At 44.7% G+C, this 71,254-nt stretch overlaps 3 protein-coding genes across 10 annotated transcripts; 2 read left to right on the forward strand and 1 right to left on the reverse strand.

Annotated features, from left to right (window-relative positions):
- The first annotated feature begins 869 nt into the window (after window positions 1-869).
- HDGF (heparin binding growth factor) lies at window positions 870-31,098 on the forward strand. Of its 4 annotated transcripts, XM_075607685.1 has the most exons (10): window positions 870-1,301; window positions 17,884-17,960; window positions 20,464-20,602; window positions 21,833-21,901; window positions 22,409-22,480; window positions 24,170-24,241; window positions 25,363-25,434; window positions 25,709-25,885; window positions 26,571-26,776; window positions 28,179-31,098. In XM_075607685.1, the coding sequence occupies exons 1-10, from the start codon at window positions 1,215-1,217 to the stop codon at window positions 28,183-28,185; spliced, it is 978 nt and encodes a 325-aa protein (XP_075463800.1). In that variant the 5' UTR covers window positions 870-1,214; the 3' UTR covers window positions 28,186-31,098. The 4 variants fall into 4 exon arrangements, with proteins under 4 accessions (XP_075463800.1, XP_075463801.1, XP_075463802.1 ...); XM_075607686.1 differs by lacking the exon at window positions 21,833-21,901 and having other exon boundaries at window positions 871-1,301; XM_075607687.1 differs by lacking the exon at window positions 25,363-25,434 and having other exon boundaries at window positions 873-1,301.
- A 5,839-nt stretch (window positions 31,099-36,937) lies between these two features.
- METTL25B (methyltransferase like 25B) lies at window positions 36,938-49,807 on the reverse strand. 4 transcript variants are annotated; one of them, XM_075607679.1, is made up of 9 exons: window positions 49,702-49,807; window positions 48,587-48,700; window positions 47,264-47,385; window positions 46,403-46,616; window positions 45,394-45,456; window positions 42,322-42,483; window positions 40,267-41,159; window positions 39,488-39,672; window positions 36,938-38,031 (listed from the first exon to the last, which is right to left on the reverse strand). In XM_075607679.1, the coding sequence occupies exons 2-9, from the start codon at window positions 48,695-48,697 to the stop codon at window positions 37,874-37,876; spliced, it is 1,908 nt and encodes a 635-aa protein (XP_075463794.1). In that variant the 5' UTR covers window positions 48,698-48,700; window positions 49,702-49,807; the 3' UTR covers window positions 36,938-37,873. The 4 variants fall into 4 exon arrangements, with proteins under 4 accessions (XP_075463794.1, XP_075463795.1, XP_075463796.1 ...); XM_075607680.1 differs by lacking the exon at window positions 49,702-49,807 and adding an exon at window positions 49,678-49,701; XM_075607681.1 differs by lacking the exon at window positions 49,702-49,807 and adding an exon at window positions 49,663-49,697 and having other exon boundaries at window positions 42,340-42,483.
- ISG20L2 (interferon stimulated exonuclease gene 20 like 2) lies at window positions 49,728-55,369 on the forward strand. Of its 2 annotated transcripts, none has more exons than XM_075607682.1 (4): window positions 49,728-49,823; window positions 51,770-52,700; window positions 53,908-54,108; window positions 55,159-55,369. In XM_075607682.1, exons 2-4 carry the CDS (start codon window positions 51,894-51,896, stop codon window positions 55,270-55,272), a joined length of 1,122 nt encoding a protein of 373 aa, XP_075463797.1. In that variant the 5' UTR covers window positions 49,728-49,823; window positions 51,770-51,893; the 3' UTR covers window positions 55,273-55,369. The 2 variants fall into 2 exon arrangements, with proteins under 2 accessions (XP_075463797.1, XP_075463799.1); XM_075607684.1 differs by lacking the exon at window positions 49,728-49,823 and adding an exon at window positions 49,835-50,110.
- The last annotated feature ends 15,885 nt before the right edge of the window (window positions 55,370-71,254 follow it).

Below are 71,254 nucleotides of genomic sequence, written 5' to 3' on the forward strand. Positions count from 1 at the left end.
TCCTGCTACAAGAACCGGGACCAGGGCCAAAAACCGGGACATTACCGGGACGGATCGGCAACCGGGACAGGAATGAAAAAAAACGGGACTGTCCCGGCAAAACCGGGACGAATGGTCACCCTAGTTATGCACCATCCAGACTCTTGCGTTCTTCTCAAGGATGTCTTCTTTCTACCCCCTTTGTATCTAAAGCCCTCTCCCGCCTTAAACCTTTTTCACTGACTGCCCCACACCTCTGGAATGCCCTTCCCCTCAGTATCCGACTAGCACCCTCTCTATCCACCTTTAAGACCCACCTTAAGACACACTTGCTTAAAGAAGCATATGAATAGCACTGTGGATATTCTCAACACATGATACATAAAGCTTGGCACCTTGCAGACGCACTTACCAGAACTCCCTCCTACTGTCTCTGTACGTTTTCCCTACCTACCAATTAGACTGTAAGCTCCTCGGGGCAGGGACTCCTCTTCCTTAATGTTACTTTTATGTCTAAAGCACTTATTCCCATAATCTATTATTTATATTATCTGTTATTTATTTGATTACCACATGTATTAGTACTGTGAAGCGCTATGTACATTAATGGTGCTATATAAATAAAGACATACAATACAATACAATACAATACAATGGGATTTAATACAACCAGGACCAGGCCCCAATATCCGAGAGCTGTTTCCTAGGCAACAATCTATTCTCTCTGGGCTCAGCACATCCGCCTGCCTACGTCACAAAGGTGCCGACGGCAAAGCCACTTCGCCTTCTAAAGCTCAGGCGTGAGCAATCAATCGTGGTATTGAGGTGAGGGGGAAGGAGGAGGAGGAGGAGGAGGAGGAGGAGGAGGAGGAGGAGGAGGAGGGAGGCGAGCTAAAAAAAAAAAAGGGGGAGGAGAAGAGGGGGACCCTGCGAGCGGAGGAGGGAGCAAATCAACGCGAGAGAGGAGAGATTCAAACACAAACAACTGGATGGGCGCCATCCCACCGCCGGACACCGACTCCCCCGCTGCCCTCCCTGGACACCGACTGACCGAGGCCTCAGCCCGCGTCCCTGAGTAACCGCCGCCGCCTCAGGCCTCGCATCCCCTCTGTCCGGGAGTGCGCGGTATTCCGGGCTCCCGTGTGTGTTCCCGCTCTTTCCTTCCCTGTTCCTCTACCCCTCCCCCCTACTCGGGCCTGTGGAGGTGAAGCTGCTCCGGGGAGCTGTGAGGCGCCATGTCCCGCTCCAACAGGCAGAGGGAATACAAGTGCGGGGACCTGGTGTTCGCCAAGATGAAGGGGTACCCACACTGGCCGGCCAGGGTAAGTTAGAGGGGGCCGCGCAAATGTGGCGAGAGAGGGCGCGCGTGTGTGTATATGTATGCATGTATATACACACACATACATACACGGTATTGTAGGCCTCTGGCAGTGAACATGTTATGTGCCTCTTATTTCATACAACACATATGGGTCTGAAGATGGAGCTCATTAGTACAGTAATTTTGCCTTTGAAGTGGATGAATCTGGTGCGAATTCCAGTGTCAGATCTCCCTCTTCTCATGGGTAAGTCACTATATCCACGTGCCTCGGTCACCAACATTAGAGTGTAGGAGCAGGGCCTCGTTGTGCTTGTACAAACCGATGTAACATGGCTGTGGTGCTAGAAGTCGTGGGCCCAGAGCAGTGGGAGAGTACTTGTGGGAGGATTCAGTCCGTTTTTGTACCCAATGAGTAAACCCTCTTCTGTGGGTTGAGGTTGCAATGTGCTGCAGGGAATCTCTTGTTACAAAGATGTTAAGGGGAGTGCTAGATATTAAAAATACATGTCTCATTTAGTGCTCTCAAACACGGTGTATTATATCTCTCTCAAAAGTGTGTAATGTTAAGGTTCAAAGTTCCACCCAGAGACCCTTTGTTTAAAAAGTGTCTTGGGATTGCTTCTCCATTGAGTTATTGGTGTATTAAGTTTATTACACACATGGACAATGAGACCATCTGCAGGAGCAGGCTCGCTGCTAAGTGTGCAATACTCCTCACTGTAGGAGCTCACATTTGTCTGCAGGGTTCTATGGAGGGGGAGTTAAGCCTGGGTATAAGGAGCCATGTCTTGAGTTCAGAAACAAAAAAGCACATGTCTCCCTCCCACTTTGTTCTTGCACATATAATTTGCAGTATCTGACTGGACAAAAGTTGTATGCTGGGAAGTTCTGTGTCTAGTCTTGAAGAAGATAGGCCTGTGTTTTATTCAAGACGAGATACATAACTTCCCAGTATACAACTTTTGTCCAGTCCGGTACCACAAACGACATATACCTTCTTTATTAGATGAGCAAAGCGTGTGGTTTATTCAAACAAGCTTTTTTTTTTTTGGTACACATTGCCTGAATGAAATACTTTATTTTAGTGTATGTACTCTGACTCTGCAAAGCATAGTTGAAGAAAAGTGATTGTCAGTGTACAAATATAAATATTCACACACAACATGTTTTCCAATTGGTAATTTTCTTCTCTTGCACATCATTCGGCTGCAAATATTGGGAGAGAGTCATCGCATCAAAATGCTCCCGATTTTATGCATTAGATGTAATAGAGTATTTAGACTTTGTAACGATGGCAGTTTGTTTTCTTACCGGAACAACATTTAAGTAGATATTTAAATGGTGTGTTGTGCTGGAGATTTTAAGTCTGCTAGGCCTGGGGGAGAGGCTGGTACCTTGTTTGTTGTAACAAAAAGAAAAATGACTGTCTTATGATTCTTATTGATCTTTTGAAAACTGAAATGAAACCAGTCTTGACTATTTCAGTATAAATACTATTAGTAAGACGAATAAGGTATTTGGGATTACTAGCAGTACATAATATATTTCAAGAAATGTTAATCATTTTAATTAATATAAACGTTTGCAGCTACATATGTGCTTGAAATGTGATGCTTTTTTAGTTTACAATCACTACAATGGGAGGCAAGATGGTTTACATTGTCTTTTTAAATGGGCAATTTAACACCAACTGCTTTTGTGTTTACCTGAAAGAAGGTGGCATTGAATATGTTAGTATTATAGGTGAGACAGTAATTTTGTCTCTTGCCTTATACATTAAACACTTTTGAGAGATATATAATATATAATATATAATACAGCGTTTACTCATTGGGTACAAAAACATACTGAATCCTCCCACAAGTACTCTCCCACTGCTGTGGACCCACGACTTCTAGCACCACAGCCATGTTACATCGGTTTGTACAGGCACAACGAGGCCCTGCCCCATCTCTAATGTTGGTGACTGAGGCACATGGATATAGTGACTCTCCCATGAGAAGAGAGAGATCTGACACTGGAATTTGAACCAGATTCGCCCACTTCAGACATTGAGCATTGTTATGTTAATAACATTTTATTGTTTTTCCTATTTGGAGTTCCTTTGGGAGTTGTCGCCAGCCCTTGGTGATTGTTCTTATTGAGTATTATACTCTGGGATTATTGAACCCTGTTCTTTACATTATATATTTGGTGTGTGAGTGCAATACATGCAGGAACTCTCTTTTTGTGACCCCCCCTCCCAGGAGACTCCAATTTATGTATACATGTATATTTTACTTTCCCTGATGCACCTCCAGTATTATACTAACATTTTATATATATCTCTATATCTCCTACCTGATATTAAGGTTGAGCATTTGGATATAAGGTTGAGGTTCTAAATTTCTTTAGAATTCTTATACAAAATGTGACTATGAATCATGTAAGTTTGCACTGCTATTAAATACATTATTTTGAGTTTCGGCCTGTTGCAGAATAATTTATCAAATACCAAGGGCTTGTTCGTGATGTTACTCTCATAACAGTGCATTTTTTGGGGGGGAATTTCTATTGACTCTTGCAGTGTATAATGGGCTATATCCTTAAAAACATCCCTTTCTGTAGGGATCCATACAATAGAAATAAAAAGGAAAGGGTAATTATATACTCCAACAAAATATTTTTTTGTTTCAAAGTTTTTTTATTAGGCATTTATACATTTCACATGATTACAGACATATAAAATATTTTGGCCTAATACAGGTTTTTTTTTCGTTTTTGTTGGTGTTCGTCGGGGGGGGAAAAGTCTCAACGTTCCCCTGACCGGGGTCTGCAGGGGCAGCGTGAGTGTAGAAACAGAAAAGGGAGAAGAAGGGGTAGAGGGGGGTGGGGGGGGGGGGCATTGCCTCCTTCTCTGCCTCTATTACTAGGGTCTCTGTTCTATATTGGCTCCTTTTCTATTCCTATGAGGTGGTTTAGCGTTGGAGTGCCATTTGGGTCAACCATGAGTCCCATGTCTTATAGAAAGAGACCGTGGACCTTTTCAAGAAGGCTGACAGTCTCTCCATTTCCATCACCTCTTTTACCCTTTTTTTTACTGTTTGTTTAGAGGGGGGGGACACCTTCTTCCAGGCTGCCGCCACCGCACATCTAGCCGCTATGAGAATGAAGGAGACTAATTTGCCTGTTGGTCGGTCCAATGTTTCTAAGGGCTTGGCCAGCAGGTAGGTCAGCGGGTCAATGGGTATTGTCAATGGGTCAGCGGGTCTTCTATTAATTTTTGTATGGTTTCCCAGTATTTCTGAATTTCCGGACATGTCCACCAAATGTGGGCCATGTCCCAATTTTGACCGCAGCCTCTCCAACATAGATCGGAAGCCAGGGGGTAGATTTGATTTATTCTAACTGGGGTAAGATACCAGCGAAACAATATTTTGTATATATTTTCTTTGATTGTGGTACATATGGAAGTTCCTGAGGCTGTTTCCCAAATACTTTCCCAGTCCTCTCGGTCTATAACTATATTCAATTCTGCTGCCCAATGCAGCATATAGTCGTGGGTGGGGGCTTCTACTGCCCTCTCCAGTTCTGCACAAATTTGCGTTATGAGACCTTTCTGATGGCCTGTTTCTCTACAGAGCCGCTCGAAACCAGCAAAATATTTTAATAATCAAAAGGAAAAATGTAAAAAAAAAATACACGGGATATGTGGGAAACCAGGATGCTTGATACCGTATCATTCGTTGGTATATTCAGTCTCCACACATATGGAAGAAAAACAGAAGTCCACATGCATAAAATCACTGCAGATATTCCATATAACAAAAAAAGTCCCAGATATGCAAGATTTGCAGTCTAGATGTCATCACTTATCCATAAGGCAGCGTAGTATCTCGCCATGGGTCTTAAACAGAATTATTGAGGCTGCGGGTGTCAGGGGCAATGTTTCAAATGCTTCTGGACATTTCTCTGACCAGAGGATTTTATTTAATACATATGGACATTTGTTACCCATATGAGACCATCAATAATGTACTAATTATTGATATGGTATCTCAAACATTGTTTACTACTTACGTTGTGTTTGTTTTCTTTGGAAACATTGGTGTTTAAGTGTATATTCCATTTCCCTTCCCCTGAAAAACTACTTACGAAGTTTTATACTCCTCTTCCAAAAACAGCACACTCTGTCTGATACATAACATTTTAACTAAGGGCTAAAACAAGTATGTGTTTATGTAAGGTGAGAAAGAAAACTATTCATGCACATGTTGTAATTTTTGTTATTTTCTGAGCAAAAACTATCTAGTATCCTTTATATATTTGTTTTTTGTTATATATTTGTTTTTTGTTTTTTATTTCATAGCACAGAACGTTTATTCATATTCAACAGATGCACGCGGAGTAAAACAAGCCATAAAATCCTGTTGTCCAGGATACAGTGCAGCTTAAAAGAAGCCTCCTAAATTTTCTTTCATGTCTCGGTCTATTATACCCTGTACCAAACTCTTATCAGTGTTTTTCAACAGGGGTTCTTAGGAACAATTGGATTCCCTAGGCATCCCCAAAAGGGTTCCCTGCAATTTTCAGGTAATTTGAAAATTGTACCAAATACAGAAGAATTTACAATGCATCTGATCTCAGACGTGCTAGTAGAGAGGGTTGGGGTTCCTCATTTTCACAATAAAATTATAGGGTTCCTCAACCAAAAAAAGTTTAAAAAACACTGTCCTAGATAGCACACATTGTAAACATTACACACGCAAGATTTGTGTAGTTCGTTGCTTGAAAGGCTTACCCCAGGGGTTCTCGACTCCAGTCGTAAGACTCCCCCAAAAGGTCAGGTTTTCAGGATACACCTGCTTCAGCACAGAATGCTCAATCCTTGAGGACTGGAGTTCAGAACAACTAACTTAACCCTTTTGTTAACAGAAGGGGTAGCAACACATCTGTATCACACCCAAAACCTATTAAGTTGTTTGTTCTTGCAGCTTCAGTTATACGCACATCACCTCTTGAGTGCACTCACGTCATTTTTGTGGTGGAAATACCATTCCAGTTTAATTAGGTCTATGCTATGTTGCATTGTTTGCTTGACCCAGTTATTTCCCCCCCCCCCCCCAAATCGTGGAGCGCAAAATACTGTACACTTTGATTTCTGGTTTCCAGTTGCAGGTTATCCTCTTACAGCAGCAGCCTTTGCTGGTGGCAGTTTAAAAAAAAATATTTTTTTGCATTCCATGATTTTCCCTTGTTTTAATAGATCTCCTTGCATTTTCCAAATCTGATGCTTTATGGGGATATATGTGTTTGAAATATTATGTGTCCCGGATGTTAAAATGGAGCTCTTCCTAGACCCCATGGCAATCTGAAGGTTACTGTGGTATCCTCAAACGCTAGAGATCAAGAATCATGTTTTTAAAGAGCCACTTAAAAGAAAAAAAAAGATTTAAAAAAATAGCTGTAGATCTATCAAATGGAAATATTACTGTATGCTCATTTGCATGTCTTAGACAGACAGGTCTGCAACCCTGCCTTTCACCATTATCACCCAGCACACAGTGCTTCCACTGCAGCAAGGGATTCTGGGAAATGACATGCAAATGAGCACACAGTGCCACCTTTTGCTTCAAAACCATTTAACATGGTCCCCTGTAAGCTTAAGCTTGCTGCAGACAGTATGTTGTATAGGCCACACTACCTAATGTATTAAATATATTAGCGATATAAGTACGTGGTGGGTGCTAGGGAACAATGAAGAGACCCCTAATGTCTCCTAAGGACATATACAACACAAAAAGTGTTCCCTGCACTCAGAATGAATACAAAAGAATCAATGATACTTGAAATGCTGATATGTATTAATGAGCAAAAGTGAAGAACATGAATTGACAGTGTGCAAAAAAATGCAAATCACATCAAATGAACGGGGGGAGGGATGGTGAGGGAAGGGGGAAATGTGACATCACAAAATGAGGGATATGATATGAGGGAGCCCCCCTGCGTCTCACCGCACCCACTTCCTTCCCTGTTAGGGGTTTCTTTATCATATCCCTCACTTTTTAGTGATGTCACATTTCCCCCTTCCCTCACCATCCCTCCCCCTCCTGTTCATTTTATGTGATTTGCGTTTTTTTGCACACTGTCAATTCATCACTTTTGCTCATTAATACATATCAGCATTTCAAGTATCATTGATTCTTTTGTATTCATTCGGATTGCGGGGAACACTTTTTTTGTGTTCCTTAAGCTTGTTGCATTTCACAGCTTTGAGCACTGCCTGGGTTAAGATGCATAGCCAGTATGTATGTGTATATATATATTGACCTTTTATTGAAAATGTATTGCCTAAGCTGCAGATCTATTAATTCTCCTGTGATCAATCAGCAAAATCCTGCTTCCCAGGGTCCACTAAATGGATGCCTTTCATTTTCAATCAATCTTCCAGTCAGTGTAACTAAGCAGCTACAATGTGTTCTTATTACTAAAGTAACATTATCTATTGTTACAGTTTACAGCTCAAACTGCTGGGAATATTGGCAACAGATAATCACAAATAAGAAAGTGTTGCATAGATTTTGCATTGCTGGGGAGGTGTGCTATAAACCTGCTATAGAAATCAAAGGATGCTTCGTACATTCACTCATTAAAAATCACTTTGAGTTGAAATAAAATAATTTAAAAAAAATGTAGTATGTTATCTAATACTACAGAACAGATGTATAAAACAAACCATGTAGGTTATTGCCTGTATTGCAGGACATGCTCAGGTTCAAGATCCAGTACTAACATTGAGTAAAACTTACATAGGACTCTGGGGGAATTGCTCATAGTAGTTTAACTTGAAAGACTTTAACATTCTATATAGTACTTGAATTATTAGGGTAGAGATCTGTAGTGAAATGGAGGGGGGAGGGGGGGGGAGTAAACATGAATCCTACTTTTGTTTTTGTTTTTCCAGAGCCCCATAACTGTCATATTAAGTTGTGTTTTTTTTTTTTTCCATTGGTCACCAAACACATTCAAATTAGTTTAGAAATAAGTAAATGCATTATAATTAAGATACATGTATTTAGTATATTTGTATTATAGGAATATTGCACATCAAGCACTTAGATTCGCAAATCCATTTGAGACCTTAGCTTTTATTTGTTTATGCCTGTTTGGTAACTGGCCAGCCAAGGTCTGCCCTTCATTGACCTAAGAGAGTTGCAGAAAGTAAGAGGAATTTAGGTATATTCAGGCTATGGGCATGTACCATTAAAGCTTCAATAGTTTCATGTGGGCAATCTCTAATTACCTAAAGAGCTGTATAGCTGCAGGTCAATTCGTTCTCCATGTATTGATCGGCGAAATTTGGTGACATACTTAGTGAAGGGATCTGTTTATATTCTGCTTCTGTCACTCAGTGGAAGCTCATGAATATTCATGAGCACTCCTGCACTGACATGTGCTAGAGGGAGGGCAGGGCTGACAAAGGGGTGTGCCAGGGCTTGTGACAGGACATGAAGATGCAGTGCCTTAGCAAATTCTTGTTAAAATAGAATACAAGAAAATTGGTCTTTCAAAGTTGTTTTTTTAAAAACAGAAAATGCTAAAAGTATTTTTTCTTACTACAGAACTGATTTATTAAAAAAAAACACACATGCAGGATATTGACTGAACTGCAGCTTTAATATATTTGGCAGGCCCTTACAATAATTGAGACGCATAGATGACCATGTGTAAATGACATCAGATTACACACAACAGCAAGACTTAACATTATACAATTAAAATTGATGCCACTTGCATACATTTTGTGTAATTAGTTTATTATACATGCATTACTATAATGAAGGGATGGTGTGGTCACACTCCAAACTGTTTGTCCAACAAGAAAAACATTAAAATTGCCCGACCCCAGTGATTCCCAACTCCAGTCCTCAAGTGCCTCCAACAGGTAAGATTTTAAGGATATCCCTGCTTCAGCACAGGTGGCTGAAGACTGTACCACCTGTGCTGAATCAGGGATATCCCAAAAACATGACCTGCTGGGGGGTCTTAATAGCTGGAGTTTGGAACCACTGCTTTACACATTTGGATGTCATCATACACAGTACAGCTTTATTTATCTGCACGATTTGCCAAATCGGCTCCTCCCCCATATCTCAAACTACTGGAAGGTGCAAAGTTCTTCACTGGGTTGTGTTTGCTGGCATCAGTGTTTTCAAAGAATACGTTTATTAAGCACAGAGCACTGTTAGGTTTAGCAGTTCTGTTCTATACTTCCAGGTTAGGCGGCACACTGCCAAAATGTTAATTAGAGGTTTAAAATGCATCCTTCTCTGAGCCCCAGCATCCCAGACCTGCCCCTTCTTGAGTTAAATACAAATCTCCTCTGAGTAATGACACGTCAATTCCACCCAGTAATACTGAAGCCAATAAAATGTAGGATTTTCTTGTTTGGCAAATATCATCTTTACAAAGGTAGCTGTGGAAACAGGCTTCAGATTTTTCATTGAAGCAACTCACAGTACAGATCTCTTGTAGCCTTAAAGGTGTGATTAAACTAGGCATGATCTAAAGTTTCAACAAAGTGCAGGCAATCGGCTGTGTAACTTTATATACGGTGTATGGTTTTTATATTTTTTTTTGAAAGATCAAGGTAACGTGTTTAAAAAAAAAAAAATATCTACTATTTTCCAGGATTTGCTTTATTATTAGAGTCCTTCCTTGGTAATAAGATTTTGTATCCGCATTTGTCAGAACCAGAAAACTATTGCAGGATTTTCACATTGACTGACTTTGAGAATATTCACATATTTTATTTATTCTCACACAAATGTGATCGGTGTGTAAGTGAGACAGTCTAACTGCATGTAACTGAGTTTAGAATGTTAAATACGGGACTTCTTAGCTGCCACATTAGCGGGGGTATCCTTGATCTCGCTGACTTGAAAGAAGCAGCAGAAATATTAGATTTTTCCATTTCATGCATATGCTTCCTTTTTGCTTTATTAAAATATAACAAAATACATGGATGGGGAGGTTGAGCTATGGTTGTTGGTGACATGTACGTTCGTTACTGATCCAGGAAATAGTAATTTCTTCACTTGCTATGTTTGATGCTGAATCATGACCGTTACTATGGCCGTTTAACGCGCGAGTGAATTTTCCTGTGGTTAAGTGTTTTTTTTGTGTGTGTGTGTGTGTGTGCTACATTCTGTAACTAATAGCATATACTATTATTGACCAACAATACATTTTATTTAATCCTGCTTGTGTGTTGGCTCATCTTGCTTCTTCATTCTGTTGATAGCGTCCCACAAACCTTGTCTTTGCTATTCTGTTACGTTTTCTATAGCCCGATCTCATGGAAAACCGTTTGGTGTACTGTAAACATTGTTATGGATCCAGCTGCTGTGCAGTAGGGGTCTAATTTCCATTCCTTGTTGGATACGTTTTGTTGTATATGTAGAAACCTCTTTGGATCTCCAAGAATGCATGATTCTGCTTGTCCTATCACTGAGCTTTGTATGACCTCGCCACCATGTGAAATGATTCTGACAGCAAGCTTTGGTGTAAGTGCAGTGTTTCAGAATAACATGTATTGAGCGGAGTCATCCTGGATTATGTGCTATGCAAGGGCGGTTATCTCTTTGTCTGTTATCTCTAAAAATGCATAACTGAGTCTGCTCTACATTGTCTGGAAGCGTGAGCACTGCATGGTAGTAAGTTGCTAGTTAGGCACATGTCATAACTATTGGTAATATTCTGGTCCAGTGCACCAAGAACTACTTATAGTCTTCAAATGCAGTGTTATTTATTACAAAAGGATACTGCACCCATAGTCTATGTGTCTGGTGGTCAAGTAGGTTTGTGGCTGATAAATATGTAAGGATCGGACATAAGGTTAGCTGACAATAAGCAGGTCTTGCACATTTGCTGTATTGCAGGAATTATTTCTCAAGGAATATTGAATTAAAGGGGGCACTTCATATTACAGACATTGAGTACTTTGTGCATCTGTGAACCATATAAATATCCAGTGTGTAACGATAAGAAAAGCAAGTAATCTGTTTTACCTAGAGAACATTTATCTTTATTTGTGTTTCATGGCAACAATGTTGGAAAACAAAGTATTGATTCTAGTAAATTAAATCCGGGGCCGCGAGTGCTTATATTTTTTCACCTGTCTTTTCAATGAGATTAGGTGGGTTCTAGTCATATTAAGACGGTTTTAATTGATGTTCTTGGAAAATTCCTATCGAATCATGTACAAATTTGTTCACAGCAGGCTGAGGATACAGCAAAAGTATCTGGAAGTAAACAGATGATTTACTTTTGTATATAAGTAGCACACGTTCAGCCATGTGCAGCACTGTAGCTTTTATAAGACTGTTTGTATGGTCCACCATTACATTTTGACAATGTTTTTTGCTTTATTAAAGTAATCTTCTTATTGCAGAGGATCAATTTAGTTGCGTTTTTCAGAATCAAGTTGATCACAAAAATTTTTGTTTCCCACACTTATGTCACTTATTTGTTTTTGTTATCTCTCACCTGCGAGCCTGGTTTCTCCGTAAATCTTTGCCCATTTGCACTATTTTCCACTTCCTGTGTCTGCTGCTTTGGTCATTGTGGTAGCAAAGCAATGCTGAGTTACGATCTGGGACATGGTGGTGTTGATGGTGAACTCCCCTCAAAGTTAAAAATACGACTGCACGCCTCCTGTACACAGAAAAGGGTCATAATGCACTCAGAATAACAAGTAATTACCTTAAGGTAATTTAGAAGGTGCAATAATCCCATGACAAGGCCTCCAAAAATTGAAGCCCAACATGCATGTAAAAAACATTCAGGGAAAAAGTCAGTCCAAAGCAGAGTCTGCAATCAATGTGCAATTAGCAAAAAGTTTGTATTGGTAACTACAAGTCAAATAAGTACACACAAATCACAATGTGATCCTATCAATAGTGCAACATGCAAATGCAAAAAAGGGCCGATACCTGAGAAATAGTCAATGTTTCGTGTACAACTATGTCAAGAGGAAATCTGCTTCCTATAGCCTAAAGCTTTCTATTTAATAGCAGGAACCCAAAGCAACATTATTGAAGCTTTCCAGAATCCAGTCTGTGACCCCAGAAGCCTCCCACTAATGCCCTTTGACCTGCTTCAAACACGAAGGCAGAAGGCCTCTTGTGGTTCTAATTGTGAGCTAAAGGGCAACCAATATAATAAATATTTCGGGAAACGCAGTGCTTTGTAGATTGTAGTTACAGTATTTCAGTTACAGTATTTCAGTTTCTGTTTTTCTCTTGAGAGAGAACCGAGAGAAGTTGGAAAAGTCTGCAAATAAACTGCAATTGTTGAAAAGGCCCAATATTCATTGAAATGGGTTATTATTTCAACCTTAACCGTCCAAACACAATACTTCTAAAAGGTTAACAAATATTAATATTCTCACACACTTATCTTCCTCACGAAACCCCTATTCATATAAAATATGCACACACTCCCATTCTTATCCAAATGCATACAATTCCCTTCAGCGTTTATTTTTCCACTGCACCTAAGGAGATGGTGATCCTTTTTGTGGGTTTTATTTATGAAAGTCTCTCAACTGCAAACGGGCCACAGTGAGCAATTTTCTGGAGCTTTTCTTGATTTTAGTGTCTGGTCCTAATTAGCAGCAGGACTGGTGTTAACTCATTCTCTCCTGCTGCTTACATACAAGCTATTACTTTCTTGAAACTGTCCTGGTTATTATTTTTTCTTTCCCTCTTTGATGGCGTTATACGGTTGTATAAGTGACATGTAGTTACATGATCCTAGCAGTAATAATTAGTGCCCTTACGAACGAAGATTTGCTTGGGAACCCTACCCTATTATTAATGCTGAAGATATGCATTAAACAGTAATGACATGTGACTTAGATTTCTTAGGTATAGGAGTTTGTTCAGCAATTAGTTTACGCACATGCTTCTGATGTTGCACATGTATATCTCTTGACCCCTCTGGCAGCAATTGGGTTAACAACATAAAAACAAATATATGCCAATTTATTGGCTTTGTAATTCATTGACTTTATTTTGGTTGTTAAAAAAAAAAGTATTGAATATTCACCAGCCAAACACGCAACGTGACTTTTCTCCCAGTTTATTCCTCGCTCCCAGTCGGACTTGTCAGAAACACATTGGAAAGTGCATGATCCTTTAGGCCCCGGCTGCTGACCCACTCAGTAATAGTTTATATACCAAGCGTCTCTGTTTCAGGCACGTCTCGCCAAACGGCTAAGAATACACAGCAGCTGCACAATTGGCAAACAAAATTGCTTCCCTGATTATAAAAAGAAACCCATCAGTAGGCACAGGTTGAAGTTGCTGCATTTGTGGCACTTTTGACACGTCCCTGTACCTCCCACATTGGGCCCTTCACATACTAACACATTTATGTCATTTTAAGTTTCTGAAAAGATATAAAATTGGGGGGGGGGGGGGGGGAATAATGCGTGAAACTCATTATAAACACCTAACATAATGACATGCTGCTATACAACTCCTTTCTTTAACATAGGGGTGCTCAACTCCAGTCCTCCTCTAACCCTCTCCCCCCCCCTCCCTCCAACACGTCAGGTTTTGAGGAATTCCAGCTTCAGCACAGGTGGCTAAATCGGTCCCTGCTTCAGCACAGGAGCCTCTGATTGACCACCTGTGCTGGGATAACCTGAATATCTGACCTGATTGGGGGCGGGGGGGACAGGAGCGGAGCGCCACTGTTTTTAACATACAGATTGATGCAGCGTTCTCAGCTGGGGTTGTACCTTTTTTGCCTTGGTCGGAGGTATCATAACGTTTGTAGTCTCCTGCTCTAAAAACAAACAAGAAACAGAAGCCCCTTTCTAGGGTTACTTTTATTACAGTTGCCCAGTCCTAATATCTCTTTGCTAAGTGACACTGCTGCTTTAAAAGGCACAATGCCAGACACTGCTGCTTTATTTTATAGGCACAGTTTACATAAAGGTTTCACGGAGTGGGTGGGACCTTACACGCAGCTAGAAAACGACCTGCTGTATCACTCTAGAGAAACATAACCCTGGTTGTCACTGGTGTGGCTGGGAGTATTGTTTTCCCTAACAGATCTTTGCTGCAAAGAAAATCAATGTCTCTCTCCCCATCTGTCCCATGAAGGTTTGGGATTGTGGTAAATTAGGAACACGCAAAAGGTGTTATTGAGCAGGAGGCTGTGTGCAAAGGCGGCAGCAGGTGGCAAAGCACTGGTTAAAGGGCCTACTTATGGCCTGTGTCACCATGCGTTTTGACTTCTCATTTTTCGACTGTTTGTGCATTCAGTTTGCAGACAGATGGTAAATAGGCAGCAATGGAATTGATACAGCTCTTGTTGCAGCTCATGCCTTTTAGAAAAGAGTATGATTGTGAAAGCCAATTCGGGTATAATTTCAAACCAGAATTTGTGGGTAAATATCACTTTTATACATTCTGTTCATTCCTAATGGCTTGATATTGTTTTCAGTTATGTTAGTATTTCATATCTTTAAAAAGTAGGCCATGAAGTTCAAATAAAAAAACAAATATGACAAGATATTCTGCAGTAAATGCACTAGTTCTTACACTTTGATAATAGTTGAAGACTCTGCTTTCCATCTTGTGTTTATTGAGCGTTCATACTGTCCCTTCATGTCCTGTTCTGCAGAACTGTGGGCCACTCTGTTAATATTGGTGGTTCAGCAGGATAGGGTTTGCTCACAGTTTTGGGCAGTCCTAAGTTACTACTGCTCAACCTCACTTTTATGTATAGTAAGTTTAATCAAGGTGCATCTAAGGGATGATCGCATCAACAGTGTGAAAAATCTATTTTACAGTGCCCAATATATAATATAAAATCCCTGGTGGCGAGGTGGCTGTCTGGATAGGTGGGGGGAGTGTATCCAATATACAGCACTAGCCAACCGAGGTCAACACAGGGTTAAAGATACTGCCCTGGTCTATCCTTGCTATAGTTTGATAACTATTCAGGTATACGGAGATAACGAGTATTGGAGACAGAGTGGTATGCCATGCCTAAATCATATGTGTGACACACACACACACACACACAATATTGGGACTATATGAATTCTTCTCTCCATATACCTGCATAGTTATCAAACTATAGCAAGGATAGACCAGGGCAGTATCTTTAACCCTGTGTAGACCTCGGTTGGCTAGTGCTGTATATTGGATACGCTCCCCCCACCTATCCAGACAGCCACCTCGCCACCAGGGATTTTATATTGGTCACTGTAAATAGGTTTTCACACTGTTATTGATGCGATTTTTATGGATGTAATTAAAGTTTTGTTTTAACTGTATTGAGGGACCCCATCTTCAGAGGTCTACCTCTATCTCTTTTGCGACCTATCAGGGTGGCCCAGTGAGAGAATATTGGCATCCGTGGACTAACCTATACCCACTATACGGGATTCAATGAGTGCAAATAACTGAAAGAACCCCTAGTTAACCCCAGTTTGAGGATCAATTTTGTTTAATGGTACAAGAGCTGCATTTGCCCCATAACAATTAGATAGATGAGGTAAAAAAAAAAAAAAAAAGAACTATTTCCATCAAGTTCAACCTAAACCTCAATCCAAAAAGCTGCTTTTGCATATACAGTACGGAAGATATATAAAACTGGTCCCTATATGATGAGATGATTCCTGCTCTGGCAGCACAAGGCTGAAGAGTTTAACACCCTGAATATGTCAAATCGAGAGAATCCATATTACCAGTAAAATTGCACAGGAGCCAGGCTGACTCTTGAGACTCGTGGCTGTGTCACCTGTTGCCAATAATTAAACAACTAGGCCACCATTTGCTCACTTTAAAAGCAGGGTTACCACAGAGAAAAGATAACTCTTATTATCCTCTCCCCACTGCTGAGGGAAGTACATTGCAGGCTTTATTATTATTCTGAGTACAAATACAAACGGGTTCCGTTGACAAAATAAATAAGAACTCCTTCAACTGTTCTGGTTCTCTGCGCGGTGTTTTAGATATAGAATAGGCATATCTTTTTCCTGTGGAAGGCGGGGTAAGAAGCAGCAGCCGCAGACACTTTGCTAACGAGATCGACCAAATTTCTTTTTAGGAGCCGACATTCAGCAGTGACGTCTGGTAGAGTCTTTTAAATGGATGCAATAGAATAAAGCTGCTCGATTGCAAATGTGTTCTACGGTTCTTGCATGAAATGGCGTCACGAGCACAAAGTGACTCCCCCTCCCCCTCTGGACACGGCAACAAAAACAGAGGTTGTGTGTACTTATAAATATTCATGGGTAATACTTTAACCCCTTGCGTACTAGATGCCCCTTTGCACTGGAGGTTAAATCCAACATTATTTGAAACGCTTTATTGTTGGTGTCTGACTTGATCTTTTTTTCTTTCCTGAATGCCAAAGCATCTCAGTGCTTGTTTGCCTCATACTCTGCACTGTGCAGATGGAGGAGGGGGTTACCTTACCAGGTTTTTTTTTTTTTTTTTATAACATGCAGACAGGGAGAAAAAAAATGGTTTCCTGTTTTCTGCTGCTGGCTTTGATCATGAGCAATGTGGCGTTTATTGCTCATGACAGCACACTTATACCCAGCGGATTTAACTTTTGTGGTTCTCAATTGCCGCCTGCACTGTTTTTCACAAACCTTCTGCAACTCCTAACCGCCTCCCTCCCCCCCGCCCCCCTCCAATTGCTGTTGCACTTCCCATTCTGATAATGCCCTTATCTTGTTGGTCCCTGTTACGTTTATTTGGATTCAGAAATGGCTGACAGTGCCAGCCTCCATCTTATGACTTGGGGCCCTTAATTCTTTAAAAAAAAAATGTGCAAGGCAGTATATATGCGACTGTTTCTCTTTATTGTTAATATTTAGCTTTGTGGGACTGTAGCAATGCAGACTAGCTAGAGCACGTGCCCTGAATTACTTGTACCCACGCTCCTGACCTAGAAACACAGATCTGCTTTGTATTTTCTTTAAGAAATGCTCTCAAGGGAATCTATTTGGTTAAATTATGAGTACAATATAGAAGACCTGCCTAAATGATTTGCTTTTATTTTCACTTCTGTCTGAAATTAATTTTGGTGTTGACAAAAAAATAACAATGGGTTAGTTGATCTTTTAAAGAAACAGTGCCACTTTTGAATGTGTTTTGTTCTTTAACTACCATAGAAAATGTAGTCCTAATTAGTGCTAGTGTGAGAGACTGCATAGCACTTGTAGTTTTTCCTCACCCTCACCCAGACCATGTTTTAGGGATAACCTAGTAATCACACATTCATTTATAAGAGAAGTACAAACGTGTTCTTGTTACTTCATTGGTTACGCCCAAAATCTGGTCTGGCTACGCTGTTCCAAGTAGAGGTGTGGGAAACGCTGATATAGCGCAATTACTTTGGCATAGGAGGCTTTGTGAAGCACCACTTGCTTTCCATGGTCCAATATAAACTGTGGAAGATGCCTGCAAAGCATTGCTACCAGTGGCGGAGATGAACATGCCAACGCATTTTGACGCGCTTATACTTGCACATCTATATTCATGCACCTTTTTTCTTTTTCCTGTCGGTAGATTGATGAAATCCCAGAAGCTGCAGTAAAGTCGTCTTCAAATAAATACCAAGTGTTTTTCTTTGGGACTCATGAAACGTGAGTATCAAGTCCAAAGCATGACGTGCAGTTAATTCCGTTTCACATTCCAACACGTGGCGGCCAAATTACCATAACCTGTATAAGTTCTACTATCCTTCAGCTCTGGCATGGTTAATATGATGTCAGCTACGAGTCATCGCTTGTTACCGGCTGGTAACCACGGCTTTATTTTGCACTTAATTATAACCACATTGCAGCATTAGATCACTGAGCTACAGACACGGCTGTTGGTGCCAGCTAAATTAAATATAATAAGTGGGTGTGCAATGTACACACCGTGCTGTTAAATGCTTTAAAGCGGCAGTCCTGGAGATGGTTTTTATTTTAAAACCAAATGCTTGGTTCAGGATGTTTGAGCAGGTGCAATATTAAGTGGTCCTTGTGGCTGTCTCCTCAAGCCCAGCGCAGTATGAGGTTACCATGGTAACCTCAAGAACGAGAGATTTAAGAAAATCATGATTTTTGTTGCAAAAAAAAAATAATCAAATATTTATTAAAGAGCAGGACACGCTCCGGGGACAGGATAATGGCATTATATGAATTAAACTGTTAGGTTTCTGGATGAGATTGCTGCTCTACTAAAATGTACAAGCTTTGCCTTGGAGGTTTATATGGCAGCCAACATCAATTATATGTACAGGCATACCCCGCTTTAAGTACACTCACTTTAAGTACACTCGCGAGTAAGTACATATCGCCCAATAGGCAAACAGCAGCTCACGCATGCGCCTGTCATCACGTCCTGAACAGCAATACCGGCTCCCTACCTGTACCGAAGCTGTGCGCAAGTGGGGAGACTATAGAGCCTGTTACAAATGCGTTATTTACATCAGTTATGACGATTGCAGTACAGTACATGCATCAATAAGTGGGGAAAAGATAGTGCTTCACTTTAAGTACATTTTCGCTTTACATACATGCTCCGGTCCCATTGCGTACGTTAATGCGGGGTATGCCTGTATATCTTTATATGTTGCATTATTCTTACTACACACGGCCACTGTGTATGGGACAAGGGTAAATACACAGCTATCCAGCTGATTCACTTTTCTCCACTCATGGACCCTCAAATTAATATTATCTCCCCTCAAATCTGTCCCAATATATCTGTCACTTGAGAACGTGACATATGCAACTATGGTTAATACACACAGCCAACTCACTGCCCCACCGTTTCTCCTTTGCAAGTTACTTCAAAGGAGTTCATATTTATGTGTGTGTTGGTTTTTTTTTCATTGCCACCACCAAAGATAACACAAAACTATATTTGCTGGGGTTTTTGGTCCCTGTTTACTAAATAAAAACTATGCACTTTAACAGACCTGTGTCCGAAAATGTAAATTACTCGCTGCAAATCGTGCAACGGTTCAATCAGAGCACAAAGTATTACCGATTTAAAGGTTCGCTTTAATATACAGAAATACAGTGCTTGGGTTACAGAAAAAGATTATTACAAGAACATAGTTATAATAAATGCAAACAATGTAACCAAATAAAAGATAAACAGAATTTCTATATGGTACCACTAAACTTGTGTATGGTTTCTTCCTCACAAAGGTTTTCAGTTTAAATATATGAGACTTCACGTATCTTGTTGACGTCAGATTCTCCCTCTGTTGAAATCTAATTTTCTATTCACACATGCAAACTCGTATGGCCAAACCGTCTTCAGTGAAACACCCATAAAACCTACCACATTTCATCAATCAGCCTGACCGCTTTCTGATTTAAAAGAAGAAACCTTCCTTTTGACTTCCCAAACTCTGCCTCAATCTATAAGACCTTATAACTTTGTACAATACTTTTTAAGGTACATTTAAAATGGGCCTGTTTATGCTAGTGTCTGGGAAGCCATATTTCAATCCCCCCACTTACAAAACCAGATATTCTTTATCCTTAGATCTGCACGTAAAACTAGGCATGGACGGGGGGGGGGTTCGTCCTACAATAAAAAAAATTGGGTATTTTTACGACTATTTGTAACCAATTGTTAACCTCGTGTGCCAGATTGATTTGAATGCTTAATAATTTCTGCCATATTCATGGCATACACCATGGGATCTTTATCACAAACATTACAACCATAAGTAATCGGATTTCATTTTGAAATCTGTTGCGTGCCTAAAATGTCTATTTTACCCTGAGAGTAGGTGCCTCTGACGTTTAATTGTACATTTGTTTAATATTCTGTTTCGTTGTGTAACTGTAAAAATATTACAAGTGATATTATATGGTGTAATGACAAATCCACTACCTTTTGGTTCATTTTGGTGGCATTAGGTGGTGCAAACTCTTGCCAAAGTTCCTGCATGGCTGTCACTTGAAAATCGCCTAAACTGTGTATGAAGTTTGTTTTTTTGCAGGGTTTTGTTACTCGTTCGGATATTGGGGGAGTTTAACTATTTAAAAAAAAAAGGGGGGGGGGGGTTGCTGCTTAGGGACAGTGTGCTTGTCCAATTCTCGTTCATTAAAGTTGCATTATTTGGTTTACAACGAACAGGGCATACCTTGGTCCTAAAGATATCTTCCCTTACGAAGAATGCAAGGAGAAGTTTGGCAAACCAAACAAGAGGAAAGGCTTCAGTGAAGGTCTATGGGAAATTGAGAATAACCCCACAGTGAAGGCATCTGGATACCAGGTAAAGTCCATGTGTCTCTCGTATGGTCAGGTACCCCAAAAACAAACTCAAAATTGTCTGTTTAGAATGAAACGTTTTATGCCCAAGTCCAGTATGTGTTGTAACTTGTAATAGACTTGGGACCCATTCTTCTCAGGTAAGTTATTTTAAATGCCGTATGTAAAGATCTAGGAAAACTAAAAACTCACCTTTTTTGTTGTTGTGGCTTTTTAAATAAAGTCCTTGCATAACTGAAGAGCAGCCCAAACCAGGCATGGGATTTCCTACCCTCCAATCTGTCGACTGCATTTTAAGCTTTCACCGATGGCACGTGGGAGAGGTAGATGAGCAGGGATTCCTTACATTGGTCATAGTCTAACCATTACCATCTGCAATTCCATAAGTCTCTTCCTTTTTTATTAAAGCAGAAATCCCCCCCCCCATTTTGTGCATTACTTTATCTTTTAATTGCCTGAACTGGGCGGTCCCCAATAGCCGATCTGTGGTCCCTCAACCTCCAGGAACCCGCCGGTTCCAGAGAGATTTCAGTCTTGTGTGTCTGTAAATGACACACACAGGCTACCAATCTTGCTGCCGGTCACCACTAGGAAGTTGCAGTGTCACCTCCGGACAATGTTACAGGTTTCTATTGGTTGACCCTGATCAAGCAAGACCAGGAAGCGATTTTCTAGCTAGGAGGAAAAATCTCTCGGATAAAAGGTGTGTGTGTGTGTGTGTGTGTGTGTGTGTGTGTGTGTGTGTGTGTGTGTGTGTGTGTGTGTGTGTGTGTGTGTGTGTGTGTGTGTGTGTGTGTGTGTGTGTGTGTGTGTGTGTGTGTGTGTGTGTGTGTGTGTGTGTGTGTGTGTGTGTGTGTGTGTTTTCTCTGGAACCCGGGGCCTCCCGATACGACCTGCTGTTTTAATGCAGTTCTACGTTCTATCATGGGAGTTCTTCATAGATTAAATGGTAGTGTACATAGATTTTAAAAACCTCACTGGCCCCTTATTTTTGTCAACGCATGATGAAAAAGACTTGTCTGCTTTTGAAAAAATGTGTATAATATTTAATCTCTGAAGAATTCACTTGTAGACTGTGATTCACGTTTTCCATTTATACAAGGAGTGGTTGTATTGAAAGACCCATGATTTTGTTTCTCACTAACAATTAGTACTCAGCGTTTTCATATAGCACAGTTGGCAAAGTAATGCACAGCACACAGTGTGACAAGGGTTTTCTGCGCTCTGTTTTCAGCTGGACTTGAGGAAAAGTTGCAGTGAGAGTGGAGCAGAGGCAGATAACGAGGCAGAGTCAGAGGCAGAGGTTAGCCAGAGTTATACAGGCAGTTCACAGGGCAGACGGATAACACAAGGAATTTTCTAGAATCTTAATCCTTTTTACAACTGAATCACTTCAATGACACATGTCATGTGGTTGGCAATTAGAAACCTGGATTATTTGAAGTTTAGTATGCATGCAACCTTCATCCTTAGGAGCAAGTCGCATGCACAACGAGGGAGTCATGCCACAATCCCACCGCCTTTATTCTTTTAAGGGATGAGCACCTTTTGTAAAGTTAGGATTAGGAGGCCCAGCTAAGCATTTTCCCACAGGCATGGGATGGGGAGATATTGAAGGTGGTGGGAAAGGGCTTCCGTGCCACAAAAGCTTGTGGTCAAACCAATTTCTTGTTAAGCGATGTGCACCAAGGCCTTGGATTTAAGGGCAGGAAGATGAGAAATAGGATCATTTGGGATTAGATGGGAGGTTAGCTCGGTGGGATTTGGGGCATAATCGACACATTACTGTATTCTGCTTCTTTACTTCCAGCCACTCCAGGGGAAAGGTTCCACAGGCAGAGTAGCAGAGCAAGACGGAGAACCAGCAACCATTGAAAAAAAGGTTTTTACCTGGGCTGTGAAAGGGAGATGGTCTTAGCCGCTGGTATACACACACACACACACACACACACACACACACACACACACACCTTGTCAAAGCAGCATTCAATTACAATAAAAAATATATATAAATTGTCCTGTGATGTCCGGGCACCCCCCAATTTTCCTTTCCTGCTGTAGCACTGAGCAGAATATGGGCCCACCAGGAGATCACTTTAAGGCCTTATTATTGGGCCACATTTTGTTTTGTCAAATCCGGCACACAAAAAAAATAAATCTGGGTATTGAGGGTCCCAGGACATGAGGGAACCATGGTTGAGCTCTTGATAGAGATGGGGGGACGGCAACGGCACTGTTGCTTGCTGAGCACCCAACCAGCATGGTGGCGTTCTCTGTAATGGAGTCTGTAAGAAAAAACTTTCTTAGAGAGACCATTAACTTTTTTTTTGCAGTGAATTCTAAATCCAGAATCTTCAATAGTTTACATACAGATTTTTACACCAGATAAATAAGGAGCAATAACAAACCAGTTGTAAACAGTAGTCATTTACACCACCCAAGGCCGTAACGGTCACTGATCTCTTTATCACTTTCATCAGCTCTGCAAATAATAACTTTATTTCATGTAGTGCTTGTCTCCCAATGGGTGCCTGGGGCACAGGAAGATGGTGATTAGCCCACGGTCACAAGGAGCCGACACCGGGAATTGAATCCGGTTTCTGTGCTTCAATCTCTGTGTCGTCGGTATGAGTCCGTGTCTTCACTCGCTCTATTTTAGTTCTTTGCTAGTTTTGGAATTCATTTTTTTTCCAAGCAGTTAAAGCTAGAGATACATGCTGTCAAATCTAAATTTGCCGTTTTATTTGTGATATGACGATGAATGAAATGTACATTTAGAAGAGATGATGGTGAGCCCCATGTTAAACCCTTCAGTTCTCTAATCATTCCGTTGATACGTTACTGTTTTCTGTTCTGTAGTCTGTTTTCTGCGTCCCACAGCTTTTTTTTTTTTTTTTTTTCCCCTGTGGATTAGGATGCCAGCGATATCTTTGTTTTTTTTTTTTATCTAGGTTCCCCGTTGCCAAACTGACAGCCGGCTCAGCTGTGTAGTAGGCCCGTGGTGCAAGGGATAGGGATAAATATGTTTTGTTTTTTAGGGGGAGGTTTTTGCCCATGCACAGAATTTGCACTTTGAGCAAAGTGATGGTTTGAGACGTTGGATCTGAAAAAATGAATGGACCCTTGAATGTTTAGTCCTTTTCTGGAACCCAAAACATCCTGATTTTTGTTTTGTAGTCTTTCTTATAATAGTTACACGAATCAGCCCATTGAAACGTAAAAATCAAGTAAATTCGCTGCCGACCAGACCTGTTTATATTTCTTCCCAGTGCATTTCTGTTCTCTCTGTAAGTTAATGGATTAACCCAGGGGTGGGCAATTCCAGTGGTCAAGGTCCACCAACAGGTCAGATTTAAAGGATATCCCTGCTTCAGCATAGGTGGCCACTGATTGAGCAACCTGTGCTGAAGCAGGGATATTCTTAAAACCTAACCTGTTGGTGGCCATTGAGGACTCCCATCCCTGGGTTAACATCAGATCTTTTTTTTTCTCCGTGCTCAGGTGGGCGTACGCGTTAAATGTAGCGTACACAGCACGGTTTCACTTATTTCTTTCTGTATTCTACTCCCAGCCATCCCGGAAGAAAAGTTCCACCGTGAAGGTGTCCGAGCATGAAGGAGAGGCCGCGAAAGATGGAGAAAAGGTGATTCTTTCCCCCCCCCCCCTTTCCTCTCGCATCCATGTTTCATGTGACACTGTGGCCACAAGCCTTGTACTTTGACCTGTACATTAGTGGGTAGATAAGTAAATTGCCATTAAACAGGCAATCCAAAAGGTACAATTATACTTCATTATACTGTAAGAAAGAAAGAAGAAAAAAAAGGGGGGGGGGTGTGGGCCTCAGCGTTTACTTCACAGAGAAAAAGAGCGAGGACAGAGGATATGACAGACTTGCTAATACATTAAAGCGGAAATCCAAGCGTCCGTTTTTGTTTTCCTTGTATTTATTTTTGACATAGGGTTGAAGCAGGGGATCCCCGGAGCTGAACCCCCAGCTCCGGTTCCCTCGGCTCCCGGAGATACCTCCGTAGGCAGTGCCAGTAGCCCATTTGGCTAGCAGGGACCACATAATGGCCGCTTTTCAAAGCTCCCGGGCCTTGCGGGCCAAAATGAAAGTGACATCATCCGGTGCGGCTTCCTATTGGCCCACGGGACCGGGGGCTTTAAACTGGAAGGAGATACCGGCGCCCCCCTTCGGAGGTAAGTATCTCTGGAAACAGGGGGTCCCCATAGCTGAAATGAATGGGGCTCCGCTCCGGAGACCGCCTGCTTCAATCCTATGTAAACAAAAAAACACTAGCGTAACCTGCTTGGATTGCTCCTTCAATACCCGTGTAATAAAGCAAACCTTGGCCATACACAAAAAACAGACATTAGAATTATTAGTGTAAAAATGTCTACAATTAGCCAACAAATGGCAGCTCTGTAACTTGCATATCAGATCATTGTATTGTCTTTCACATCAGAAAGATAAAATGGTATGCATAAATAAATAAAAATGTAGTACTGCATCCTGAATATGTAGCTATTTAAAGAAAAGATTGCCAGCAAGCGATCACATCCGGCCAGCCGTGCGATTTCTTTAGCACTGTGCATGGGGAAGGAGGTGGGACGTTTGCAACATTTCCTATGTAATGCAGGGATGTTAAATATAGCTCGAGTGTCTGGGCCCTGCCCCCTGTAAGCCCCTATTAGCCACATGCTCGTGCGGGTAGGAGACCTACGCCCGATGGACATATGCTCAGCCTTTGTTTCTGTTTCTAGCCAACCCGGAAGCGAAAGTCAAAGAGCAGCTTCGCAGAGCGTGGAAGAGCGCCCTCTAGTGATCCAATGGAGGTTAGGCAGTGAGCCGAGAGATGTAAAATAAGATTAGCAGGGTGTTTTTATACATTAACATTTCATAATTAGACCTCCTATATAAGTATGTGTTCGATGTCTGATGTGAATCCATCATTTGTTCTTTATTTTTAATGAGTTGCCAGCAGCCATAGGTTTACATGAGCTTTTCTGGGAAGTAACCCACAACCACACTTTCCTGGCAATGGACCAGGCATCGTTTTATTATTTATTTTTATCTTTAACGTGCATGTTCTCCGCCGCCATTTTCCAGCCAGCCCCGAAGAAAAGCGCAGAGGCGGAAGGCGAAGCTAAGGCAGAGGGGGATGGCGAGAAGAAGGGAAACGCAGACGGCAGCAGCGACGAGGAGGGGAAACTTGTGATTGACGAGCACTCGAAGGAGAAGAACGAGAAGAGCGCAGCTAAGCGGAAAGCGGAGGACGCCGCAGAGGTAGCCGGAAAGATGGGTTCATCCGTATAACTTGGGGCAGTGTATTCAGCATCAGAGATTGTTTTCAAATGATTGCAAGTCACTGAAACAGCCTGTAATTCCTCTCTTATTCCAGTACTTGCTGTTGATACAAGATGATTCTTTCTCTAATAGCCGCCTCCACCCTTCTCCCTCTAGATTGGTCAATGGCATGGTCAGACCTCTAGATCTCACCGGTTGTAAATTGGCCAGGTCAATGCAAGATGCGTAGTGTGACTGATTTCCTCTCGCCAACGCTAGCGCTGTGCCTTTATAACGTGCGACATTAGAAATGCCAGGATAAGGGCTTGTGCTCTTGAGAAGTTGGGAAATTATCTATTGAAAGTGTAGTGTGCGCATTCAACAGCCTCCCAGCATAGCTAATAATGAATACTGTGAGTAAAAAATACATGGGTTGATGAAATCAATTCCTGGGGCAAAATATGAGATTAAATAGAGTAATGGGTATACTCTGTATGTCGACAGTACCGTACCTGCTGTCAGTGTCTACACCAATAATATATTATTGTTGCTGGATCTGCCTTATGTTGCTAAGAACGCATTGTGGGCCATATTTACTAAGCAATGTTCTGCCACAGTGTGGGGTGTCTTGTGTGTGGGGCCTGTTGGCAAAGACATTGGTCATACAACTCCTTTTACTCTGTAGAGTTCCCCAAAGAGAGCCAAGGGTCAAGATGACCAGGATGTGGCGAAAGTGGCAAACGAAGAGCCCCAAAAAGAAGCCGCAAAGCAGACGCCGGCGGCGGAGAAAGAGAAGAATAGCGACTCCGCCAAACCCGCTACCGACGTAGCAATCAAAGAAAAGGTGGAGGAGAAACCAGCTGCAGGAGAGAGCAGAGACCACAAGGGGAGGTAACGATTACATGGCGGAACCACTACCAAGGTTATTGGGAAGGGGGTGTGAACCCTAAATTCTGATTACGGGTCACATTAAGTAAAGGGTGCAAAGCCTTGGCACACCATAAGGCCCGTTTAATAAATGCGTCTTAATGGTGCGATGCCATGTAGCCAAGCAGAAAAAATACTTTTGTTGCCTTAACCAATCTAACCATGCTATTAACAAAGGTTTGGCGGCTTTCTTTATTTAAATGAATTGAAAGTTACATTTCTTATTGATCTCTAAATGGGTAAGTGTTTGTCTTTCCACTATTTTCATATAGAGCAATATAGAACAAAAATCCAGACTACAGAAAGTGTTTGTTTTTTTATTTTGTTTTTTTTATATATATATTATATTTATATATCTGTCATCTATATATCCACACCCATATGAGTCCAAGAAGTTTAATTTTATATTCACTTTTGTTCATAAAGATCTTTCAATCCAGCATGTTTGATAGATGGTGTGTATTAATATTATCACTTGATGTAATGGAAAAATGATCAGTACTTATTATTTTTTTTATTTTGATTTTATCTCCAAAATGGTGATTTATGGATGGGAAGGACAGAGAGAGCCTGTTAGACTGGTCTGAGCTGTTCTCCACCCCACTTACATGGAGTAACCACTTAGTGTGTGTGAAGCTGATCACAATATATATCATATAACACTGATAGGGAACAACCTTTTATGTTGAGTAGTACTCACGGCATATAAATGATTCTTGACTCCTTTTGGTGTGCTGCCAGCAATGAAATGGCAATTTTGTAGTCCCAAAATTGGACTACAAAACCTCCTACTATTTTCTTTAGCCTTATCTCACCCTGCTCAGAGAGCCAATACAAATGAAGGACAGGGAGGGGGGGGCAAACTCTTCCTGTACACAGTGACATCAGACACATGGGAAACAGCCAGAGGACATCAAACTCCTCCCAAGTCCCAGCTCACTGTGTGCACAATCCAACATTAAAATAAGTCATTAACAAATACTTCTAGGTGTCATATTTGGGTAGAAAGGCATCAGTCCCCCCACTGGTCGCTTGTTAAACATGCCAGTCATTACACTTTTTAGTCCTAGGAGGGATTGCCTCTTTAAGGTGAAATAGGACTAAGCACCGTTGAGTAAATTGGGGCACCAATGTGAAGCCTTTATCTGCCCTTAGTAACTCACTGGGGACAATAACAACACATTGTGTCCTATCAGTGAAGGGCTTGCAATGTGTTTGTTACTGGGGTCTATTGAAGCCTACAGAACCTATATGATTTATGACTGCCAGCCTAACGGGAAATATAGGTGTAAAATACATGGTGTTTTTTGTTTCCTAACCCTTTTTGTTTCCCCTTCCCCCCCCCCCCCCCTTTTCTCTCTTTCAGCCCGTAGCTACCACAATCCCCTCCAGCTGGGCAACATTCTCACATCCTTTTGCTATTCTGGGAGCTCTGGGTGCTATATAAAGAAATAAAACAAGCAAACAAAAATAAATAAAAAAATAATATAGGGAATAAAGACTTCATCATCCGCTCGTCATATCTGCAACCCAATTTAGCGAATTACCTAACCGAGAAATGAAATGACATCCTCTGGACAGGATCTGGGCCGTGGCCTGTGCTGTGTCCATCCAACAATGCATTCATCAAAGGAAAAACAATTAGGCTTCCTGTCACATCTGTCAATCAATAATGCTCCTGTGTTTTTCATTTGGAATATATTTGCTGATCTCAGAAGCGACTTGGCCCTTACAAGCCAGCGAAAGGATTAGGATAAATTCAGGTGGATAGAGGTTTAGCTTGGTCTCAGCGGCTTAAACAGGCCCCTCTGGCTACAAAACCTGGCACCTGTTTAGTTCATAGCTGTAGAACAAGTTAAACTTCCTCTTCCCATGTTGAGCTTATACAGGCTTTTTACCCCTTTTGCTTTGGTACCCACTGCACTAAGGCAGTCAAGCTTTGGTGTTTATAAGATGCTTCATGATGTGTATGCCTTCATGCTTTGGTGTTTATAAGATGCTTCATGATGTGTATGCCTTCACGTAACCGGCATCTTAAAGAGTCCTATGGCCACTGCAGGTGAGTGGAGTCTCAAAGGAACACATTGTTGGTAAAGGAAAGCAGTGTTTCAGCACATGAGCTGCAGCAACTGGCAGAACAGAATCAAATGTTTGACAACCTTATTGTTGCCTGTTTATGCCAATGGCGAGCAGACCATTGCAGTCATATGTTAAGTAGTGGCTGAGGCTATTGTTCACTAAATCTCTGCTTCATGTTATTCAAACTACTGCACATTAGCGGCTTGTTAACTAGTTTGCCTGAGAGCCACACATTGGTGTCTGTGTGCAAGGTTTAGCTTTCAGATCTTGAGCTGCTGCGTTGTGGCCTCACCACACACACCCTTACATGATATCGGCCCCTCTTCTGCAGTGGTTCACAATCAAGTCTAAGACAAAGGGATTAGCTGTAGACGGCTAGTACCAAGGTTAGCGATATGAAGACTATATATTGGGTGGACGTTACCACTAACTATTTTATTGTGCTTAGCAGCTGCCTCTGTGTTAGCCATCTTTGAGTGATTTTTTTTTCTCCGAGCTTAGTTGCAGGTTTCCCAAGATTGTATAAGAACAAAATGTAATTTCTCCATAATGTAATACTTCTAATTTAGAATCTTGTAACCGGATATATCATTAATCTGTCATATGCGTTTATGCCTTACCTGGAAACTCTCCTAGCCCCTCACCCCAGATCGTTCACCATCTGCATTACCTTATTTGTCCACTCTGTGTAAACCCTATTAACATCATTCTCAGTGAAACATGTTCCTGTCGCTGACACTTGCCTATTTTAATCAGTATATGGCCTCAGAAAACGGCAAATTCACCTTTTTTCCTCGTTTTTTTTTTTTTGGTGTGTGCATTGTTCCTCTGCAAGTGTTCTGCTCTAAACATCGCTTTACATGTACTACTGGGGGAGTTGGTCTCGGCCTGTAAAACCAGCAAGGCTGTAGGCGTGACAAAGCGCCTCTTCGCTGTATATGCAGCGTGTGTGTTTGGGATGCAGTTTGCAGCTATTAACACTAAGCCCCATTGCTGTGCCACTTTCCCTTTGCAACATTAAGATGACCTATTATATTATGCTTTTTAATACCTGCTGTGCTGAGGCCTGCAATGCATTTCTTACCCAGCCAGCTGCTATGGGGTTATAATATGCCCTCTAAACACAGCAACCGCCAGTCAAGTACAGCAAAACCCAATTATTTTAAACCTTTTTGGATGAAAAGCTGCGGATTGCACACTTTCTAGTGTTTTATTATGCTCGCTCCAGTTCTTAGGCCGCTTCATGGTGTATTGTGTATAATTCTGCTGGCTGCTCTGATGTAAGGACTGCATGCTATTCTGTCTGTTTTATACAGTGATTTCTGACTGATGCACAAAGGTAATTAGAGTCCAGAATCCCCCCACCCACATACAAACCTGAATGGAGTGTCACGATGGAGGGGCCCACTTTAAAGGTGTGGTTCTGCCTAGAGGGTCTTCTCCGGAGCTGAACAGTGTTCATTTCAGCTCCAGAGACCCACTGCTTCACGAGATACTAACCCTCGGAGCTGCTGCCGGTAGCAACCCCAGCTGGGTAAACAATATGGAGGTTATAAATCTACCGCAGTAGGCGGAGCGAATGGGAAGCTGTGGCTTCCTATTGGCCGGCGTAACACGGGGGGATTTAAACCTGCATGAAGAACTGGCAGTGAAGGTAAGTATCTCGAAGCAGGGGGTCCCCGAAGCTCAAATGAATACCCGTCCGCTCGTGAGACCCACTGCTTCTCGCCTACGCTTTTTCCTTCATCCATACTTTTTCAATGTGCCCATTTTACTATGCGGTTGCAGAGTGAAATACGGAGTTAATTTCATACCCTAATCTGCATCATAAAGGAATTTGCATCAAACCGATGACGTTTTGTAGTTAACATTTTTAATAAAAGAAAGTTAAAAAAAAAAAAAAAAAAAAAAAAGATTACATGAGCTATGACTTAGCTGGAAAGGTAATTTTTAGTTAATCTTCTAGTTCCTTTTTTAGAAACTCTTTGCCCAGGTGTCAACTTTCTCCTCGTCTTTCTTGCTACGTGATGTAATCATATTAAATTTGTAACATATGGAGATGAATACATGCTCTTTTTGATCTTTTTATTTCGTTTATTTTTTTTTTGAGGCTGTGTTGAAGCGATTTGTTAAAATTTAGCTTTTGGTATAGTTCTGAAAACTAGACTTCACAGTTCTTTAGGACGAATAAACAGATTATTATAAAACTCTGCTTGCGCTGACTTTTTGTTTTCCCCGATCGTTCGCGGTTCACTTTGGTAGCATTTACAGGTGCAGTATAAGCTGTTGTAGCCAACATTTCCATGGATGGCGCTATATAAATAAAGATATATATATACATACAGGGATTTTTTTTTTATGTGTGGCAGTACTGCACCTTTTCCTCTTACTTTCTCCTGCTCATCTCCGGTGGAATTTTTTTGTAATTTTAACGCAATGTTAAATGACGTTGCGGCAACGCAACAGATGAGGAGCAGGTAAGAGGCCGGGTATCGACACTTTTTACTTTACAAAAAAAGGCACTAATATATATATATATATCATTAATAGTGGAAGCTGTAACTCTTTCTACACCCTGTTGGTGCAAAGTAGCCATATTGGCCGCTGCCTGCTACTAATTTTTATTTCCGAGCTCGAGCATTTTTCCAGCTATTGGATGACAGCGGTGCTGTTATCTTTATGGGGTATGGGAGAAGATACAATTGTGTGGTGGGATACATGCATAATCTGGCTGTATCATCTATGGGGTCTGCGGTGGTCGGCAAGAATAGATTCCCAAACCACAATTCTCAATGGAATATAAAACAAAATAATCTTGGCTATAGTCCAGTATTTACCAATTCAAGTGTGGAAAAGAATGGATTTTAACTACTGAATCTAAATGAAATATTAGAACAGATGTACATCTTTTATTATGAGGTGTTTTATGTCGTTTTAGGAAGTAGTCTAGAGTAATGGAAAAACCGGAGCACAGCCCACCAGCACATCACAGGACACGGGGGTCTTTAGAATGGTTTATTGATAAAAGAACATAGGGCAGAGTTCCTAAAGACGCTCTGACATGTTTCGCGCACAGGGCGCTTTATCAAAGACTTGATAAAAAAATGAATGTCAATTAATGGTCAGCAGTAGAGGGCACCCCAACGCTAAAATACTGTGTATAGATTTAGAGGTGGGAAAATAATATTTTGGTTCAAAAGAAACCGGATTTTCATACAAAAGTTGCACAGTGTTGCCTTAAATCCTGGAGGAAGCACTGTAATACTTGCAGTTCAAGCCCCAACTATGAAAACAATTGCCAAGCCATGTGTGTTTTGTAATAGTAGACACTAACCAAGCAAGGTTATATTAAGGTCTGGGGAGATCTACATTATTCCTGATCCCTGGCTGAATTAAGCACCACTAAAGTATCCCTTCTGAGGCAGACCATCACCGGAGAGTGTGCACGGGAAGATACATCAGCAGGACTATGAGAAGGGGAGGCAGCAGGCGTTGCACTGGAGGGTACAGATACAGAACTGCGAACTGGTTGAGTCGTCGGCAGGAGAACATACCTATCCGGTATATCTCAAAACTGCCTGCTGCATTCAACATGTGAAGGTCACCTCTAGAACCACGTTGGCTAGCGGGCCCGGCAACACATTGCAAAGTAGTTCATACAGATGGTGTGTGACATTGTTCCACTACATAATACTTCCTTTTATGAGGCTGCGCTTATAGTGCCGGCGACAGCGACGCAACATTGTGGCAAAAATGCATTGCCGCTGTTGCGTGCGCTTATTGTAAGCGCGACGGATTGGTTGCGATCGCTGGAAGTCATCTCTATTTGATTTTCCAGCGACCGCCGCCTGCACTTTAAGCGTAGCCTAAGGCCTCGGTCCCGCTGCGCTCGTTGGCGCGGGCGGCGGGTCGCGAGTTCCCCACCAGCAGGGGAATCCGCGCTAGCCGGTCCTGGTCCCCCCTGGCTGCACAGAGCACTACACGCTGTCGCGCGTCAGCCGCTGGAGACACCAGAGAATGGTGTTTTCTAGCTGTGACGTGTGTGGCTGTGAGCCAATGGGGAGGGGAGGCTGCGGGAGGAGGAGAGGCTTCGGGGAGCGGGGAGGAGTGTGGAGTGAAAGCAGGTGAGTGCCTTTCTCTGAGTGCGTGCCTGTCTGTGTGTGTATGTGTCTGAGTGCGTGAGTGCCTGCCTGTGTGTGTGTGTGCCCGAGTGCCTGCCTCTGTCTGTGTGTGTGTGTGTGTGTGTGTGTGTGTGTGTGTATGAGTGCGTGAGTGCCTGCCTGTGTATGAGTGCGTGATTGCCTGCCTGTGTGTGTGCGTGTATGAATGAGTGCCTGCGTGTGTGTGTTTAAACTTACCTTCCAGCTCCAGCCCGAGTCCGTGGAGGGAGGGGGGGGGAGAGTAGCGGGTCCCTCCGCTCAAGCCACGCCCCCCCTCCCTGTCAAACCGCCCACCTCCCGATCAAACCTCCCGCTCCCGCTCCCTACAGACCGCAGATCGCGGTCTGTGTATCTCAGCGCACCGCCTGTCAGCAGCGCAGGTGCGCTGACTCTGGGAGCGGGGCCTTAGCCTAATGCACAATTTTACAGGGTGGCATGCGATTAAATGGTAGTTTTTGATGCAGATTATCGCAACCTATTCCACCATTATGAACTAGAGGTGACCATGAAGCATGCTACATCTGTACATTCAGAGTCAGTTGTCTTCCTTCAGATTAACCCTTTGGTATAAGGAACTACAAACACAAACTTGATTAAAACAAAGTTTAGGAATTATTGTGGGGCACCAGACATGGTCCTTTGTCTGCACTGTTATGTTCATGAGTATCTATAAATTCACACTTCTATTGATTTGTTTCCTTAGAGATACTGACCAGATGCAATTAATTTTAAAGTGAATTACCTGTCTATGGTGGGCGGGGGGGATTGAATGAAGAAGGTTTGAGCTCCTGTGGGGACGAATTAATTAAGCAGGTTTGTGCTCCTGTGTGAGATGTACAGGTACACACAAGTTGTTGCTTTCTTTCATTTATCACTGCTGCATTGTGTATATGGACTTGTGGCAAAACTACACAAACACATTTAAGAGGTCTAATTGTAAGCTCTCTTGACAAATATTCCACACAATTTTGTCAGGTGCTCTGATCACTCTTGCTTCATTGTCCTTTTCATGTTGTGTTCTTAAACATAAGAGTTTACTATCTATTTGTTGTGCCTTGAGTATTAAGAAAATAACAATACCATGCCATGGTCCCAGAAAGTTAGAACTAAAACTGGGTACTGCCTTTATCCGTGTCTATAACGCCAAGTTGCTCAACACTAAAGTATGCATACTAGGGTGTGCTGGTGTATGGAAGAACTGCTGAGCTTTTAGAGCTGATGCGGTTTTGTCTCCTGGCAGGTCGCCGGTCTCTGAGATACTATTAACTTGGTGAGGTCACCACACATCCTGACCTCCTAAGAGGTTGTGACTCTGCCGATGTGATGCCCAGATCATGCTTCTTGTTAAGGGTTTCTCCACATCCAGGCCATATCAGCTGCTGCTTGGTAACAGACTGCATGAGATCTCAATGCATCTAACTTAAAGTGGATCTACATCCTTCACTTCCACCGAACAGGGATAAGTCATAGTAAAATCAAGAGGAATGCACCGTGTGTCGTCCGGTCCCTTCCAAGATCCTTCCACATGAGACAAACATTCCGAGATGAGTAGGTCACCACAGATATCATCTTGTCTGCTCTTCTTGGCACTTTGCCCTTTACTGTCGCATGTTTACTCTTTACATGAGGAACTACCTTAGTCCTCTTCAAAGGAGGCAGAGGGAAGGTTGTATGATGCCTTTTATTGGACCAATAAGTTGTTGAAATGTTATAAGATTAAAAAGAGATTGCCAACTCACAAGCGACCATTTTTTGCAAGTGCCTCATTCTGCTGAATATAGACCCACTGTGGTCTTTCTCCCTCCTAATAGAGAATAAGGAACAGCGTTGGATTGGACAATCAATGAACTGACAAGTATAAGGAGTGCTGTTACCCTGCATGTCTCTACGTCACTGAGGAAGCTTTTAGCGAAACGCGTCTGACGGCTTTTTGGTCTTCACAAGCCACCATACTCAGGAAGAAAGTCAAATCCCAGTTAGTGAAACATCATCGCCGGAGCGCATGCGCATGCGCGGACGGCAGGCCACGGAAGCAGCAGCAGCAGTGGGGAGTCTGACGACCGGGAGGAAGACCAGACTGTGCACAAGTCAGGACGAACCACCCGATCTACACCCGCACCACTGCATTGCCTTCATCATCTACTGGGACAGACTCCATGCGGACACCTAACCATCTGGGAGGCAGTCCAGGCAGAGACTGAAAACTTCACCATTCCATGCCATTTTTTAATGGTCGCTTGTGAGTTGGCAATCTCTTTTTAATCAATTTTGTTTAATAAAAACGGTGTTATACTATGTTTTTTCTGTCTTTCCCCTTTCTCTGAGGTTGTTCTGTGAAATACACACCATACTCAAGGTGGATATAGAGGTTTTAATGTAAGTGTGCTTCCTTAACACCATATCTCCAGCATACCACTGTGTTTTAACCCTTCCTGATTGTGGTCCCTCTGTCTGTTTTATATTGCATGTGTCCTGGAAACCTGAGTAAGACATCGCGCCGGAGGATCCCCCCCTTCTTTACTCTCCTGTTACAATCAAGAGGTTGTTGAATCACCTCTTACAGAGACTCTGGCAGCAGGACTTTACTCCAGAAGGGACTGAACTTTGAACCCAATTTATACGGTTGGAGCAGTTATTTTATTTTCTTTGAAATGTTATAAGCTTTCGAACCTCTCAGGGTCCTTCATACCCAACATCTGCCTTCCTCTGGATCAATATACTGTAAATACGGATATAGGATAAAGTATCTGCCGTCTAAATTTAGCATAGGTTGAACTTGATGGACATATACCTTTTTATTGAAGTTGAAAAAAGACATACCACCTACTCCCACTCCCTTTGTTACTACATGGAAGAAAGGACCAACCCGGCTACCCATCATTCTTTGCTATGTATTTTCAAAAACGATGCAATTATAGGCTTGTATTAAAATGAGCTCACATTTTAAACACGTATTACCTGGCTCATGGCATTACAGTACTTCTACGTTTGCCTATTGGTCTGTTTATCATATGTATTTTCTTGGCATATATAACGTTATTGTCCTTTCTCCCACATTGTACTGTGCTGCAGAATACGGTGGCGCCATACACATTCATTATACGTTTCCTTCTCGTCATTTGCTATCATTTAACTCTTTGAGAACCCCAGGACATAGCTACTATGTCATGGGGTCTGGCACGCAGAAGGCCCAATGAAGTAGCGGCTACGTCCAAAAATCCAACTCTTTCTACTACGGCAGATTGCGTCCTGCGTGAACACTGTCTGAACTGATGGCGGACAGGAGGATGATTCCTCCCCTTCCATTCTGTCATCGGTGATGGAAGCAACCATGTGATCAGAGTGTCGGGGGGGGGGGGGGATGGTTATGAATAAACTGCTTTAAATAATATATATTTTGCTTATGGCACTGGGAATTTTAGGCTTTGTTTTATAGTAACTGTCACATATGAAATACCGGTGAGCACCTAACCTATATACGGTAGAAAAATGTGTCTGAAAATGTAAATGCTCTTTTCAGAGCGTGCAATCAGTTTATCCAGAGCTCAAAGCATCACTTATTAAAATGTTTTAATACAGCTTAACCCCGTTATAGCGCGGTCCTCGGGGGCCACCCGTGACCACCGCGTTATAAACAGGGTCGCGGAAAAAAATGGCCGCCGAAATTTATTTTTTTTGGTGATACCGTGTCCGCCGGAGGGGGAAAGCTGAGAACTCTTCCAGCGTTCCCAGACCCGGTGGGGCAGCGGCAACAGCACACAGCACTTACCCGGCATCTGGCAGCTCTTCTCCCTGTCTCTGCTTCCTGCTTCTGTCTTATGAGAGCAAGCTCCCTTAAAGAGACATTGTGTGTATTTGACTGTGAGTGTGTGCAGTGTGTGCAAAAAAATTCGGGGTCCACGCTCAAACCGTGTTATAAGCTGATCCGCGTTATAGCGGATCGCGCTATAATGGGGTTGAGCTGTATATATAAAAAATACAGTGCTAAGATTACAGAAAATCACATGGGCCAATAAGGAAGCCGCACCTGATGACATCACAGCTTCCTATTGGCCCACAGGGCCGGCCAGCTTTGAAATGCAGACATATAGTGAACCCCAGAGTGGCTACTGCCACCCCTTATGTAGATAAGTATCTCTGGAAGCAGGGGGCCCCAGGAGCTGAAATTAATGGGGTCCAGTTCCAGAGACCCCCTGCTTCCATCCTGTATTAAAAAATAAATAAAAATATAATGGCCGGGATTGCCTTACAGGTATGAAGCAGGGGATCTCCGGAGCTGAACTGTCTCCGCTTTCAACTCCGCTGACCCCCTGCTTCCCGAGATACCTCGGTTCAACGGGCCGATAGAAGCTCCGGCTGGGCTATCGAAATGCCGGATTTAAAGCTCCTGCGCCACGCGGGCCTATAGGAAGCCGTGCCGTCATCCCTTGTGGCTTCATATTGGCCAGGACATTTAAACCTGCGGAGCTGCTACCGGCAGCACCTACAGATGTAAGTATTTCGAGGAGCAGGGGGTTGCGGTTTTAAACACTCTGTACATTATAAATCGCCTCCATGTAGAACTTTGAAGTTGGTTTACTAAAAGATACCATAACCTACAATAAATCTGAACCCCGATAACTTTTTGGGGGTAGAGTTGCAACTTAAACACAATCGCGTATCAGGTATAAACAGTTTTGTTTTTTTACGAAGCATTAAAAACCGTAGCAGGTTTGGAATTGCACGTTTGAATTTCTTTAGCGCAAAACAACCAAGTCCGTATAAGCCTTTGTAGAACAGCGGTTCTGTAATTGCTCCGTGTGTAACGCCCAGCGATGCTTTTCTATGTCTCCGAATGTTGAGACCCAGCTTCTCTCACGTCACATGCCTTCACATCCTCCACAAGATCCCCTGAAGCAGGGTCCACCTTGGCAGCTACAAGCACCAGATTTCTAGGCGAGAACCTCGGCTTAAATAGAGGAATGAGATCACAGCGAAATCCTACAAGGGAGAAGAGAGAAAATTCAACCTACAGGAGATACTAATGTCATTTGGTTTCATTCTAAATACAAAAGGTTTCTGATTAGGCTAAGGCCCCGCTCCCTCAGTCAGCGCACCTGCACTGCAGACAGGTGGGGCGCTGACAGACACAGACAGCGATATGCGGTCTGTAGGGACCCGGAGAGGGAGGGGGACGGGAGTTGGAGGGAGGGGGGGCAGGCTCCGATCGTGGTGCCGTACACACACACACACACTTTAATAACACGCAGCACCTTCCCTGCTCCCCGCCCAAGGCGCCTCCCACCTAGCTCCTTCCCTCCACTCCTCCCCGTTGGCTGACTCGCGTACCACGTGACGCGTCAACGCCGAAATTCACAAGATTCTTGCAGCATCGGCCGGCTGACCCGTCACAGTACGTAGTCAGCCCTGTCGGAAGGAGGCAGCGGGGGCAGGGACCACTCGGGCAAGGGTCTGGTGGTTCGCGGCCGCGCGCCCCGCCGGCCGCAGCAGGCTCGCAGCCTTAGTTGGATCATTACTGCTGGTTCACTAAAAGTCGGGAGTATCCCCTCTAGGCTAAAAGGGGTATCCCAGTTTTTAAATTCTACTGTCTTTTTAAGATAGAATCAGTCCTGGAAAATCAAGATCACAAGGAACCCAGTGGTGTTGATTCTAGCTAAACCAATCGAAAAGCTTACGTCCCCATAACCAATCTCTCCCAGCACACATCCTTACAGCAGCTCACTGTTCAATAACAGCCTCATGGAGAAAGCTTAAAGCCCCTTCAATAACCCAACAAAATGATGAAGTAATGTTAATGGAAAAAACTAACCTCCATTCTAAATCAAATCATCCCCAAATTACATAAATTTTGACATCCCTGGATTAATACCTCATAACACCAGGCCCGGGTTCAATGGTAAAATCAATGAGATGCAAGATCCCTTCTCCATATAGGAATGCCCCCTCCATCCGAGGGGTTCCCAGTTAACCAAGTGACACTAATGGGCTAAGATAATGAATACCTTCTAGATGCCCAGGATGAATGTAGAAATGCATAGATGTATCCAATTATTATACTATACACCCCTATTTATTCTGTACCCACCCAGGATAAAACAACAAAAAAAATGTACGTTTTAAAAAAAATACTTCCCTCCTTTTGTTTTAAAAGCATAAATACGGTTGACATTTTTTCTACAATACTGTACAACAAGCTTTTTCATTACCCTTTAATACCATTTTGGGGGGGAGTTTGTTAATATAAATCTATTTGTACTCTGGATTTGTAAACGAGAAAGCAATTGTTCCCATTTAGCAACCAATAATAATCTCGTCTAGTGTTCTTTCCCTTTGCACCATAGTCGGCATGTGGCAACCATCGTGAGACTAGTTATTCTTATTTGTCAGCCATTTCTATATGCCCAACCGCCTCGCTTAGTGGGAGCCTGCGACACACCTTCCTCCTGTAGGAAGATCATCCTGTCCAGCAGAATAAGAGTTTCCACCAGTGGTGCTAGCAGCAGCGCCAGGCTAAAGAACGCCACCACATTTTGATGCTGGGAGAGCATGTGTTCCACTGAGACATCATCCAAGGGAGTATTGGGATCCAGCCCTACTCGTTTCAGACCCTGGCGGGCGTACCTAAAAAAAAAAGATCATTCAAATAACAAAAAGAACAGTAAGATGCAGTAAGAGGAGGAAGCAATAAACTATCAAAATATAAAAGCATATAAAAATAAAATGTAATTGAAAATATTACGTTTATTTTGGTAAAAATAAGCAAATAAGAGAAAACAAAAAAAAATTTAAGTAAAAAAAGGCAACATCAAAATCAACCATGTGTAACTAAGCAGGAATTCCGGCTGCACCTTTTTGATTTGTATAACCTGAACCCTTGGGTTCACCTGGTCTAATACAAGCCTGTCTTCTACACTGGGACCAATCGCGTTCTGGAAATTGGAACGTTATCCTTTCTGATTTTGTTTAAAAAATTTATAAAAATAAATGGCAAATTAATTAATGGTGAGGCCAGTGGAATTCCCCACCTACATTGCAAGCACTACGTGCGGTCGGTGACAACTCTAATATCTTTAAGAGGTAAAGAAAAATAAGCTAGATGCTACTGTAGAGACCGCTCACCAGCACGGTTTGAGAAACCGCTGACCGATGCCAAAACCTGTGAAAAAACCGACATGCGACTCGGACCAATGTTTTGTTACTAGTCCTAGCACTTACTCCTTAAAGGGAAGCTCGTGGGCCTTTTTAATTGATTGCACCCCGGCGCGTTTCATGGTAGGGTCTACACTCCGGATAATGGTCTCCAGCACAGCTCTATAGCAGTGAGTTCGCAGGACGCTGCTCTCGCCTTTAAGTCGTTCTGTGTAGTCCTCTATGGCATGGCATGCCACCTCCCTAGCCTTGTAGGACAGCTTATGCCCTGGGAGCTGGGCCACCCAGGAGCTCATGGGATAGCCGTACTCTGCCTGCTGCACGGTCTCATCTGAATGGGACGGAGACAGGACTCCAGGTGGTTGTGGCATCTCAGCTGTGGTTATCTTCATGTAGCAGCAGGCAACTGAAGTGATGCCCACAACACTAGGGCACCTTGCAAAGTGGCGTAACATAGCCACGCTTAGGTCACCACAGGCATGAAGCCCTGTTAGCACAAACTTGCTGTGAAGTGACAGATGGCAGTGTCTGAAAGGCTTTATAACACAAGAAGAACACGTGTCATGTTCATCAGTGCAATGGTTAGAGAAACCATGTGGAACGTGTGAGTTTGTTCCTCTTCTGAACACAGACTGCTCAGGATTCGCTTGTTTCAGTGCAACCAAACGTGAACGTTTTTTGCCACTTTTTCTCTTCCTTAAGCCTTCCGTTGTCTCATTCTCTCCTTTGGTTTGTGGGAGACTTTTGTCTGCGTTATCAGTGTTGATCCTCTGGCTCGGACACGTTTGTTCTGTCACTGAAAGCCCAAAATCTGGTGCTTGGAAGTGGGCGTCCTCGCCCTTTTCCACGGATGCACTATCGCATAACTGGGTTACGAGATCTTCCCAGGATGCCTTTGGATCCACCCACACTGACAAATGCTGTGGGGGTTTTGGTGAGATAATGTTGGGAACTTCATTCTAAAAAAGGATGAAATTATGAATGTGTTGGGTTTATTTTACATTTACAGAGCACTTATGATTTTGCTGGCACGTTAATTATGACGTGTGATAAAAGTGATACTGTACTTCTGCCCGTTCTGTTTAGCAGAGATATGCGCTGTATAATAACTCCGGTGTTTGGGACTTCACCGGAGAAAACCGCAAAAACTTACAACCACTAAAAAGCAAATGAGTAACAAATGAAGGCGCCAAGACGGCAAATCTCTTCACTTTCATTTAAATAAATTTCACTGTGAAACCTCAGAAGAAGCCCTAGGATTAAAGGTACATACGGCATAGGGAATGCTTGCATTGTACTGGTAAAGGCATGGTACATGGTAAAGGCATGGTGCGTGGTAAAGGTATGGTACATGTTAAAAGGCATGGTTCGTGGTAAAGGTATGGTGCATGGTACATGGTAAAGGCATGGTGCGTGGTAAAGGTATGGTACATGGTAAAGACATGGTGCGTGGTAAAGGTATGGTGCATGGTCCGTGGTAAAGGCATGGTGCGTGGTAAAGGTATGGTACATGGTAAAGGCATGGTGTGTGGTAAAGGTATGGTGCATGGTACATGGTAAAGGCATGATGCGTGGTAAAGGTATGGTGCCTGGTAAAGGTATGGTACATGGTAAAGGCATGGTGCGTGGTAAAGGTATGGTGCATGGTACATGGTAAAGGCATGGTACATGGTAAAGGTATGGTACATGGTAAAGGCATGGTGCGTGGTAAAGGTATGGTGCATGGTTCGTGGTAAAGGTATGGTGCCTGGTAAAGGGATGGTACATGGTAAAGGCCTGGTGCGTGGTACATGGTAAAGGCATGGTACATGATAAAGGCCTGGTGTGTGGTACATGGTAAAGGCATGGTACATGGTAAAGGCTTGGTGCGTGGTGGAATTCAAAATCTTTGATAAAATGGTCTTTGAAGTGGGTGAATCTGGTTAAAGACCCAATGTCATCTACTTGTGTCCTGGGGCAAGTAATTTTATCTCCCTGTGCCTTGCACAACAAAAAATAGATAGTAAGCTCTTCAGATTAGGGATGCGTGTGAGAAATATAGATATCCTCTATATCTATCTATCTATCTATCTATATACACACACACACTGTTATCATGCAAGTTGTAACTATTAGTATAACCTGTAGTATGAGCGATACCTTTGCTGACCTTCCCATCTCTTTTCGGAGCATGTGCATCAGGTGCTGGTCAAACGTGGTTGCCATGGTGACCAGATTCCGGTCGGCCTCCACGGCTGTAACGGACAGCCCTAGACTAAAGGATAAGAACCGTGATAGATGGCCCTAGGAGGAGACAGAAATTAAAACTAAGGCTTGGTCCCCACTGGCTGCTGCAGTGCTCGCTATGTTGGGCACTGCGGGGACAAGAGCTGCCTCTCAATGGGGCCGGGCCCGCTGCGAGGCGAGTTTTTCAGATCTACATTCAAATTGTGATTAGACCTAGCGACGCCACGCCCCCGGCGGTTCAGCCAATGAAGGCAAACCTGCTGGGTGGTGTCATGGCCGCACCCCCATCTTTTCCCCTGTAACTCACTGCAGACAAGGGAACTAGGCGGCACGCGTCGCCAGCCTCACAGGCGCGCGTGCAGCGCAAGCACTGGGGCCGTAGCCTAATAGACAGTGGTGAGGAGGACCCACAGCTCCCAGTATGCAGCAGGGATGTACACAGCCAGGTCCTGTACTTGAGCCTTGTGTCACTGGTTAATATGTGAGCAGAGCTCACTGCGCCATTATTAAAGTACTTCACAGAACTTTCTGAAACGGGGCACTCAGGCTGCTGGCGCGGAAACACTGAGCCCAGTTACTTGGCATTCATGGAGGTGTGCACTTTAGGTTCTCATTTCACACACATTGTATTGGTTTTTGAGGGTTGCGACTCGAGGCTGTTTTAGCGTACTTTATTCCTGGAGATTAGACGGTTTCCTTTCTCTGCCATCTTTATGAATAAATCTGTGCTTAAGACACCCTTTCAGCATATGTATGTTCCACAAACCCTAGTCATATTAGAACACATGTAATACAATCAGTATCTCATTTGTAGCATTTTTTTTAAACAACTCTGAATGACATTTTTAATGTATTCTAATGTAACAAGCCTTTCAGCATATAGATCGGTATGTTTCACAAACCCTATTCATATTAGAACACATGCAATACGATCACTATCTCATTTATTACATAGCACTGACGCGCCTGTGATGCATATGATATGATACTAAATTATAATGTACTTAAAGCTGCAGATCAAGCAATATCCTGTGTTTTTCAATAAATTAGTTCTGTACATTTTTTTTAAACCACTCTGAATTATATTTTTTATGTATTCTAATGTAACAAGCATTTTTTTGTTTCTATAGCAACCATTTACAAAGTCACATACCCTTCCTCTTCTGAAACAGCCTATGGCACTCCCCTTTTTTGAGCCCTGCCCCCTCTAGCAGTGCACCAGCTGTATCTAGTGACTGCCTGGTCACATGATCTTCCCCACAGAACTTTGCATCTTTTGTCCTCTTCTGCTGCACTGACAGACATTTAGTGAACCCCCGAGCCAAAATTTTCGCCGATCGATCAGAGGAGAACAGATGGATTGGCAACTTATCTAATTATTTATCATTGTGTGGATTGTATTGATGCACATGTTGAAGGGAAATTTTTTAAAAAAACGGCAGCTTAGACTGCAGCTTTAAAAGGAGTGTACCCCCTGCAGTTCCCCTCTCTCTTTTTTTTTACATGGGTGGGGAGCATGGGTCTCCAGGTCTGAACAGTGTTTATTTTAGCTCCGGGGGGTCCCTGGTCCCCGAGATATTTAGCTAGGAAGATGCCGCCACCAACACCCCCGCTAAGGGAAACAAAATGGAGGTTTCCATCTCCCTTGTGACGCTGGCCAATAGGAAGCGAAGACGTCATCCAGCAAGTGACCAGTGGCAGCTTTCCCAGTATCTCTGGGAGCCGTTCGTCCCCAGAGCCGAGATTAACGAGGTTCCGCACCAGGGACCCCCTGCTTTTCACTTATGTGAAGAATAAAAAAAAGATGAAACAAGGTGTACACTGCTCCTTTAAATTATAATATACTAGCTGAGAGACCCGGCGTTGCCCGTGAGTTAAATTTCCCGCTAGGAGGGGGGGGGGGGGGACAGTGGATAGGGGGGGACGACGACAGTGGGCAGGAGGGGGGGGACACAGTGGACAGGAGGTAGGGGACACAGTGGACAGGAAGGGGGAGCAGTGGACAGGAGGGGGGGGCAGTGGACAGGAGGGGGGGGGGGACAGTGGACAGGAGGGGGGGGGACAGTAGACAGGAGGGGGGGGGACAGTAGACAGGAGGGGGGACAGTGGACAGGAGGGGGGGACAGTGGACAGGAGGGGGGGGACAGTGGACAGGAGGGGGGGGGACAGTGGACAGGAGGGGGGGGGACAGTGGACAGGAGGGGGGGGGGGACAGTGGACAGGAGGGGGGGGACAGTGGACAGGAGGGGGGGGCAGTGTACCACACACACACACAGTGTTACACACAGTGACACACACACTCACTCTCCCATACACACACACACACACACACACACAGATATGTCACCTCTCTGTTTCCCTCCTCCCTCCCTCCCACCGGCGCCGCCGCGAGGCAGCTGGAGGAGGAAGGGGGTCCTTCCGGGCGCCGCCATCTTAGGCGCGAGGCAGCTGCAGGAGGGGGTCCTTCCGGTCGCCGCCATCTTAGGCACTCAGAGCCGCGAGGCAGCTGCAGGAGGAAGGGGGTCCTTCCGGAGGCTGCCTGCCCACTGCCTGTCCGCCCGCCGGGGAGGGAAGTGAGCGCCGGGGAGGGAGGTGAGTGAGCGCCGGGGAGGGAGGTGAGTGAGCGCCAGGGAGGGAGGTGAGTGAGCGCCGGGGAGGGAGGTGAGTGTGATGGGGGGGGGGGGGAAGAGGACAGAGAGAGCGAGAGTGAGTGTGAGTGTGTGTGTGTGTCCAAGGGGGAAGAGAGTGGCAGTTGAGTGACGTCAGACCCACCAATCTGATTGGCCAGAGGCTGAGGACCAATCAGATTCACCGCAGCTAGCACTAACCTTTCGATTTTATATATTATAAGATTAGCCTTAAATCCATTTATCCTTTTTATTAGCAAATTCGTTTAAAAATGTATCATTCTGATAAAGTGATGGAATTAAGAGCAGCACATTCCTGCAGCTGTGCTAGTGACCCTACCTGGCCGGAGCCGATGTCCACTACCTGGTCGCAGCCCGTGAGGTCACTCAGTTGTTTCACTAACTGCAAGATGAAAATAGGAAGAATTAATACGCAGCATTGAAAATATTTATTTCACCCTATTGAGGGAGCTGCTTATCAAGGGAGACGTATTGAAAACGACACCGGTAGGAGTAACAACACAGAGCGAGACGCTCACATTGTATTTGTACGTGTTAATATTTGCATTATTTAGCATACGTTTCCTCCTTTTCTGTGCAGGTTTTACCGAGCAGATGTGAGTAAAATATAAAATTGATAAAACAGGTTTCTTACACTCAAACGTGTGTAAAAGGAAATCACTGGCATGCTACACAATGCTAATTTCCAGCGCTGGGTACATACCGTGAAGAGTGTCGCTGATATTAAGTGTATAGAACATATGGCATTTTGTAGCTTTATGTAGCGGTGCATTGATATCATGAAAGAGATTTTATTCAATACGCTTTGCTGTGCTGGAGAAGATGTCAGTCTCACTCATCTGAATGGAGCTGAACATCTTGAATAGCTATTGAGCAGTGATACAAAATATCACAGGGCAATACATCTGATTATAGTGTCTTGGGGATACTCCTTGGCAATATGTCATCTCTCTCTAAAGGGGCATTGAGAATCCTTTCAGATTATTAGCCAACACCTCACCTGTTGCTGTATTCTTTATTTTACACATATTTATTATGGAAATTTTCAGTGATGGAGGAGGCTAAACATAGGAAAAAAATGGATGGAGAAGGGAAAGCGGAGGTGGGGTGTAGAAGTGTAGAATCACTCATTTACATGCATCTATTTATCAACAGTAAGTTATTAACAACGGGTCAACACGACCCTCAGACACCAGCAAGGAAAAACACCCAAGGCAAATAATTACTGTGAATACAGATTTTGACAATTCCGAAGAAAGGACAGTGGGACTGATTTCCCCGACTAGGCGGGCTTCATTTTCCGGACGTACATGGTGGGTGGTTCTCACCTTTCCAAGCTGTCTGATTTCATGCTGCTTCTTGAGCTTAACGTGTTTGCGGAGGAGAGGATCCAGCATGGAGCTCTGGTGGTGGTTGGCCTGGAATTCCGCCAGGTTTTCCGGGTTCATTTTGCTGGCTTCGTGACGCGGGGTTCTTGGGAAAGTCAGGGAACGCGCGGTTACCGTAAGAGCCAAAAGGCTCAGAGGCCACACCGACCTGTAACTGAGTGAGGAAGAGAGTTGCCTGGCTCAGGCTTCATTCAAGCGTCATGTTCTAGCACAGGCGGGGCCAACTGCAGTCCTCAAGGGCCACCAACAGGTCAGGTTTTCAGGATATCCCTGCTTCAGCACCGGTGGCTCAATCAATCAGTCTTCGACTGAGCCACCTGTGCTGAAGCTGGGATATTCTGAAAAACTGACCTGTTGGTGGCCCTTGAGGACTGCAGTTGGCCACCCCTGTAATTTGCTAAGGCAGGGGAGTGCAAAGTTTTTAACGTGCGCCCCCCTGCCTCACAGCTCCAGCGTTCGCACCCCCACGCTCCTACGACCCTGTGTCAAATGACGCCACGGGTCATGTGACGTCACGTGACCCCACGGCGTCATTTGCCGCGCGTTGCTGTAGCGTTGCGTCGCCAAAGAGCCATCTGGCAGCAGGTAAGGGATGTTACAGAGGCCTCACGCCTCCCCCGGCATTTAATTTAAATGCATTGGGAAGGGCGCGGGGCCTCTGTAACCGCCACGCCCCCCCCTAGAAAATCTTGCGCCCCCCAGTTTGCGCACCCCTGTGCTAAAATCAAAGTAAAAATGTTAGCAGTCACCTTGTAGTAACAGAATTATATTTTGGGTTGCTACACAAGAGCACAATCTTACCTGATGTCCTTTGTATTTTTGTTAGACAGCAGCTGGTCAGATAACTGCGGGAAGGGCAGGTCTGACAGCGCTAATCTCCAGGGCTCCGGGAGCTTCTCCCAGAGATTATCCGTAAAAAACTCCTGTGGGGTTAAAAAAAAAAAAAGAAAGCAATGTTTAGCAAAGCACAAATCTAACAACTGATATCAATACAAATGACAAATGTTCATGCACTCACTGTAAACTGCAGCAGGAACAACAACAAATACATGGATTATACGATGCTGCACACAGAAATGTCCTTGGGTTCCCTAAAATTTTCAGGTAATTTGAAAAATTGTACCAAATACAGAAGAATTTACAATGCATCTGATCTCAGACACGCTATTATAGAGGGTTGGGGTTCCTTACAATGCATCTGATCTCAGACACGCTATTAAAGAGGGTTGGGGTTCATTATAATGCATCTGATCTCAGACGCGCCATTACATAGGGTTGGGGTTCATTACAATGCATCTGATCTCAGACACGCTATTAGAGAGGGTTGGGGTTCCTTACAATGCATCTGATTCCAGACACGCTATTAGAGAGGGTTGGGGTTCCTTAAACTGCATCTCATCCCAGATGCGCTATTAGAGAGGGTTGGAGTTCCTTACAATGTATCTGATCTTAGATGCACTATTAGAGGGGGTCGGGGTTCCTTACAATGCATCTGATCTCAGACGCGCTATTAGAGAGGGTTGGGGTTCATTACAATGCATCTGATCTCAGACACGCTATTAAAGAGGGTTGGGGTTCATTATAATGCATCTGATCTCAGACGCGCCATTACAGAGGGTTGGGGTTCATTACAATGCATCTGATCTCAGACACGCTATTAGAGAGGGTTGGGGTTCCTTACAATGCATCTGATTCCAGACACGCTATTAGAGAGGGTTGGGGTTCCTTAAACTGCATCTCATCCCAGATGCGCTATTAGAGAGGGTTGGGGTTCCTTACAATGTATCTGATCTCAGACGTGCTATTAGAGAGGGTTGGGGTTCCTTACAATGCATCAGACCTCAGGCGCGCTATTAGAGAGGGTTGGGGTTCCTTACAATGCATCTGATCTCAGACTATTAGAGAGGGTTGGGGTTCAGCAGAATTTCACAATATAATAATAACGTTCCTTAATGAAGAAAAAAAAGTTGGAAACCACTGCTATAAGCAGTATAAAGAAAGAAACCACCAAAACATGGTGCTGTATATTTAAATAAAATTAAAAAAAACAATTAAATGCCACAACCATGAGCAACAATGTGTCACAACTGGTAAGTAAGAGCAAAGCAGTTGGTAGATACTTACAATAATGTAGGCATCTGTGATAAAGCCATAGGTAGACAGCACCTGTGTGATATTCAGAGCAAGCTGCTGTTGCTGTCTCTGAGATAAGGGCTGGGAATGGAAGCTGGACATGCTCTAAATGCCGGGATAAAAATATAGAAATCTAGTTCTATTATTCACCACAAAACACTACATCAAAAGAACGGTTATGGGTTTGGTAATGCAGAGATATGGCTCTCCAACCCATTTACTCTTTGTAAGTAAGTGCTCTTTACTCTAGACCTGGGGCACCCAACTCCAGCCCTCGAGGGCCACTAACACATCAGGTTTTAAGGATATCCCTGCTTCAGCACAGGTGGTTCAATCAGTGGCTCAGTCGACAACAGGTCTGGTTTTCAGGATATCCCTGCTTCAGCATAGGTGGCTCAAACGATTTTGGAAACGCTGTCGCATCCACTATAAGTGCTGGCGCCAATGCATTTGTTTTGACGCGGCGTCGCTGTCGCCGGCCCTATAAGGCTGCGGTCCCAGTCACCGCCACAGCGCACGGCTCGGCGTGCGCTGTGCTATCAAGCCCCGCCCTTCCAGTCCAGCCGGTCCCAGTCCCTACCTTGTCACGCACCTTTCCCCAGCGGTGCGCGACAGGTTTTCAGGGAGGCAGGAGAATTTGACCTCGACATCTGCGACGGGGGCGTGGCGGTTCAGCCAATAAGGGCGTACCAGCAGCGGGACGTCATGGCCACGCCCCTGCAAACCCACAGCCACGCCCCCTCCCGTCGCAAACCTTCCCTCTCCCCCCAGACCGCAGATCGTGGTGTAGCGCTGTGCACGCGCCGCCCCCCCGCCTGGCGCGCGTGCCACAGTGAAGACTGGGGACTCGGTAAGCCGTACTTTTGTAGACTTGCGCTACATGAGGCCATGTACTACAGACCCCCTGGTTTGGGATAAATAAATACACACTTAACTACAGTAAAGTATATTCCTGAATTAATGAGTATATTCAGGCTCAGGCCCCCCTCCTCCCTAGCTGGCCAGGTCTCATGTCTCCCTGAAGCTGCCCTCCTCTTGACACGTGCCCTCCTTTCTCCATGCCATACCTCCATGTAACCCACCTATCCCCGGGGTCACTCACTCACCTCTTGCTGTCTCCAAGGGGACCCCCCCCTCGCTGTTGCTATGGGCGGTGACGTCACTACCCGGAAGTGGCTGCACGTGGAACTCCCCTGTGCCGCCCTTCCTGTTCCGGTCCGTGTGCACGGTGAGTACCCGGGGGTCTATCCGTCAGATACCCGGTCTTACGCTCCATACCCCGGCCCCCCCGAGAGGCCGCAGGCGCAATGCCGCCCGCCGCTGTGTTGGGATGATCACGGCCTTCGTATCCCCGGCCTTTCCCCTCTGCGTGTCCCCGGGTGTAGGCGCTGTTCTCCGGCCTGCAAGTTACTCGAGGCCCCGGTCTCACAGGCCCCAGTCCCCATGTACTTCCGAAGTCACCTTCCTAAGCCTGTCTAGCCTGAGATGTGACATTGAATACATATCATTAGCAAGGTACAAACGACACACCTTGTTCATGTGTATGTTGCCCTATTTCTACTTTTTTTTTGTAGTTGTGAGCAGACTGCAGAGATGCCAGGGACTCAGATTTGGGGGATTGTGGGCAAAATATTTTAATTTAAAAAATGTCTGTCTTCTGTCAGTGAGATCCCCATTCAGGTCCATGAGACTGATACTAAACAATAGTGACACTTAGGCTGGGGTCATGGTGCCAGACTGTGCGGAGACGTCGGCGCACTGAGCGATCAGATTGCTTTAAGGCAGTGATCGCGTCCATGTGTTGCTCAAGAAAAAAGTTCAAACTGATTTTTTTGGCGCGACAGACCGATCACGTGAGCGGTTTGCCCAAAGAGGGTGAACCAGCTCCGTGATGCCCCCAGGCACGCCCCCCCCCCCCCCCAAATGGCCCGTCCTCCATGGCCAGGTAAGCGCCCGTTCACTGACCAGCCTCTGCACGGGCGAAGGCACTATGGCCCCAGCCTGACTCCAAATGAGTGAGACACTCAGAGGATGAGTGAGAGAGGTCTGGGCCTTCTCTGTGTGGGCAACACATTTCTTATAAAGGCAGTGGTCCCCAACTTTTGTTTTTTTTACACTGTTCCCACTGCTTGAAAATATTTTTTTCTGCAACCCCCTAATTAATCGTTTTGATTACTCATTAGACTGTTGCTAACAAAAGCCATTTAGGAAGCTATATCCTGGGATCCCCCACGCACCGTGTCCAGTGATCGTGGGTGTGGACACACAATCAAGGACCCAAACTGCACCTCAGTGTGTGCAGACAGCATGGGGGTAACATTGTCAATTACTGCGGGAGCTTCCAAAGTCACGCCCCACAATGCCTTTCTGTTGTGGATGCAAAGCATTGTGGGGCGCTACTTTGGAAGCTGCTACTGTAATTGACCGTTATACCACACACTTTAAGGTGCAGTTTGGGGCAGTCCTCACACAGGCTCAGAAACCCAATATACTGCCTGGGATCCCCCATTACATATTTTTTGGGGAAATCCCTTGGAAAGAACTCGCAGACCTCCTAGGGGTTCCTGAACCCCCTCCCCTGTTGGGAAACACTATCAGGGGTACCCCTTAAATTTGCTATTAAATATGTTACGGGAGGTCATTGGGTTTGCTGACGTCTGCTCTGATAGCCTTCCTTTCTGCCTTTGATATATAGACTACATATAATAATGTGTTGTAGGTAATAAATAGGCAGTTATCAAAGTGTAATTTTTTTTTTTTTTAAAGTGGTACTATCCCTGACTAAAAACAAAGAAAAGGATCTACATGTATTAAACGTTGGGGCACAGATGTTTGGAATATATTTTATGTAGATTTCATAAAAATAGAAGAAGCGAACGGCTTTAAATAAAAAAAACTTATCTTTGAAGAAAGTGGAATTGCAATTTTGTATATAAAAATGAATAATACTAGTACAATGGGTGAGAAAATGAAGATATCGCTAATCGCAACGTAACCACTGATTATAGGTCACAAGTCTATAGTGGTGCCTAGTGTCACCAAATGAAGCAATGTGTTCGCATTCATCAGTGGGTGCAGATCTATTATTTATTTTTTCCATCTTAAACACTAATATTAAAATAGTTGAATCAAAATCTGAATTGTGACCGTTGTATTTTTGTGTTTGTATTTTAGGTAAGGGGATGAATCTCACATTCCATTTACCGGATTTTTTTATACGTAGCATTTTAGGACGTTTGTGAGTATGGACATGTTAATTTTACCTAGTTTGTCTCAAGCCCCTTGTAACTAATCCATCATGTCGGGCATGCTTTTAAACTTGGATTTGGGAGCTAGCCAGTCTAGTGGACGGGCAGAGCACACCAGCCAGAAACACATACGATTCATGAAAAAAAGAAGGTTTTTAGAGAAAAAGGGTCTCTTGAAACAGAAGCAGCTGCAGCACAAGCAACACTTCACTGTGCAAAACAGAAACTCTGAGCATCAAGCAAACTCGTGGGACCCGGGTAAGAGGAGGTGGAACCAGGGACCAGGTATATGGAACAGCTTTAACGGGTCTAAGAAACCAGGAAATGACACGTGCCTAATAAATGATTTCCACCAGCAAGGGGCTTCCACCAATCCTGACAGAACTGCTCCATCGGGAAAGCCATATCAATCTGGCACTATCACTGTCAATGTGGGCTCCGACCGACATCATTCTCGCGTGACTTGTTATACTCCGAAAAGGGTATCGTCTGAGGGCCATGGCTCATCCGAACAGAGCATGGCTAATGCCCCCCGCATGAAAAACCATTCGAAACCCATCTCGGTGCAGCACAATGCCAGTGTGCTGAGCGAGTTTGAAAGCGGCCTTCCAGCAATTCCTTCGGCGGCGAAGCCTCCATACAAGATGGTAGCGATAGACTGCGAGATGGTGGGCACGGGGCCTGGCGGGTGTAAGAGCGACCTGGCTCGGTGCAGCATTGTGAATCATCAAGGGGACGTGGTGTACGACAAGTATATTCTGCCCAGCAGCCCTGTCACTGATTACAGATCCAGGTGGAGCGGGATCAGGAGGAGTCACCTGGTGAATGCAACGCCTTTCAAACTGGCACAGAAAGAGGTGAGGGCACAAACTAGCGAGGCTCAGGGCTGGTAACAGGCACAAGCAAGCACAGCAGTTACACAGGGATTTTTTTTTTTTTTATAAATCTTTGATTATCTTTTAAACAAAAGAAAACGCTGGCCATTAAGTAATTATTTCCAAATTGCCTACTAATTATAGCAGTATATCAAAACAAAGAGAGGTTTCAGGCACACTTGCACTTGTGATGTCCTTCCCAACGTCGATTCTCCTTCTGGAGGTGCTCAGGCTGATCTAGTGAAGACTCTGCCACTTGCAAGGTCACAGGATATTTGAGCAAAATTGTGTGCGTATATATATATATATATATATATATATATATATATATATATATATATATATATATCTATATATATATATAGATATCTATCTATCCATCTATCTATCTATCTATATATATATATATATATATATATATAAAATAAAATAAAAACAGGTTGCACACCCATCGCAAGATTGGCTGCGAAAATCTGCTCTACAAGAGCTTAATGTCTGGCTTTCTCCATTGAGTTTCCAAGTGCTAAAAAAAAAAAAAGTAGAGCATTTCAGGAGCTATCCTGCGCCCGAACGCCTTTTGCGATAAGCGCGCCACCTGCTTTTTGTATAATTTTCTTCAACGACCAGTTACTTATGTCAGGGCGGTCGCCTTTGCACTGTTGTCGCCCACCAGTTTTGGTTTTGATGGGCCTAAACTAGAATTTGACATATTTTTTTTAAGCAAATACACAAATATAACATAATGCAACAATTAAGCTGCATCAGCAGCTTCCCACCATACACTTTAGGCCAAGGGGTTCTCAACTACAGTCCCTAAGAGCCCCCAACCGGTCAGGTTTTCAGGATATCCTTGCTTCAGTGCAGGTGACACAATCAGCCCCTGCTTCAGCACGTGGCTGAAGCAGGAATATCCTAAAAACTTGACTTGTTGCTGGGTCTTGAGGACTGGAGTTGAGAACCCCTGGTTTAAAGGTGTCATCCAACACATTGCTTTATGATCGCATATCAGCTGACACATTTTTGTTAGCAGATGAGTTAGCCACCTGTGGACGTCATTAACATTAGGATCATGGAAGGATGGATTTGCCAGACGTCCTGCTTTGTACTAAGCTTAGCCACTGGAGTTGGGTAGAGGAGAGATCTGTGCTGGCTTACAGAAAACACTGGTTCTATTTTCCAATTTTCTCAGATATTAAAAATCCTCAGCGGTAAGATAGTGGTCGGACACGCCATCCACAATGACTTCAAGGCCCTGAACTACTTCCACCCCAAGGAGATGACCCGAGATACAGCGCTGATCCCCCTGCTGAAGCACAGGGCAGGCTTCCTGGAAACGGGAGCAGTCTCGCTGAAACGTCTTACCAAGCAGTTGCTCCATAAGGACATCCAGGTACATCCAAAGCTCGCCCTTTGTACAGATCCCATTAAAGATCCCATTGGATAATATTGTTGCTGGATCAGTGTATGGATGCAAGCAATCCATTCCTTCACAACAGTAATGGTAGACAGGTTGACATGCAACGAATAAGGCAGCATTTCTGTAATTGCGTGTGGGCAGAACAGGATCAGTAGGACTGGTCTGTGTTGACGCTTAATTAGATGTTCTCAGACTCTAGTCCAGTGATTCCCAACCAGGGCTCCGTGGAACCCTGGGGCTCCTTGAAGCAGTCTCGGGGGTTCCTCCTATGGACCACAGCCCCCAAACCCCCCCCCCCCCCCCCGGGGGTGTTTTTTTTTTGGTATGTATTTTGTAGGGTGGATTGAGAGAGAGTGGGGTAATTGACGGAAGGTAGGGGCAAGTGAGAGAAGAGAGGGGGGCAGGAGAGAGTGAGTGAGAAAAAGAGGGAGTAAGAGTGAGACGCAAGGGATAAATACATGCGAGGCGGGAGGGGGGAGAGTTAGTGAGATGCATGGGAGAGAAATACATGGGTAGAGGGTGGGAAATAGAGGTGGCTCGTGAGATGTGAAATGTTGTGACTGACCCCCGTCGAACCGAATGTGTGTCAGCCAGATAGTGGTTCCCCGAGATTTTTCGAAATACTTCAAGGGTTCCTCCAAACAAAAAAGGTTGGAAATCACTGCTCTAGTCAATAGACCATCAGGGGTCTCAATCGATTTGGTGGTGACAGTACCCGAACCTTCTTAAAATAAATTGCGAGTAGCCATTTCCCTACGACTTGAAGTCCTCTCTCTTCCTGACGTCAGACTAGGTTGGTCAGTAGGTCCAGTGTTTCAGGTATGTTAATTGTCAGACTAGCGACTTTTAATAACACTGAAGCAGTCTGGAATAAAGAATAGCTAGAAATCTGATTTTTTTTTGGTACGTTTTCTCAAATGAAGCAGCACCACGGTCTTCTCTTTGGGTGGGTGTAGTGCACAAGTAATCATAACGCAAAGGTTAATCACGCTTTTAAGAGGGATCTATTTCATTCTTGTTTAGACTGGGAGAAGCGGCCATTCGTCCGTTGAAGATGCCAAGGCCACAATGGAGCTGTACCGAGTGATTGAAGCAGAATGGGAGAGGCAGCTGGTGTCAGTCCCGGCACTGCAGTGATTATTACCCGGGTAATCATAACATGTGAAGAACAATGAATTACTATCCCACGTAAAAACATTGGAATTCCAATAAAGTGAGAGTATTCAGCCAATAACGCCTTCTGTACCATTTTTAACAATTATTCTTTCATTCGGTATTCATCTGAAAAACTCCTGAGGACAGGATGATGCACTAGTTGGAGGGAGCAGGGCTGGGTTATAAAGAAGTTATTTTACAAAGCTTCCCCCAAACTTACCATGTTGTTTGTTCGTGGATGGGCAACTCCAGTCCTCAAGGGCCACCAACAGGTCAGGTTTTCAGGATATCCCTGCTTCAGCACAGGTGGCGCAATGAGTCCCAGTTTCAGAGCAGGTGGCTACGTTTTCGACTGAGCCACTGATTGAGCCACCTGAGCTGAAGCAGAGATATCCTGAAAACCTGACCTGTTGGTGGCCCTTGAGGATTGGAGTTGCCCACTCCTAATATATATCCAAGACAAACAGAAGGTAAAGGTAATTTGTACGCAACAAAGTTAGGATTCAGTAAGTGAAACTGCACCTTTAGCAGTGGTTAGCATACTCCAATGCATAGGTAAATATTTAACCAGCGGTCAGTTTGTAGCACAGGAACTGACTTCCTACTCTGTTATTTTCAGTTTAAAGGCAGGCTTGTTGAATAAAGGTGTTATATTTATTTATAAAATGTTTTACCAGGAAGTAATTACATAAGGGCATAAAGTTAAGACAAATAATTCATGGTTACAAATATAGCTCATAAGTGAACAGGATATACATTATATACAAGACATTGCATGCACAGTTAGAGATAATATATATATTCTAGGCATATGTAACAGTTATAGACCAGATTAAAGTGTGAGACAGCTTTAGTTTTGAAAGAACTTAGACTGGTGGCGGCTGTGAGAGTCTCCGGTAGATTGTTCCAGTTTTGGGGTGCACGGTAAGAAAAGGAGCGGACGGATACTTTGCTGAACCTTGGAACAGTCTTTTGGAGTCAGATCTCAGATAAGTGCTGCATGTGGTAGGGGTGAGGAGCTTGTTCAGATAGACGGGTAGCTTGCCCAGGAAGTATTTGAAGGCAAGACAGGAGAGGTGAACTTTGCGCCTAGACTCAAGTGATGACCAATCTAGTTCTTTGAGCATTTCGCAGTGATGTGTGTTGTAGTTAAATTGGAGAACAAAATGGCATATTGAATTGTAGAGGGTGTCAAATTTGCTAAGGTGGGTTTGGGATGCCGAGACGTATACTATATCCCCATAGTCGATAATAAGCATTACCATTTGCTTTGTGATACGCTTTCTGACCAGCAGACTTAGGGGGGATTTGTTCCTGTAAAGTACACCTAGTTTGGCATAGATTTTGGCTGTCAGGGTATCAATGTGCATCCCGAATTTTAAATGAGTCTAACCATATGCCCAAGTATTTAAAACTAGTAACAGGAGTTAGGGTGGTGTTAGCGTTGGTTCTGATCTGGAGCTCAGTCATTGGAAGCGTTAATTTAGCCTTGGTCCCAAATACCATTCTTACAGTATTGTCAATGTTTAGAAAGTTTGTTTTGGGAAATCCAATTTTCAAGTCTCAAAAAGTCAGACTGAAGTATGTGTTCAAGGTTGGAGAGGCTATGGCTGTGTGCATATAGGATTGTGTCATCTGCATACATGTGTATTGAAGCTCCATGCAAGCTGTAGGAAGATCATTAATGAACACTGAGAAGAGTAGGGGCCCCAGAACAGAGCCTTGCGGGACACCACAGGTGATATCCAAGGGGCTGGAGTTAGAGCCTGAGATGGACACATGTTGGGATCTACCTGATAGGAATGAAACCAGTTTAAAGCATGCTTCCCTTATATGGTAACTGCAGACCCAAAACAAGCTGAATTTTTAGTGCAACACAAATCTGTGAAGAAGACTAATTCAGGGCTCTGCAAACTTGGGGGTGGGGTCGTGAGATTTTTTTGGGAGGGGCGTGGTGGTTACAGAGGCCCCACGCTCTTCCCCAAAGCATTTAAATTAAATGCCGGGGAGCGCGCGAGGCCTCTAACTGACTTATCTTGGTTTCGTGATGTCACATGACACCGCTGTGTCCCGTGACGCCAGTTCCTAGGTAAGGGGGCATGAGCACTGGGCCTGAGCAGGAAGGGGGCGCAGCGCAGAAAGTTTGCGCAACCCCATGCCTAACTAGTGTTACAGTTTGGCTGCTGTAAATTAGATGGATTTGAGAAAACCTCTACGGTTTGTGCAACCCTGAATTTAGTTTCCCCATTCACCTTTAGTAATTGTCTAGGACGTTTGGCCGCGATCAAACACTTCGCTGTCTGCCCCGCTCTGACCCGACAAGCCAGGTCTGCCGTGCCCGACCACTGCTCCGACATCTGCATGTTTAAATGTCCACTACACTGCCTAAACTGGCCTCTTTAAAGGTCCTACGCGGGACATTTAAACTTGCAGTTGTTGGGGGGCGGGGAGTCCGGACATTCGGGCGGTCGGGCGCGGCAGACCTGACATCGCAGTGAAGTGTCCTGGCAGCGGAACGTTGGCAGCGTTTTGGTCGCGGCCAAATGTCCCATGCCGTTTAGTAATTCTTAATGTAAGTAGCTGAAAGGACTAGTTCTAAAGGACCATTAGTAGTCACCGGAGCAATGTTAGTATTTGCAACCAATGATCGCAAAGCAAATTGGATTGAGGGACCGCTGCACCTTGTCATCTCCATCTCAACCCAAGGCTTCTAACTATGCGCACCTCTGGAAATAATGGTCTTGAATGGTTTCCTTAACTGTGTTGTGGGGGGGTATGCTACTTGGTTAATTATGCTTGAGATTATCACGCGTTTAAGCAGCACACGTGTGGTACTAGGTGTCGAGTAGATTTTTTTGTTCTATATATATATATATATAATATATATATATATATATAATGGGAGGATAAAATCAGAACATTTGGTGGAGCAACGTGGAGATGAGAGGCTGGAACCGCTATACCTGGAAGATCATTTGGGAAGCTTCAGCAGTTGATCATCAAGAGCTGAAGAATGTATACACACACACACACACACACACAAACTCTCTCACACACACTCTCACACTTCCAATTAATCAGTTTAACCCTTTTGGTGCCTCACGTGCTTGGAATGCATTGCTGGCTCAGCCGTAACACCCGAAAGAAAGTTCTACAAGCCCCACTAATACTACTAACGGGAACCTTAAACTAGAAATGATATAACGGGGATTGGATGCAAGCTCCAAATTCCCATAAACTATCCAATAAGACACAAAAATAAGACACGGTAATGTACCCAATTCACTCCTTTGCGGATTTCTTTTTTTTACACTAACGACGTGGATTTATCGTTTACAGACCAGGACATCAAGAGGTTACAGTTAAGATTTTCATATGTTTATTTAAATTGTTATGAATATCATTTGTATATGTCGGAATATGGTTGTATCAGCTAGATACCGGGGGAATTACTTTTCCAGGCTCATTGCTTCCATGATATATTAAGGGTTTAGAGGCAGCTTGGTGCCATATGCGGATGGCACGCGCTCCAGGAAGAAGCCGCGAAACGCGTTGGGTGTGGCACTTGAGAATCTGATAGGCAGACTTGCTGTTTTGTCGTTTCCTTCATATGTGAACATCTCCATCTTTATCATCCTTTATAGACACAGCACTGTAGATATTTGCATACAGCGCTTTATAGCAATTTTATATTATATGCAGTATTTTCTGTATATGTTGTTTTGTATGAATGTGGTATGATTGAATCTAAATCTGAAGATACATACTAAACATATACAGTTTTATATATAGATATATTTGCTATTGGAAGAAACGTTGTGTATATATAAGTTTTCCATAAGGGCGCGAATATCAAGTTGGTATGTTTATTCCCATATACATATTTAGTTTGGTATTTTATAGCATTGGACAGTGCAGCTTTTATAATACACAACTTTTATAATACTCTCTAAATGGATTGTATTGGTTACAGTCCCATGTCAGTTATATTGTGGATCTATTTGCATTACTGAGTGCTCTCTCACTGAAAGGAATTACTCTATGAAGAGAGCATCAAGTCGTCGAACTGTCTCATCAACTCTTTATTGTTCATACTGTAGTAAGTATAACTTAGTTTGCGCAACATGTAATTAAAATGAATGTGCACACTTTCACGGGGGTAACAGCAGGTACCATAGTATTGGGGTAAAGATGTAGGGGTTTGCATAGAAACCTCATGCTTGTGGAAGAGGGTACATAGTATTTTATTTTTCCCCTTGTATTTTTATTTTACAGTGAAACTGTTTAACGTACATTTCCTCTTATGTTCAAGTAATATGTTGGGGTCATGGCCACTGAAAACGAACTTGTTCCAATGTGGATTATGACCTGGTGTCTGAAGCATCTTTCATTACTTATTTTACTACCAACCTGTTCTCCGTTCTCCGCTCTGGCGGTCTGAAAAATGGCCAATTTATTTCAAGATTGGTCATTTAATGCTTTGAATGTTAACAAGCCAATGTCCCAGCTATCTGAAAGAGCTTCTAGTTCCCTGCACTCCCATCCCCTCGCTTCGATCTGCAGGAGAAGAATTCCTTTCACTTCCCAGAATCTCGTTCACTTCCTTCAGGACGCCACGCTGCTCCTACTCTCTGGAATAATCTGCCTCGTTCAATGCGTGAGGCCCCCTCCCTGTAAACCTATAAAAACAGGCTCAAGACCTACCTGTTTCCCCAGGCTTTGAGGATGAATCACAACCTGTCCGGCATTAAATAGCTACAGTACCGTCCCGACCTGCATTGTATCCTTCCTTGTGTTTGGTCTTGTTTATAACCTTAAATGTTTTCTTTTTTTTCTTTGTGCTTTGATTCCCATTGGAAGAAAAACGCTATATAAATAAAGTTGTTATTATTATTATTAACTGAGCTAAGACACCTTTTGGACGGCAATAGCTGCACCCACACTCTCCCCTTCTCCAGCTCCTGGTACAGCTTGATTTCAAAGAGCTATACTGCCTTGTTTAATAGGATGATAATCTACTGCAGTCTTTTTTCAACCGTCGTTCCACAGGGATCCCTAAGGCTGCGGCCCCACTGCCTGCGCTGCACGTGCGTCTGCGAGGCAGGCGGCGCGTGCAGCCGAGTCCCCTGGTCTGCAGAGAGCTGCAGGGGGAAAGACGGGGGGGGGGGGGGGCGTGATGTGACGCGGTTGTGACGTCACCCGGCAGGTTCGCCCTCATTGGCTGAACCGCCGGGAGCGTGGCCTAGCGCTCCGTCGCGACTCCTGCTCAATTTTCTTGAGAGCAGGAGTTCCTCTCTGCGCAGTGCGGCGGCCCCCCTTCGCAGCGGGCCCGGCCCCATTGTGGGGCGGCTCATGTCCCTGCAGCGTCCGCCACAGCGGGTGCTGCAGTAGCCAGCGGGGACCTGGCCTAAAGGGTTCTGGGCAATTTGCTTGTTAGCGGCCTACCCGGCAGCGGAGGGGACCACCCAGTTAGGCCCAGCCGGAAGTTGCGCCCAATTTTCTGTATTGGACACCTTGGTGGGTGCTCCTGCATCACCGACTGGGCACTTACAAAAGAATGCTGTGAATAAAAACGGGGCGAGGGAGGGTGTTGCGAGTCAAAACAGGTTGTTGTGTGTGAGTCAAAATGGGGAGAAAGGGTTGGAGTTCCAAAGAATTTCACAAAATAATTATAACCCCAAAAAGTTTGGAAACCACTGATCTACTGTAACAAATCCTCGTACCATTATTTTTTAATAGACCACTTATTTATTTTTAATAGTTTTTTTTATTGAGTTTACAAGCATTAAAGAGCAACATTTCAATGCAGAAAAGAAAAAAAAAAGATACACAAAAGAACATACTTTTACACAAAATTATTTGTAGTATTGCTCATCATGCATATCATTTCAAAATTCAACACATTAACACAAATAATAAAAAGAAAAAACAGATAATAGCAAAGATTAACATCAAAGCTATCACCGAACCGCCTCCTAACCGAATCTGGCCTAAGATTCCCCATTTACTATCTCCCCCACCACCCCACCCCTGCACTATCATATTTCCACAAGGGCGAAATTATCTGTGACCCATCGCAATCAGTCTGAGGAGACCCCAAGAGGTGTGCGCAAAGGTCTGTATGATTGAATCCCTATCTTATTGTGACTTAGTATCAATAAACTTTAACCATTAAAAAAAAAATGTCTCGGTTCTGAATTCGTCTCCGCAATAGACCACCTATAAACTCTTGATAACTTGTATACCACGGATGCATGTTTATTTTTATGTTGGTCCAATTAGTCCAACATTAATGAATTAATTTATACATGGAAGACAACCCTTATGCATTGGCCTGCACATTGTATGCATTTAATGCCAGCAGAGGTCAGTGTAACCAAGACAATTTGAAGCCACATTGCTTACTAGTAATCCATAGCTTTCTCCTTACTAAATCTTATAGGGTTCCATGTTAAAATGGACAAGTAGCAAAAAATGACACGCTCGGTGTCCATTTGGCTGTCAACTCATTACCAGGGCTGCAGACCTGTCTAGGGCTGTCCATGCAGCCATAGACTGCGCGGCGCGATCACATTGCCTTATGCCTTATAGACTGCACGGGCACGACAGCAGAAGGGAGCGTGCGTTGCGCGAGGAATTAGTTGAAACTGATTTCCCGGCGCGACGGGCAGGTCAGGTGAGCGGTTCGCCCAATGAGGGCGAACCAGCTCCGTGACGCCACAGACACGCCCCCCGATGGCGCATTTAGCATGTCTGAAAACCGCACCCACTTCACGCAAGTGATGTCACAGACACGCACGCCTCAGCACGGACGAAAGCTGTATGGACTTAGCCTAACGCTGGGTCCATGGTTACGGTGTACGTGTGACGCCTCCCGCTTTTTAGTTCCAGCGGTTTGTGGCCAGAGTAGACGCGACGGGGAGGCGTGACGGGGCGTGGCTGTGACATCACAGAGCTGGTTCGCCCTCATTGGGCGAACCGCTCACGTGACTTGGCCGTCGCGCTGTGGACTGAAATTGAACTGATTCCTCGCACACCAAGCGCTCCCTCGTGCTGTCGCACACATGGCCTATGGCTGCGATCATTGCATTAAGGCCTTGTGATCCCTCTGCGCACGCCTTGGCCGCAGCCTAAGACAAGTGAATGGGCTTACAAGTGGTATTTTTATTTGCTATAAAATAACCCTGATATAATGGTTTGGGTTTTTATATGCCTTCTAAAAATTGAGCTTTTGTTAACTCCTGATGTCGTGTTACATGTCAAAGTTTCTTTAGCCCCAAGATACTGCAGCGTGGCTGTAAAAACACAATGCATTGTGGGCCCTGGTCATTTAAATAAACATCTGACATTCATGGCCCAAACCATTCTCACAGGTCTCTCTTCAGTATTTGTAGATACTCTCTTCTCCTTATCCACTCTCCCCTTTTTATGTGCATGTATCATTCAAATATTGTGGGTGTGAATCTGATCCAACATGACGATAACATGCAGTGATGATGCATTCTGTAGTGTCCTGCGTTTCTCTCATTTCGTTTTATATTTGGAGATTACAGCATGGCTTCTTTTAGAGTAGCATGTTGCATTCCCCCTAGGCCCCGCTCACACAGCACACTACACGACGTGCGCACGCGTGTTCGTCACAGATGCCTGGCAGCCAATGGTAGTGTTCAGTATTGAGACTACCATTGGCTGCAAAGTGCGGCGTCAACGCTGCTGCAGTCGCGGGAGTCTTTTCAATCTGTGATCTTTGGCTGCAGCAGCGCGACGTCAATGTCAGCAGCCAATCAATGTCTCAGCTGAAGCTTTCCAATGCACCGCAGAGCGCTTGTTGGCGAAGGGGGGGGGGGGGAGTGGGTCATGCTTTAGCATTGAAGCTGTACACAAGTAAACATTGGTAATATATATTAACCCTTTGCGGTCCAATTACTTTTCACAAAGTGCGCCAGCAAGTCTAATTTATTTTTCGGGAAAAAAAACCACATACAGCTTTTTTTTACTGCACGCACAGTACACCGCACACAGCACACCCTCGCAGTGCGCACTGTGCTGCGCACACCGCGCAGCACACTGCGCACCTTCGCAGTGCGCACTGCGCCACGCACCCTCACCGTGCACCCTCCGCCGCGTGTACCCTCGCCACGCGCACTGCGCACTCACTGCACACACTCACTGCACCCTGCGCACCACACCACCCCCTCTCCCCCCCCCCCCCTCCGCTACCTCCTATGCCAGCTGCTTTGTCTGCCTGTGCGGATCGGTGCAGGGCTGGGGGGGTGGGGAGGAGGAGGAGGGATCAGTGGGGCTGCAGAGAAAAGGGGAATGCAGGGGACTTGTGGTTCAGCCGGCGCCTCACTCCACATCCTCCCTCCTCCCGATCCGACATTGGACCGCAAGTGGCAAAATATTTTGTCGGATATATTCCGACATTGGACCGGAAAGGGTTAATAGTCTGAATTATTTTATACACCATCAAAACGATCCCCAGTATGTGTCCCACTGTTTTATATATTGTATAGGTCCTCCCCCTCCTATACTTTTGCATGCTTGTAACATATGGCTATTGAAATAAGTCCGTGTTCCAAGCACGGCTAAGCAGGAGGTTACTGTGGTCCCACACCGAGGGCTGAACAGCTGCACGGGTTACACAGGAGATGGAACACGCCACACTGAATAGTTGTTTCCTTCCTGGATGTCGCCTTGTGTCAGATCATTCCGTCTGCTGGGGATGATCACCCAGCAGAGACGCGGACGCGCGCACGCTGCGTCGCGAAGTCCCCAGTGTGAACTCGGCCTTACTCTGAAGAACTTATACCTTACTTGATTAGGCGTTTAATTCCTAAACAGACTTGTGCCCATCCTTGGCATTTAGAAAAATGTTACCGAGTTTTCTCTTGGTACCTGTGCGCAGAGACTGCGAAGTGACCATTACTTTCTCCGTGAAGAAACGCTTTCTCATTCCTCTCCCTTATTCTGAGGCCGAGTCCACGGTGCAGGCGCACGCAGGGTGGAGCGCATGGCCTCACGCGCGCCTGTCAGCCGAGCGATTTGTGGACTACAGATCCTCGCGACGGGGAGGCATGGCCGATGACGTCACGGAGCTGGGGCGAACCGCTCCTGGGACCCGGCCGTCGCACGTCAAAATCTAATCATTTTGTCGTACGAAAAATTGGCCGCGCCATCACCTGCGCGCTCTATGGCCATCCTGTCTCTTATAGCTGTTGAAGAAAACATAGTTGACCAGGTGTTAGAGGCACCAATCCATTCTGCAGCTCGAGTAGGTTCCCCCTCTGCTCTTATCTTCCCTGAAGTCTAGCTTCATTGGAAGTGAACGCTATAATCCCTATCAAGCCGTGTTTGCAGAGGATTTAAACTTGCCTTCATACAAGGTGGCTCCATTTTCAGGCACTCAGCAGAAAATCCCAGCTGCATTATGGCCAAACCATAAGCAATTTGTTTCAGTTTCCATTGAAACATGGAAAAAATTGTTCATATATATATATATATATATAGGCTGCTGTCTCATTTCTGCTCCACATTCGGGTAATTTGTTAGCACTTGTTTGCAGAAGAATGGTAACAGACACTACATATCCTTATTCCCAAAGAGCTTACAATCTAATTTTCTGATGCACCGGATGTTAAATTACATTGCTAAGCAAAGTGCTGGAAATGCGATTTTAAACCTACTATCCCCCCCCCCCCCACACCCCGCAATTGCCAGTCTATAAGTTAGGACTCTGGGGTGTGCTGCCTGCAATTGATCTGCTGTGCTCCTGCTTGAGTTGCTTTCCTTTTAACGTGAATAAAAATACCACTTGTGAGCACATTCGCATGTTTCAGACAGATCTGGCACCCTGCCTTTCACCATTATCTCTTGGGCTTGGTCCCTACTGGCTGCTGCAGCGCTCGCTATGGAGGAGGCTGCGGGGACAAGAGCCTCCCCTCGATGGGGCCAGGGCCGCTGCGAGGGGCGGCCACTGCGCCGCACTGTGCTTTTTTTCCTGCAGACAGGAAAATTGGGATTAGTAGTAGCGACGGAGCGCTAGGCCACGCCCCCCGGCGGTTCAGCCAATGAGGGCAAACCTGCCGGGTGACGTCATGGCCACTCCCCTGTCATGCCACCCTCCCCCCCCGTTTTTCCACCTGCAGCTCACTGCAGTCCGGGGAACTCTGCTGCACGCGCCGCCGCCTGCCTGGCAGAAGCGCGTGCAGCGCACACAGCGGGGCCATAGCTTTAGCATTCAGTGCTTCCACTGCTGCCGGGGATTCTGGGAAATGACATAGTGTTATACAGGAGTTAAGGCGGGTCGCGCTCACTGTGCGGCCCGTCACGGCTTTGCTCGCTCTCCCCCTCCTCCTCCCCCCCGAGCCCGCTCTCAGCCCGCTCTCCCGACTCAGAGGAGGACTGAAGGGTAAGAGCGCGCTCTAGCAGTGTGAGAAGTGCCTGCTGCTAGAGCGCGCGCGCTTCTTACCTCGTGCAATCCTGCCTGCTCTGCTCACACTATTCTGCTGCCTGCCACCTCCACCGCAACCAGCATCTCCCCCGCCTTACTCTTAATCCGGTAGGCATGTGTGGGGGGGGGGGGGGGGATGATATGATGATGATCTGGGGGGGAGATGATATGATGATGATGATGATCTGGGGGGAGATATGATTTTCTCTGGGGGGATGGGGATATGATGATGGGGACTGAGGGAGATATGATGAGGTCCAGGGTCCAGGGCCTGCTTATCTGCAGTCTCGTTTGAAGCTGTGGAGGGATATTGGCGATGATCTCAGTTCCAAGGGTGCTGCACCCTACGCTGGGTGGGAGGGCCTTCTCGTGTGCAGCTTCAGAGGTCTGCAACTCTCTCCCGCCAGAGCTCAGGTGCATATCTACCTTAACGCTGTTTCGGGCGCGATGTAACTTACCTCTTCTTTGTGGCCTTCCTTGTCTAACAAAACAACTATATATCCTTTTAATTTGTTTAACTGTAAAGTATTGCGATGCACCCTTCAGTGGAGGCATGATTTTACTCAAAAAATAAATGATGATTAAATGAGTGTCACCTTTTGTTTCATGTCCATATTAACATGGACCCCCTATAAGCTTACGCCTGGCGCATTACACAGCTTTTCAGCACATCCTGGGTTAAGAAGTGTAGAGCCAGTAAACCTACTCACAGACAGCTGTTTCGACCTTTTGGGTCTCATCAGTGTGAGGATGGTTACACTGGCTCTGCAATGTGAAGCTGGAATAGGTTTCATCTTTCATTTTAAACACATTTAGCATCGCTGGCGATAAAGATGTTTTATTTATATACCGACTATGTTGATTATTATCTTTAATACTATTATTTTGTTATGCTGCAACACCACAGAGGTCTCAACTTCAATGTTTCTGCTTTTAGGGAAAGCCATTGTAATCATGCATATTAAATATTTTTGGGAAAGTGTCATTTAAAAAAAAAAAAAATGCTGGGATATTTTTAAGAATTATTTAATTTCCTGTCCCTTTTTTTCCCCCCAATCAACATTTTTGGGGACTGTCATGGGGATTTGGCAGAAAAAAAACATTGTATGTGGAACACCCGCACTTCCTTTGTTTGTGCCGCATGGCCAATGGTTCTACTTAGAACATATTTTATGATGACTCCATTCCAAAGTGACTGACCAACGTATGGTCCTACAGGCTGGCAACTTCAGGGAAAATAACAGCCCAATAGCCAGCGCCAGCCCCAGGAGACCCAAATACTTCCCAGCAGCTGACCTCCTACTGACAGCTGAAACTAACCAGGTCCTGATGTGACTGAGCTGGAGCCCTGGAAAGAGATGAAATGAAACCCCCCGAAGGAGGGCAAAGGGAGGCCAGAGCAGATTATTCTTTTGCTCACACATCTTTTTTGAATGAGGCCTCTCGTTCGGGCATTTCCACCTTTTCTCATTCATGCCGCTTTTGGATAATGGAAACCAGTTTTTTAATGGGGGTCAGTCATGGGACAACCAATGGAGCCAAAGGCAGACCTGAGTATCTTCATGGCTCGCTCACATTCACTGGCTCATTATGAATAAAACAAGGGCATGGCCATGAGAAACGGTGCCTCCTGACCTGTGTGTAGCAGGAAGGGGTCTGCAAGGCAGCAGAGAAGTCATTGACCTTGGCTTTGATGTGCTCAATGCACAAGGTTCAGGTTGGTGGACTGGAAATCTATGGTTCTCTGAGAAATACATCATTTATGGCCAATAATGGACTCGGGGGGGCAGGGGGGGACTATGTATCAAACTGCAACAAAGCAGTGTCTGCAGACATATCTAAAGCCTTCTGTACAAGAGATGTCGCTCCACTTCAATATACCAAGGAGGGGTCAAAGAAATCTTGGTTGCTTTAACATTATTTCCTTTGACTACTATGGGAAATGTTTATATGGAGGTCTAAGATGCTTGTATGAAAGTGTTTATTGCATAGGATGGAATATTAAATTAATAAGGGGCATAATTACATAAATGTAGCCTGCAATAGATGCTCCTTTCAACCGTCCCATTGCGCTGTTCACTTAAGTTCAAAGGCTGCCCCTGAAAAGAGTCATGTAGTGTTCGAAAACGTCGGCACCGTATAGTTTAAGCCAGGGGTTCTCAACCTCCAGTCCCCAACAGTCAGGTTTTCAGGATGTCCCTGCTTCAGCAGAGGTGTCTCAATCAGAGGCTTAGTCCTTGACTGAGCCTCTGATTGAGCCACCTGTACTGAAGCAGGGATATCCTTAAAACCTGACCTCTGGTGTGGGGGGATGGGGGTGTCTTGAGGACTGGAGTTGAGAACCCCTTGTTTATTAATCTATGAAGAAATCCCATTGATCCAATGAAGGATATCAGAACCCACTACAAACCATCCTACTGCAGTGGGGTTACTTTCCAAATCTTTGCATATCGGCAGGACACGTTTTTTCTGTATCGCTTTGCTGGCTCTTTTGGCAGCGAAGAGTTTGATTTTCTAAACATTCAGCTTATCCTCAAGAACCTGAACTAATTATACCCACTGCCTTTCTGTTTATCTGCGGTGCACGCGGATAATCAAAAGCAAGCGAAACAGCATCAATTTACAGCGATCACGCTCCGTTCTTTCCAATACACACACTGTTCTTTGCAGCCGTCATGCTCTGTGTCTATACACTTCCAGCTGCCAAAATCTCCTTTGCGTGAGAGCCCTCAAGTTTTGTAAAAGCAATACTTTTCTGACCCACTCCGCCATGGTGTTTGGTCCCTGTTCATACTGCCATTATCTCAGGGCGCAAATTTTTGGGGGCAGAGTGGTGGGAGGGGGGAACGATTACAGAGGCCGTGCATGCTTCCCGAAGGCATTTAAATTAAATGCCTGGGGAGCGGCAAAAGCATCTGTAAGGTCCCTTTCCTTGGCTCAGACACCAGAAGCCGTGGCAACGCGGTGTCAAATTATGGGGTTGCAGGGCAGTAGTGGGTTGGATGTGGATGTAGGGAAGTAGAGGGTTGGATGTGGTTGTAGGGCAGTAGTGGGTTGGATGTGGATGTAGGGCAGTAGTGGGTTGGATGTGGATGTAGGGCAGTAGGGGGTTGGATGTGGATGTAGGGCGTTGGATGTGGATGTAGGGCAGTAGGGGGTTGGATGTGGATGTAGGGCAGTAGGGGGTTGGATGTGGATGTAGGGCAGTAGTGGGGTGGATGTAGGGCAGTAGGGGGTTGGATGTGGATGTAGGGAAGTAGTGGGTTGGATGTGGATGTAGGGCAGTAGTGGGTTGGATGTGGATGTAGGGCAGTAGTGGGGTGGATGTAGGGCAGTAGGGGGTTGGATGTGGATGTAGGGCAGTAGTGGGTTGGAGGTGGATGTAGGGCAGTAGGGGGTTGGATGTGGATGTAGGGCAGTAGTGGGTTGGATGTGGATGTAGGGCAGTAGGGGGTTGGATGTGGATGTAGGGCAGTAGTGGGTTGGATGTGGATGTAGGGCAACAGGGGGTTGGATGTGGATGTAGGGCAGTAGTGGGGTGGATGTAGGGCGGTAGGGGGTTGGAGGTGGATGTAGGGCAGTAGGGGGTTGGATGTGGATGTAGGGCAGTAGTGGGTTGGATGAGGATGTAGGGCAGTAGTGGGTTGGATGAGGATGTAGGGCAGTAGGGGGTTGGATGTGGATGTAGGGCAGTAGTGGGTTGGATGTGGATGTAGGGCAGTAGTGGGTTGGATGTGGATGTAGGGCAGTAGTGGGGTGGATGTAGGGCAGTAGGGGGTTGGATGTGGATGTAGGGCAGTAGGGGGTTGGATGTGGATGTAGGGCAGTAGGGGGTTGGATGTGGATGTAGGGCAGTAGGGGGTTGGATGTGGGTGTAGGGCAGTAGTGGGTTGGATGTGGATGTAGGGCAGTAGGGGGTTGGATGTGGATGTAGAGCAGTAGGGGGTTGGATGTGGATGTAGGGCAGTAGGAGGTTGGATGTGGATGTAGGGCAGTAGGGGGTTGGATGTGGATGTAGGGCAGTAGGGGGTTGGATGTGGATGTAGGGCAGTAGGGGGTTGGATGTGGATGTAGGGCAGTAGGGGGTTGGATGTGGATTTAGGGCAGCAGTGGGTTGGATGTGGATGTAGGGCAGTAGTGGGGTGGATGTAGGGCAGTAGGGGGTTGGATGTGGATGTAGGGCAGTAGGGGGTTGGATGTGGATGTAGGGCAGTAGGGGGGTGGATGTGGATGTTGAGCAGTAGGGGGTTGGATGTGGATATAGAGCAGTAGGGGGTTGGATGTGGATGTAGGGCAGTAGTGGGGTGAATGTGGATGTAGGGCAGTAGGGGGTTGGATGTGGATGTAGAGCAGTAGGGGCTTGGATGTGGATGTAGAGCAGTAGGGGGTTGGATGTGGATGTAGAGCAGTAGGAGGTTGGATGTGGATGTGGGGCAGTAGGGGGTTATATGTGGATTTAGGGCAGCAGTGGGTTGGATGTGGTTGTAGGGCAGTAGGGGGTTGGATGTGGATGTAGGGCAGTAGTGGGGTGGATGTAGGGCAGTAGGGGGTTGGATGTGGATGTAGGGCAGTAGTGGGTTGGATGTGGATGTAGGGCAGTAGTGGGGTGGATGTAGGGCAGTAGGGGGTTGGATGTGGATGTAGGGCAGTAGGGGGTTGGATGTGGATGTAAGGCAGTAGGGGGTTGGATGTGGATGTAGAGCAATAGGGGGTTGGATGTGGATGTAGGGCAGTAGGAGGTTGGATGTGGATGTAGGGCAGCAGGGGGTTGGATGTGGATGTAGGGCAGTAGGGGGTTGGATGTGGATGTAGAGCAATAGGGGGTTGGATGTGGATGTAGGGCAGTAGGAGGTTGGATGTGGATGTAGGGCAGTAGGGGGTTGGATGTGGATGTAGGGCAGTAGGGGGTTGGATGTGGATTTAGGGCAGCAGTGGGTTGGATGTGGTTGTAGGGCAGTAGGGGGTTGGATGTGGATGTAGGGCAGTAGTGGGGTGGATGTAGGGCAGTAGGGGGTTGGATGTGGATGTAGGGCAGTAGGGGGTTGGATGTGGATGTAGAGCAGTAGAGGGTTGGATGTGGATGTAGGGCAGTAGGGGGTTGGATGTGGATGTAGGGCAGTAGGGGGTTGGATGTGGGTGTAGGGCAGCAGGGGGTTGGATGTGGATGTAGGGCAGTAGGGGGTTGGATGTGGATGTAGGGCAGTAGGGGGTTGGATGTGGATGTAGGGCAGTAGTGGGTTGGATGTGGATGTAGGGCAGTAGTGGGTTGGATGTGGATGTAGGGCAGTAGTGGGTTGGATGTGGATGTAGGGCAGTAGTGGGTTGGATGTGGATGTAGGGCAGTAGTGGGTTGGATGTGGATGTAGGGCAGTAGTGGGTTGGATGTGGATGTAGGGCAGTAGTGGGTTGGATGTGGATGTAGGGCAGTAGTGGGTTGGATGTGGTTGTAGGGCAGTAGTGGTCGGCAGTTGTAACTATTCACATGAATCAACTATGTATGTGTCTAAAAAT

Source organism: Ascaphus truei, chromosome 7 (genome assembly GCF_040206685.1).
Source record: "Ascaphus truei isolate aAscTru1 chromosome 7, aAscTru1.hap1, whole genome shotgun sequence".
Taxonomy (NCBI): Eukaryota; Metazoa; Chordata; class Amphibia; order Anura; family Ascaphidae; genus Ascaphus; species Ascaphus truei.

Bases quoted from the DNA above. Each gene is read 5' to 3' on its own strand.
- METTL25B (XM_075607678.1), bottom strand. The intron at 45,457-46,402 runs GTGAGAACCACC...TTCATCTTGCAG, and splicing joins AAATCAGACAGCTTGGAAAG to TTAGTGAAACAACTGAGTGA. The intron at 41,160-42,321 runs GTTATACTAATA...ATCCTTTTTTAG, and splicing joins AGGTATCGCTCATACTACAG to AATGAAGTTCCCAACATTAT.
- HDGF (XM_075607685.1), top strand. From the start codon at position 1,215: ATGTCCCGCTCCAACAGGCAGAGGGAATACAAGTGCGGGGACCTGGTG. The intron at 22,481-24,169 runs GTTTTTACCTGG...TTCTACTCCCAG, and splicing joins CAGCAACCATTGAAAAAAAG to CCATCCCGGAAGAAAAGTTC. The intron at 25,886-26,570 runs GTAGCCGGAAAG...TTTACTCTGTAG, and splicing joins AAGCGGAGGACGCCGCAGAG to AGTTCCCCAAAGAGAGCCAA.
- ISG20L2 (XM_075607682.1), top strand. From the start codon at position 51,894: ATGTCGGGCATGCTTTTAAACTTGGATTTGGGAGCTAGCCAGTCTAGT. The intron at 52,701-53,907 runs GTGAGGGCACAA...CAATTTTCTCAG, and splicing joins TCAAACTGGCACAGAAAGAG to ATATTAAAAATCCTCAGCGG. The intron at 54,109-55,158 runs GTACATCCAAAG...ATTCTTGTTTAG, and splicing joins TGCTCCATAAGGACATCCAG to ACTGGGAGAAGCGGCCATTC.